This window comes from Megalops cyprinoides, chromosome 6 (assembly GCF_013368585.1).
Source record: "Megalops cyprinoides isolate fMegCyp1 chromosome 6, fMegCyp1.pri, whole genome shotgun sequence".
Classification (NCBI taxonomy): Eukaryota; Metazoa; Chordata; class Actinopteri; order Elopiformes; family Megalopidae; genus Megalops; species Megalops cyprinoides.
In genome coordinates this window covers 19,321,971-19,389,818 of record NC_050588.1, presented here as the reverse complement: position 1 = coordinate 19,389,818, position 67,848 = coordinate 19,321,971, and the positions used below count along the sequence as shown (strand labels likewise).

The following is a 67,848-nucleotide window of genomic DNA, read 5'->3' as shown; positions in this document are numbered from 1 at the left end:
GGACATAGGCTTTGCTTTCAGGGATAGTTGTTAGGCATTGTATGTTTAAAATGATTACAGTTTGTTGGTTATATTCTGAGCTCTGCTTTTTAGATTGTCACACAGTGTTTCTGCTTGTTCTGTACTTATGCTTTTATCCTTGTTGTTCTTGTGGTATGCGTAGTATCTTACTTCAGTGTCCTTGTGCATCATTTTGGATAAGGCTGCCAAATAAACAATAATAATTATTATGCATTGGGCACATTTGGCTCATGGCCTAGTGATGGAGGAACGCCCTGACAAAGGCTCTTGTAACTCCATGCCAAAGAAACCAGGAAAACCCCATTGCAAGTGCCTTGAATATGTCTTTCCCCTGCAGTGGATATGGAGGTTTTTGAAATCCGAGCATACATACAACCCTGTAGCCCTTTTGAGCCTCACAGGTCAAGCTAAGGGGGGTTTGGTTTGGTTAGAACATGGATGAGAAACCTTGGAAAACCAAATTTCTGCAGGAAATGGGTAAGGCATTAAAGTTGCCAGTGATCCCAATGAAAGTCCTGTAACAATCATCTAAGAATCACATGTATTGTATACAGAACATATAAGGTAAATATATGATATTGAAGCAGCATAAATACATTTTTATTGGAATTAAGCAGTTCTCTTACATATATGATACATGCTTATCAAAAGAGTGAGCGTGAAAACCTTTGTGTCTCGGGTCACATTACTTGGTCACAAGTAGCTCTAATCACTGCCACACAATTCCTTGCATTCCCCACGTGTCCTATTCGCCCCAATTATCACTGCAAGAGAAAATCAAGTTTGCACTTGACCTTTCTGGTGAAATGAAAAAATGATTGATGTGCTGCTTGATAGATTGACGCCCTTCTCTGCAGCTCAGGTGATTTTCACGTGAGGCTTTGCGTCTTCTCTCCCAGGTGAACAGGTCATAGCACAGGAGTGCTAATTCTGGTGTGCAGACTCTGTCCCAAAGCAGCAATAATTAATACCACTGCTTAACCACTTGCATTCAGGGTCACTGCTGATTTCACATGTTTAAAAAGCTTCAGATGAAAAATAGTTGCCCTCCAACAGCCAGAATTTGTTCAGCTGTCTCCAGTCATGAAAACCTAGATCAAGTGAGACTCTTCACTTTTAGTTGCACAACAAGCAGTAGAGAAGTTATTGCCACCTAATAGCTGCTTTCAATTGTTTGGCTCCTCCTTTAATTCAAAGGAAAAGAGCAAGGATAATATTTATGTTCCTCCTCACTACTAGTTATGTCATCAAAGTGCATCAGACTTGTGTGGTTTCAATACCATGGCCTGTTACTTACACAGAAAAGAGTATATAAGAGTTGATTAGGGTGAACTGAAAATGTGTTTTAATACATGTATGGATATAGTAGACATTACAGCACACAGGAGATATTGTTTCTTCATTAGCTGACAGTGGCCTTTTACATTCATGAGCGTTCATCTTGAGACACTTGCCAACAGTCTCAATTGACTGTGTTGTACCTGCTGTTGCAAGAGGAAGCTGAGCTCACTGAGTCACAGCCTCCTCACCAGGTTTGTTCCTCAAAACTAAGATTCCTTACATGCTAACAAGCCTAAACTTAGGCTATCCTACTTATGGCAATGCCAAAATTCTCGTGCAACTGGTTTTGTTGCACTTCTAAGTTCTGCCAGCTTTTTAAACCATGATAGGACTGTGATTGATACAACCCATGCAATTAATCCAGTGAGTAATTACGTAATAAAGTGAAGTGGAGAATAACCAGGATCACATATTCATCTTGTGTGCTTTCCTCTCGGGTTACATAAGGAGGAAACCTGATTTGCGTTCCAGCTTTGTACAAAGCTGATTTGTATTATGACAGCCTCCTGTGGTTGTGATCTGGTACTGCAAGCCTCTGATTTTGTTTTTTCCTGTGGAGGTGGATAAATTTAAATTAATTCATTCCTGCATGAACTATTCCCAGATAAAATAGAACAGGGTAGTCTGTTTGAGAAAGACATTTCTCAAACATCTCAAACAAGATTTCTCAAAATCAAACATCGCTTTTTCTGTGAGGTTTGACTACCCAGAGACTTAGATGGAGATGAGAGGTCTGATGGCTGACTGGTGAATTTGTAATGGAAAATGTTTCATTACCATATAAGGCACCGTCTGTGACACATGAGCAGTACAGTTTGGCTCTGTATTCATGGTGGAGTCCTGAACTTGGTCCCACATGGTACAACTCCCTGGTTTCAAACTCACATGGCGTGTCAGCGCAGACTCCCCTCGATTCTGCAGTGGATGCGCTTGGTAGGTGTGTCAGTAGGCTTTATCCACCACATGTCATCCCTGATGATATCTGGGGTGACAGCCATGCTCTAAACTGAGATAATGTGTAAGCAAAGGCCAAGCACAGCACATGCAGTAGAGTAGGTGTGACTCATTACATAATGGACGAGTAGGTAACAGGTACCATGCCTCTCTGCAGTCCAAGCATACTTATATCAGCTGAGTACCCAGCTGTCTACAGATGCACAAAAGGTTAACCAAAGGGTGCGGGTCTGACACACGGCAGGCAAAGGAGGCTGTGGGAAGGGAAACTACTGTCGGAAACACTGGGCTTTAGGCTGTGCCTGATTACCAGCCACATGGCAATCAGAATTTGTTTCCACCTCTTTGTGCCCCCCAACCTCCTATCTCTCTGCCCCAATGATGTCTCACCCTTCAGCTCATTCAGCTGCACATAAGGGGTTTTTGTTTTCCATGTTTAAATGCATGTGTCACTCAGAATTTGGACCAGTCTGAGTGTGATGCATTCCCGAACCCCGATGTCAAGACGTTCCCTAACTCCTGTCCAGCTTTAGTGATAGCAGAAAGTCTCAATGTACTTGATTAAAATGTTAAGTTGTTCCATGAACATTTATTACAAGTCTCTGGTCAGCTTTAATAGCTCTACATTTATTCTGATCGAGATTGAGAGTATGGAAACAGAATTTAAAACAGTTACAATAAAGAACATTACATTACTTTATTTTTTACATTTTATTACATTACATTTTATTTATTACATTAGCTTCATTCAAAAAATATGTGGTTAATATTGCCAAAAAAATTGCTAGAAAAGGTGAAATCTAAGTGGACCCAGAGACTACATTCAATCATTTTGAATGTGGTCTCTGGTTCTGGAGACATTGCATGCAAATGCAGCGTGGTGATTTTAATCTGCCATTTTCTCTGGCTGTTATCAATATGCAGGCATGCAAATGATAACGATAACAACCTGCACCCCCATAACGAGCTGAAGTCGGAAACATGCTGAAAATTCAAAATGGGAAATCGAATCTGCCCTGCTGTATCAGTGTAACTTTGACAGGCAAATATTTCCTGGACGGTGCCCATAAGAGGTCATCAGAACAAAAGAGGAGATTAGTGGTGTTCAACAACCTCAACATGCCTTTGGTCTTATTTCACCAAAAGTGATCATCACGAAAAGCAAACGGAACATCATTGGCTCCATCGGTAGAAGTTATTTTCTTCATGTTCCTGCACTGATATTGAACATTAACATACTTTCCAGGACAGGGAGGATACAAATCAGAAGGCAAACTTCAGTCCAGGATTTGTGGCTTTAACTTTTGCTTTACTTTAACTTTTGGTTTATTACCAAAAGTCATTCATTGCACTGGAACTTGTATTCCCTGATACCCCCAAGTGAACTACTTGTCATTCAGAAAGTCAACTGGATTCTTTTTCTCCGCAACTAAATTTGGCTACAACAGTCCCAGATCTACAGTGAGGTCAGCCGAGCATCCTTCATCCAGCAATCAATAACAGATCTGACACAAGACTTCCTTTTCTTTCCTCATGTATTGAATCTTCTTGCTTGGAATTCTTGATATATTTATCGGATTTATCTTGTAAATTTAGCAATGGTGGACTTCTGCAGTTTTATCAAGATGAAGTCTGCTTGAGGGCAGAATTGTGTTCTGGTGTTTGTAGATTCTGCAATGATGTGACATTTGGGTATAGCAACACTGATCTTTCCTCATATAAAAATACAGGCCTGATACAGACAACATGGGGTAACCTGCTCTTCCTCTGTATTTCTTCATTTCAGGCGTGGGTGGGATGGGGGCACAGCTCTCTGAGTCTGAATTTTGTATTGTTGATAACTAACCTCAACTCTCTCCTGTGTCCCTTTCAGTCTGTTGTGCTTTGCCTTTTTCCAAAATGATGATGGATTTTCTTCTCTCTAACTCCTCCGGCCTCACATCTGTTCCTGAAAATGGCTCCTGTCTCTTTTTGCGGAAGTGGTGTCCCGACATGCCCCAAGCCATCTACGCCTACTGGGCAGCTGGAATCTTCACCGTGCTGGTGGGAATCCCCAGCTGTGCCCTTGTGCTCTGGATCCCCATGACGGGCAAGCGTTTCCAGTCCCTCAGTCAGGTTGCAGCCTACAACTGCATTGCCAGTGACGTCTTGTACTGCGTGGCTCTGTGCCTGGAGCTGGCTAACATCTTTTTGGGAATGGACATATTAACACGCATTGCGTACTTCTTCTACGGGTTCAACCTTCTTGGCAGACCTCTGTTCTTGTTCTCGGTGTGCGTGGACCGTTATCTGGCAGTGACGCACGCTCACCTCTACCGGCGCCTCAAAAAGGACCAGACGGTTAGGTGGGTGTCCATGACGCTGATCTGGACCTTCTGTCTCGCCTTCTGCCTCACCCTCAGCCTCACCTCCTTCTCCGGGATGCCTCTGGCTGCAGGCAGCCTCATCCTCACTCTGCTCATTACCATGGTCTTCCTCAGCGCCCTCCTCTTGCGGGCTCTGAGGGCGCCTGCGCCAGGCGCGGATACGGTCCATCCCATGAAGAGGGCCGCGCTGCTGACCGCGGCGGCCATGCTGGCTCGCCTGCTGCTGTTCTACCTCCCCATCGTGGCAGTTTCTCTGGCCTTCTCCATCACCGGCACGGACTACTGCTCAGATTTCGGGGTCATGTCTTGCGTCCTTGTGCCCGCCAGCTTTGCCATGACAACCCTCGCCAGCGGTTTCGGTCCCTTGTACATCCTGCTCAAGGCAAAGAAATTAAGCTGCTGCTGCAGACATTCTGCAGAACAGGACAGCCCCCGTTGATGGCTCCATGGTTACTCTTAATGTGATCTGATCCACTCAAAATGTGATCTCACCATTCTCAAACCTACAGACCCACATGCAGACAGACAGCAGATGCTCTTATCCAGAGTGCTGTGCAAGATGTAAGTACATTTAATATTACATTTACAGTTCTGATATCCCAAAGTCAAACATAAAGCCCATCTAACAAAAGGATACAAAATGCTACACAAACAAGGACACTACCATCCACACATGAACAAGTGCCAGTGTCAAACACAGGGCCACGACCACAAGTTCACACCTGACCACACACACACAAGTCTACACACTTGCACACACACCCACATATTTTACACACAGAAGTTACTGGCCAAAAAACACTGCATTTCAAAGTATGCAGCCTTTGTGAGTTTGTAGCTGCATAAGCCCTTTTAAAGGACAACGGATGAATAATGAGAGCTGTGCATAGTCAGCAACTAGAGCGCTTAAGGGCTATACCAAAGGAGATTCTAATCCAGTTGATTGCTCTGTTCCGTAGCGGACAGGTCATTTAGGTCCTCAGAGGAGCAGCATCAGCAATGCACCCTGTGCCATGCAAGAATCCACACATGGCCAACAAGTGGCCAATCAGGCAATCAGGGAATTTTTCATTATTGTGAATATTAGAACATTATGTGCATTTCCTGCCAAGAAGATAATCAAAACTGCTAATCTTTCACTGCATTTTTACTTTTATGTCATTGGGAAATTGGGAAAAAAGCTGCTTTTGTGGAATGTGTGCTTCTGCACACAGAGGCCAGCAGTCTTTTACAGTTTTTCTTGATTGCCTGAGAACATTACTCCACTTACTGACACTCAAAACAATAAAGGCATGCCACAAAATGAAATTATTTTCATAAAACAGCATAAATTGTCATCTCAAAGAAAGTTATTTCTGTCAGTCATTTCAATGGCCCAATACATGCAAATTACAAGTATCAATATACCCTCAAATACCAGGTAAAACTACACTAACTAAAAAATACAACAAAATGATTATGAAAAACCTATATTTCTGTGAAAAGGCAAAGTCATAAAGACATAAAAAATACATTACTGTGCACTGCAGTTTTAGCCCATTCTTTCTAGTTGATCAGGCCACATGTTCTCACCAACATACATAATAATACAATGAGGAAAAAGCTCCTGCAGTGGTGCATCCACCCTTGACAACCCTTGGCTGTGACTGCCAAACAGGCAGCATTCGGTGCATCAGGGAGGGACATCTAGTCATGTTGACGGTGGTCATACATCTGCCATCTCCATGAAGAGAACAATTCCTCAACAGGAGTGAGAAATGGGGAATTTAGGGGGGAGAAATTGCATCATCACATGTGGATGGGTTGCAAGCCATTCAGTAACCTCACGGGAGTGATGGAGTTCAGCATTGTCCCATATGATTACAAAGTGTGATACATCAGGCCTCACCTGCTCTCTCTGTTCTGGTGGCACAATACTCTGATACAATGTGTGAAGGAATGCAATGAGCTGTATGGCTCAGTTGTGGGAATGTGGGTAAGAACACCCTCCCTGGAGACTATGGCATGCATGGCTATGCTGGCCCTACTTTGGCATGGTACATTTACAGTTTTCTTGTTTTTTTTTTTTTTCCAGTGCTGGGCCCCCCCCCCCCCCCCCCCTTCCCTTGTGTCTTTACCTTTGACAGGTGAAGCCTGCTTGATAAAGCCTCATATGTGCCGTTGCATTGGCTTCAAGCTCCATCATTCTCTAAGGTCCTTAACCTCTTACTTGCTCCATTCTTGCAAACACCAACACAGAGGTGACCTCTTTTATGCATACATACAGGCTGGTTGTTAACTGAATAAATGTGCAAATTGGTTTTGCACATTAGCAGAAGAGATTCACAGTTTTGGTAGCAACATCTATAACTGAATGTTTCCATTTATGTTGGCATGATTTACTTAAATCATTTTCGTATCAATTGTATAAAATTGTATTAACTGTTTTGAAAAGATGTACTGATCGTTTGCAGTTTGTGTTTAAATAATGAGAAATTTATTCACAAAGTGGATCAAAATTTCATTCAACTGGACTTAGCAGTCTAGATAAACTGTAACACCCATCATTTACATATTCTTTAATGCCTATAAAATTCACTTGTTATACACTGGAAGAGTTCAATGATGTGTTCAAAGATGTGTAACACCTAAGAAATCATAAAATCTGCATTGTACATAAATAAAATCTGAAGGAGTTAAGGTTTATTCATGCATGCTTGTGAGTTCAATGCCTGCGTAGTTATTTATTTTGGTGCATAGTTATTTTGATTGTGGTGTAATGTGATTGTTTTGCATATAAATGTACATGCTGGCTTGAATAATTAAAACATATCAGCTTTAAAGGCATTTGTTTTCCTTGATGTCTCAATGTCTGACATGTCAAAAAGATGTAACACCCTCCTCAGAGAAACACTTCAGGTTTTCTTCTTTGGAGACAGCCATCTGGGACTGTACTGGTTATTAATATGCATTATGATTGTCTTCTTTTGACATTTAAGACTGATTTTGAATCTGATAATCTAACAGGGAACCAAAACAAATTCATCTGTCACTGACTGTAATTTCATACTTCTGAATGCATGTTTTCTTCGAAGGTAAACAAGAGACTGTACAGAGCGCCCTCTTGTGGGTGAAACTTGTCATTTCGAGACATGTGCAGACAGTTCCACACCAACTCACTTCTTAAATTCCACCGGTATTGAGGTGTTTGGAACAATTGCTTGTGAATCATTTTCACTCTTCAGTGAGAGAAGAAAAGCTTTGACCTTGTTAGAATGTCAAATGTTAATTCCTAAATATTTTACTGCCAGCATCTATTTTTCACTCCTCAAGCTTACCCTCATCCATGCAACCCTGACCTTCATGTACCCATTGAAATGAATGAAGTCGTCTCATCAAACAGAATCATCAGATCCTAGCTGGGTTTTCATCATAATAATTTGTGTCAAAATGTCTCAAAATGTAAGTTCACAGATATAAGCACAATCACATGCTACAATGTTTTTGCGACAGAAATATGTGTCCATCATATTTTCATAAAAATGACATATTTCATATTGAAATGTTATATTCTATGCCTTGCAATGTAGAGATTCACACCAGTGTAGCAGCAGTCCCATGGTCTTGTACAGGTTGATTTGGAACATTAAGACTACCACAGTCACATTGTTGCCTTACGTTATGGATTTGCTTAGCTGACACTATTAACCAGAGCAAATTAGCGTTGCATAGCTTACATGCTATGTAACTAAATGCAAATTAGCATTGAATAGCGTACATGCTCACACGTGTCATTTATACAGCTAGACATTTACTGAAACAATTCAGGTCAAGTACCATGCTGAAAGGTAGAATGCTAGTGGCCCACCTCTCAACTACACCTGCAGCCTTAGAGCTTCATGCCCAGTACCTAGACCACAATACCTCTGCTAACTGTAATGTTATCAGTATCATCCTGCCTAACAACAGCCCAAGTGACGATGTCACACACTGACTTCTCTGCAAGGTGATGAAGGGTGTCATGTCTGTGCAATAGGTAGAAGAAACTCTGTAAGAAGAAAATAGGTGAAGAAACTCTGTAAACTCAGAGCACCTGCCCACCCCTCCTCTGTGAGACAGCGTCTCTGGGTCACGTCCCTCATCTGTTCTGACCCCCGTCTGTTAGAACGAATTTCCCACAGTTGTCAGGACAGCCGAGTGTCTATCGACTGCTGCAGACAGAAAACCCACTTCTTTACATTGGATCTTCTTTCCCTCAAGCCATTTCCTAATTTGGTAGTATCTTAGTCCTCCTTTTTCATGTAGCACATTTAGGGTATCATAGCACTGATTGTTATATATTATCATAGCACTTACTCCGCGTTATCAGTATGACACTAGCTATTTTGCAACTGTGTGACCTGTTGACTCTTGTTCAGTTGTGGAATGACAATTACTGCATATGCTGTTGTTCATATTGGTATATGAACAGCAGCATATGGTAAACCTGTAATAATTGCTAGATAGCCAACAAATTAATTATAGTATGTACTTATGAAGTGCAACTTACATAGTTCACATAGCATACAGTTAGATATTTATTGATGCTTTGTATGTCTTTCTGGATTAAAGTGCTAACTGAATAAATATATAGTCTAAATGTAGGAATGAACTCAGCTAAAATGTAATTGTAGGATAGGAATTTAACATTCAACAGAGAGATAATGAAGTGAAGCAACCTGCTATGCTATCAAAATCACATGGACAGTGTATCAAAGGGAGTTAAAGGAATGCAGCTGAGGTCCCCCACCTTTACACACACTCATGCTAAGATCAAACATGAAACTATTGCACAGTATTGCATTTATCAAATGCAACCAGATAGACACCACGGCAGCGTGGTGTAGTGGCCAAGAAGCAGAGCTTGTAGCCGAAAGGCTGCCAGTTTGCTGCCAGGTGAACCCCCTCCTGTTGTAACCTTGTGTGAGGTACTTAACCCTTTAAGGCTCGGATGACAGGGAGAGAAAGTTAACATGCTGTGAGTGTATCATGAGAAAGGATAAACAGGCCAGCCCAGTGTTCATGAGGGATTGCTCTTTGTCCCTGAATGGCTGAGGGTTTAGAAACCTATGAGTAAATAAAAGAGGAAGAACACTTGGACCATAGTAGACTTAAGAGAGTCACCCCCACTGCACTGTTTCATGTTCGCCATTCACCTTAATAATCTTCCTAGTGAGATTATACGCTGAGCCCTCTGAAGGGCTGAGAGTGAGCATGCTCTAAACACACATGATTCAGTGTGAATCCCCCCAGGGCCCCAGCGCACAGAGCCCACGTAAGGGCACGTCCCCGTAGGGCCATGGAAGAAGCCTGTGGGATCCTACAGCAAACCGACCCACCTCTTGAGGACAGCCTCTACTCCACAGGCACTGGTCCAGTGAATATGAGTAAGGTGGGCACATGATGGGACATTACGTAGGGCCTAATGCAGACAACCACACACCAGGGGGCACTATGGAGAGAGAGAGAGAGAGAGAGCGAGAGAGAGCGAGAGAGAGAAATAACACCATAAAGACAATACACTCTAAGAGATAAGATACCAATTTAATGAGCACTTACTATAGCCGGTGAGGCTGTCTGACAGAGACAGGAGCATAAATATTTGCACAATGGAACACTTACATTAAACTCCCAACTAAATTAAAGTTAAAAATATTTAAGCAGTCCAACCCATTATATGACAGGTGCGGTAGGGGGTAAAGGTCATTGTATAATAATAATGATAGTAATAAAAATAATATTATTATTAATAATAATAATAATAATAATAATAAGAAGAAGTAGAACAAAACAACAACAACAACAACAACAATAATAATCATAATAATCATAATAATAATTATTATTATTATTAATAATAATATTATTAAATGACAAGAAGTAAAATAGACTTGACTACATGTTTAAGTATTTCAGGAATGAATATTACAATTATTCTGAATTAATTTGGTACATTTCTGCAAACTGCTCTCAAAACTACTCTCAAAACAGTTAACACAGCTGTCTAAACTCTAAACTCATAATAAACTCTAAACTCTCAATAAAGCACTTTTAAATCATTTGAGTTACTGCTAAACCTTCTGATAAACTTGTTTTACCATTAGTATTTCAGGGGTGAAGGTGTATATAAGCGAGAACACCTGTAAAACACATCAACAATATAAAAACATGGCAGTGAGTCAAATGCGTTTGATTTAAAAGGCAGGCTTTTAGTAAAGATGTGACTGTATATGAGAAGGAGCAGCCCTAATTTGCTCAGCCATGATATTCTGCATACAATGAAAGCTGTCACCTTTTGTATTAATGCCTATGTTTGGCACACAAGTGCACAAAGCTAATGTGAGTGCCATCTGGCTCTAAAAAGGCACTACACTGTGACAGATCACCTGTGAACAGTGAAATATTTTAAGCAAAGGCAAGTTTTGACAAAGTAAGAGTGAGTACAGCCTGAGAAAAAAAGACGAGCTGACACGGGAAAGCCTTGCTGCGCAGAGAGGACAGGCTGTGCTCTCACTGCTCTCTACAAGAAGTCAAGACAGAGCAGCACTTCATCACGAAATGTGAGGAGTAGAGAGATGGAATAGACACCCCCAAATACAACACAAATCAATCTCTGATTCTCTGTCTTACAGAACATAAATAAATTGCCTGTCCTCCTCGGAAAAGACCCAGGCAGTGTACTGCTGCCAGCCGAATATACTGAGGCCTACCACAGCCTAGGGGACTGTAAGACACACACAAAAAATACCCTCCTCATGTGTTAAAAACTTCAGCTTTCAGAACATTGCCTTTTTGTTTTAGTCACTGTATTTTATATTACTTCATTTTGTCTTTATTTTATATTTGACAATTGCTTCTTCTGTTTGAAATGTGTATGCTTTAGTCACAAGAATGAACAGTTGTCATGACAGTACATCAAAATGAAGTTTTGATGAAAATTCTAAAACATTGAAAAATTCAACATTGAACTGACAGAGGAACAGATTGAGAGAGGGATTTGAAGAAACAATGTGAAATTGCCACTACTGGGAAAAATTCCTGATTGGTTATCATTTCTGATGCTTGCAAATTTTGCGTGTTGTAATTTGGAAAGACGAAGGGAATTTGACAAAAATATTTCCAGCTATAATAAACTAAATAGCCTACAATATTATTAACTCAATGTCCTTATGGCCAAGGCATGAGAGGAACAATGAATCCAGGTGCTTTCTCACAGTCTTTTTGATGTGTGAAAACCCAAATACTGTGACAAGCACAGATCCTTATTTATGTGCAATGTTATGGGGAGGTGGAAAAGGAAATAATAATAATAATAATAATAATAATAATAATAATAATAAATGATTAACTTTATGACACATCATCACAACTAATGGAGGACTGTGCAATTTTGAATTACATCTTGTCATTGTTGACGACTTTGGATGAGACTGATTTCAAAACAGACATTGAGACCCCCGACAATCATGAGCAATGTCAGGTCATTCGCTGACCCGACGCACAGATAGACGCTGCCGGTCTTTGTCGCCACATGGCTTGCAGTTGCTCCCACGCTTCATACAGCGCTGTGTGAATTCGTGCACTTTGAAAGGGGAGGGACTAAACAGGCCAATACGTATATCTTTTACCCATTTAAACGAATGGGAGCATGCGCAATAGGTGAAAAGTGGGACTTAGTCTGTTACACAACTGTTTCCCGTCTCCATTCTGCCCATCTCTCCTTGCCGGCATTTTCTCTTAGACATTTCATATTTTATTTTCTAAATAAGGAACTTGGAAATGAGTGGGGACCATACCCACAACGATTCCCAGGTAATGACACCAATATTGTGTTGTGTCATGGTTGGTAAGCCCTTGCTTTGTCGGGTGATATTTGTAGTTAACGCGTTTAAATTGTCACCACAAGCAGTAGCCTACTAAATATCCTGTGAAAATTTGTTACAAAAAGGATGTAATTGTTTTGGGTGCGTGAAGAAACGGCAACATTTGTTTCAGTATGCGTTGGTATTCGAATAACTTTATAAGTAGTTTAATGGAATTTCCTGCTAAAATAATTAATGAAAAGACATTTTCACAACCTTAGCTAGTTGAAAGTTACAGTAGCTACCTAGCTAGCTATGTAGGGTTAGTTCCAATCTAGCTAAACACGTTTAACCTTTTTCTTTTGCAGATCGAATCTGGATCTCGGGTTAATGGTAAGTCTAGCATAGCTGCGACATTGTAATGAAATAGGTGTTAATATGGTTGTTTTTCGTTCCCAATCCCGTTCTGTTGTGTGGAAGACGAGCGAGCTCGCTAGTTAGTTTTTAAGGACAGAAATGGCGTCCCAGAGACTAAGTCCTTCTCCTTTGCTCACAGGCGCCTATTGTTCAAATGAAGGGCTTTTAAATCGTACTTGAGTTTGTTCATTTTTCGATTTGGACGCGGATTCTAAAAGAGCCGTAGATTATTTTTCATAAAACGACATTCGATTGGCTGGGGGATGAGGCTAAAGGGTCGTAATTTGGTACCAAAAGTAGGGGTTTGGGGGTTGAGGACTTAGTCTCTGCGCCATTTTCTTTTTCTCTGCCTGGCAGTCTGAGTGCCGAGAACACAAAGTGCAGATCGCCGTGATATGGAGGCGACGCATGGACGAGCTGGGGGGATCCGATACGTTTACTAGCGCCAGGGTGTGAACGGGGATACGCAGAATGTTCTTTATTCAAGCAAAACTGAAAAAGAGATGCCGTGTTTAACAGACAAGCTTGTAGCGTCAATTGATCTATACAATGACAATTTAAAAAGATGTTGAGTTACTCATCCAAACCGGTTAGTTACATTATTCCTTTTGTGTTCTTAATATTAATTTTAGAAAACCTGATTATTTTAAGATTTTTTTTTCCAGTTCACAAATTGGTAATTTTTTGAGGTGTATGCATTTTTTGTAACACCCCCACCCTCACAAGCACACACCACCCCGGTTGTTACAATATGCAGCAAGTTGTAAAGTTAAAACTTTTTTTTCTGAAATGGTAAGTATTCACTGGGTTTAATTGCAGGCCGTGTTCCAAAATAGACAGTACAACGTGTGCGTGGGGAAGTGCCGCTGTTAAGATTTGCCAGCGAGTATTGCTCAATTCTAACTTCATCATTAGGCTATCGAAACTTACCGATTGGGTATGACTAACAGGTTCAGAGGAACTCTTAAACAATCTGTATGCCAGCAGTTTTCAGAAGTTAACGAGTTACTACTTGCGTCCCATAGCGACGACACAAGCCATTTTTGCTTTCAAATAACTATCATGTGAACCACCCAACCCTGTTAGACCGAGCGTAGATTCCCGTGTTTACTTCCTGGAAGTTTAAATGCAAGTGTATGTAGGAGGACACATTGTCACATCATCCTTTACCTCACTGAAGTGTAATACCTTGTTTTTTTTTCCCCCCACGGCAATTTGCCATTCCATAGGTTCAAAACATGAAACGCAAAGTAGAAAAGGCTGAGCCATAATACTTAATACTCAAACTTAATATAGCAATTGAAATTGTCAGTGTAAATTAGCGTTCAAGTTTTGAATTGATTCACAAGTTTACACTGGAGAAAAGACAAGTTAGAAAATGCCTTCTTTTAGTTGAAGTTATTTCTCTGTTATTTTTAATGTATTTCTGAAGTTTTAGGGCACAGTTAACTGATGGTGGTGCTATAACTGTCAGATGCTAGTTTTAAGTTGATTTGAAGCGGCTGAGGGAAAAGTTAGTTGTAGATTTTGGCCCCCATTTTTTTCTGAATTAATTTTAGTCTGTCAACAAGCTGTGTAAGAGTGTTTTTTAAAGACCTGAGGTGTCAGGGTTGAGTCAGATTAAAAACTGTTTGCTTCCCAGCTTCCTCTGCCAAGGTTCAGGGCTTCGGATGGAGCAGTTCATATCATTCTGTTAACAGACTGGCGAGAGATACACACACAAGCCATGTGTGCGTGTTAAGACTAGGTTGGGGGCAACAGATCTGTTTCCCAGTGATGATGCACACAGATAGACTAGGAATGCCTGCTGAACCTCTGGTCTTGAGTCTCCTCTACAACACAGGCTACAGTCTACCTAGCAGAGGGATTCTTCACTGCAGTAACCCCCCCCCCCCCCCCCCATAGTAGAGGTGGGCCGTTGTATAGGGGCAGGGTCTCCCTGATATTCAGGTCTCAATAGAGGATTCTGCTGGTGGTGTGTGCAGTATGCCCCTCTACAAAAAGGGGAGCTTTTGTGTCATGGGGCAAAAATGGAAGGCCTAAAGTCTCTGTAGACCCCCACCATCTGCATGAGGAGTAGGCCTGTGTATGAGTGCCCTTATGTTGGGCAGGCCTGCAGTGTAGAGTTTGGCAGAATTAATTCTCTGCCTAGCTGCCACATGTCACATTTACCAGAAATTACACACCGTTGTGTTTTTATTTCCTCCACCAGACGCTGAGATTACGTTCCAGCATTTTGTCTCCCTATCCTGAATCATCTTTCCCACATTCATGGGGTCCTGGTGTTATCATGTGCTCTCAGCAGAGATGAAAACTTCATTGCCCATAAACCACTGTTAACTGCCAGGACCCACCAGAGTGGTCATATCAGGGTGCATCATTCACATTGTGGCTTTGTTTCATATTAGCTAAGACCAGCTTCTCTTTTTTTGCACATTTTCTGTAAATTCTTGTTGACAAGAAATATACCCAGCCTTTATTTATTGTATTTTCTTTTCCCTGAGATAATGTTTCCTGTAACTGATCCTTTTTTTGCACATGTTGGAGGAATTTTTCTTTCTTTTCCAGTTTAGAGGGAATAAGATGACATTTAGGATCATTTTAGGTTCCTCCTGATGCTGGAACACTGGCGTTCCCGTCTTGTTGCTGGCATTGTTTCTGATGTGAATATTGGGTAAAACCAGTGCCTTCCAAAGGTTCCACAGCACTGGTCCAAGTACCAGAGGTGCAAAGAGGCTGTTACTGCACAGGATTGTCATGTGACATAAACGGGTGATTAGCCACCAATGACAGAGGTCCGGACAGGGTTGCAACACAGCATTAATGTCGTCATACGCATTCTGACATGACTGTATTTTAACACAGCAAGGATAGCTTTATCATTCATTTCTGCCACTTTGACATTTAAGTCCTGGTTTTATAAATCAAAAAAATGGGAACAAAACTCATATTATTTAGCTTTAAGTAAGTTGTATTTGGTGTCCTCATGATTCTCCTTTGTGATGAGCATCAAATGACATAAAGTGTGGATGTACACAGTTCTAGAATTTTAGAATTGTTAGTCACTCACCGCTGCTGGCCAAGACGTGTAGTTCTGTAGCGTTCCATTATTTTTTTTCCACAAAAGAACTGGTGGTCATCCAAAAAATAACAAGAAAAAAACAATTTGTGGATATCTTACAAAAGAAATGTCCTGTAGGTTTTGGCAAAAGACTGGCACGTGAATTCTCGCTTGTGTGCTGTTTAACTCCTAAATGGCTGCAACCAAAAAAACCCACACATGTAAACTACCTCTGACCTCTCAACCAGGTGGTGTTGTGAACAGACACGGGGGGGGGTTTAAGAATTCCCCACATTTTTCAGGGGAAAGATGTTTCCCTCATTGAGGTGAGCAAGCAAATGTATGTAGGAATGAAAGCTGGAGAGAAGAGGTTACAGGCTGGCACTGGGCCTGGCAGCAAATGTTTTATGTTCATACCTTTTGTATTACTGCACTGTCATGGTCCATCTTTTAGTCACTTCCAAAAGCATCTGTGAATCTCCCGCTGAATTTCGCTAGTCTCGTGATTGCTCAGATTGCTCCGATTTAGCTCTCGCAGATAAAGAGGGAACAAAAGACTCTCTGTTTTTGGTCTTGTTTGTTTTATGACTCCAGTCTTTTGGTCGTTGCATCTCTTTTAGCCTTGGGTTTACACCTGCTGAAAGTGCAGTTTCATAACACTATCCTCACTAAACTTTTATATCTCGCCTACTTCGTATGTATCTCACAGATGCCCTTTTAGAGCTTTAAAGATCTGAAAAGGCCATACTGTAACCATTTTTATATGTTACATTGTTACATTTGACCCCATGCTTTACCAGTAGCAGGGTGTAAAGTGAGAATGCAACTTGAGGACCGTGTTTGGTCATACTTGGAGTTGTCTCTTGGAGCAGTTGGGGGTTAGGCCTCATTGTAAGGCTGGCTGATTGGGGCAGGCCTGGTGCTCAGCTGGTAAGTGAGGCTGTGGTTCAACCAGCCCTGCTGAGTGAGGCCTTCAGAAGTCAGCCCAGGCAGCCATCCCCCTCTGGCTCCGTGCTCGTGCCAGAAATGGCCGCCCTGAGCCAGAACTCCAGAGTAAGGAGTGATAGCCTGATGAAGGGGCTGGGTGTGGATTAGGGGTGAACGACATGCTGAGAGCTGGGGAAATGTTCCCATCTAAATGTTTTGGAAGTGCCAAGCAGTGTCTGGACAGAGCGGTGTGTTTTGAAAGGGAAATCTTTACAACCTCCGCTGAATCAGAACTTTCAGATGGGGGGCTTTCCCCCCTGCGTGTTGCTCATGTGTGAGGCCTGCACCCGTTACTGCCTGGTTTACAAGCCTGGTGAGGTTCCCTGGTATGGTATTGCCACTTAATTGTGATTTATTTTTATGGCTGTCAATGCTGAAGGCTTATGGTGTGTTAACTTCTGGATTCAGTGTGGCATGAGTGCACTGAAATTGTTCTGTGCTCCGAATTGGCTGAGCTTTTTATTTAAAGTTTTTACTGCGCAGTAAGTGGGTGGATTAGTTTTTATGTGTGTACCCACTTATTTCGTAAGAGTCCTGTTTTGGTTCTCTCTCGGTCCTTTTTCTGTTCCCTCTGTGAACGGATGATGTGTCAGTGCAATGCACTAGAGGGCGCTGTCATCAAGAGTAAGTTGTGTGTTTTTGTACTACAGTTGTCTGAGTTGTGACCTTCAGCAGCCACTCTGGAGCTCCTTTGAGGTGGCCCCTGTCTCCTCCCTGACAAGCAGTCAGGCCTTTCATAAGTATAGTGGCTCGGGGAGGGGGAAGAGTTGGACATATGAAGACAGTCCTCTGGTACTCGAGGCTGCGCACTCTGAGGGCTATGGTTACAGGAGGAGTGTAACTTGAGAGCCAGTTTGGAAGGAACTTGAACTAGGTGCAGAATCTGATGCTGTTGCTCAGGGTGTCTGTAGCAGCTCAGGTTGTCAGCTGCAGTGCATGACGGGAACCTGCATTCCTGTCCCTTCATGTGGCCTGTGGAATCCTTTCCATAATGCAAAGCAAAGTTCAGCTCTGAAGTGACGACTGGCCATTGTTGAACAACCTGCAGAACTTTCAGGGGTTATTTTAACCTTTGTATTCCATTTGTATAACCTCTTTGTAGTGTAGTGTATGAATGTGCTTCTCCGCAGTACTGCACGGTGTGGCCACGTGTACTGTTTTAAGGGTTAATTTGAGATTTGCATCTTCCGCAGAGCTCAGTAGCAAGTACCTGCTTGTCGTTGTGCAGGACTTTGGTGGGAACTCTCATGGAGTGTTTAGTGTGTACACTTTCATGTGTGTGTGCTTTACATGTGTGACTGCACACTGACATTTGCCTCAGGTACGCACACCTGAGGAATGCAGATCGTTTGTAACCTTGAAAGGTCAGTTGTGTCAGGTGATGATATTAGCTCCGTATTTGCAAGAGGCTCATCAGACTGTTCCAGCAGGCACCGCTCTTCCCCCTTTTACAGTGGAAGCTGTTCAAGTGTCATACATTGTGTTTAGCTTTTAGTTGCGTAATTGTGCACTTCCTGGTGCAGGGCTTTGGTTAACTTGTTTGGAAGGGAGCGTACAGCTGAACTTGACTATCTGCTGTGTTCACTGTTCAGATCTGCAGGACACGCACACTGACTCATGCATGCTCTGACACTCGTGCACATATGACATATGGCCACACACACCCTGGGCGGTTGTGGTTGGGTTGTTATGTAGGAGGGGGCTGTAGTGTTTCCTCTAAGATTTCCACTGCCCTATGGTCCAGTGATGGTATTATTTATTACAGACTACTAGAACAACAGAGCAAGACGAGCAATCCTCCAGTGGAGGTCTATGATGAACTGTTCTGTGTCTGCCAAGGCCTGGGATTGGGTTCAGTGTGCAGGTCGGTCTGGGGGCTTCTTCCGAGGGCCCCTTTTAAAGGGAGTTCAGGCACGGCCTGTCCCCTGTGGTGTGCGGGTAGTGGGTATGCTTCAGACTGCTGATCTGGCTGGGCCGTCTGAGTGGGGAATCACACCGAGGTGCAGGTGGAACTCCCCGCCCTGGCACTTTCTGACCAGAGACAACATCCCTGAAGATACCCATTTATAGATTTCACGTGAATGTCATCTTTATCTCTCTTACTCACAGAGGTATAAGAAAGGCCTCTGTGTCAGTTGAGTCACATTGTGGTCTATGGGCATGACATCACAGTGTGCCAAAGCAAGGTTACAAGTGTGAAACCTCGCCTTTGAACCCACACACAAGCACGCAGCACATTGATCATCTCCTTATCATTTGTGTTTTGCATAGTTGGGGTTTTGGAGAGAGTGTCAGATAGTTGCGCTCCTCTCAAAAGTAGCCGGGTTCTGAAACCTGTATTGCATATTAAATGCAGATCTGCACCAGAAACCGTGACAGCACTGCAGCAGAGAGAATCACAGCCGCTGCGACTCTGTGCAGTTTTAGTTGTTGCCCTCTCTGCTCAATTTTACTGGAGAGATGTTTTTTAAATAAGCTATATATTTGTTAGTCTTTTCTGCTCTTAGTTCCCTTTTGATATCAATATGAGTCCATTCATTTAAACTCACTGCTGTTTTTAAATTGGATATTTAGGATAAATAACAGTAGTGTTGCCACAACAATAATGGAAACAGTGTTAAATCCAAGAACTATGCAGAGTGCAGAGAACTATGTACAAAAATGTATGCATATACAGGGATATATTCAATGTAAGAGACATATATGCACATACTTTCATATACATAAATGTGAACCAAAAAAGTAAATTGCCAAGCAGCGGTTAAGTAGCATCAAGAATTGACCAAGGATTCACTGTTTAAAAATAATCATTGTTTCTGCAGCCCATGGTGCTCCCTATGTGTTTCTAAGACTGTGACATGTGGCCACAGATTGAGCTGCTGGTGAGGCTGTGGGCCCTCTCCCAGTATGACTGACTTGTCTGTCATGTCATTCATCTTTTTGAAATGGGGGAGGACTGTTGGTATCTTTTGTGAATGTTTCATTTGCTTGTGAGTCTTTACTGCATTGCAAAAGAAAATGCATCTCTTAGTCTCTTTGTAGTGATTACATTGTTCTGTGTGTATGTCTGTCAGCTGTTTTATGTACCCCCACACTGTTGTTGGGAATTTTTTTCGAATGTGTTGGCTGAGAAGTCACGGAACACGAGAGCTTGTTCTCAATTGTAACGGGTGTTTTTTTTGTTCCCTGGCATGTGTGTGTTTGTGTGTTTGTATGTGTGTGTAAACTGTCTTTTCTTATAGAATTTCTGTGTTCCTGAAAGGGAGTGTAATATGTTTCTTCTTCCATAGATGCTCACAAACACAAAGATAAACATAAGGACAAAGAACACAGACACAAAGATCACAAGAAGGATAAGGACAGGGAGCGGTCCAAGTACAGCAACAGGTAGGCCTGAGGTCTCTCTTTCTCTCACATTTTTTTAAGAGGAAGGAGAATGAACTGTGTGTGTATGGGAATGTGTGTGTGCACACGGGCACGTATGTATGTATATATGTATACAATTCACATATTTCTAAATTTACATAATAACATGGCTCTCTGTCACTCAGCACCTGGCAGCTTCTGACAGGCAGTGATGTACTGAGCCATCAGTGGTGCGCATCCCCTCTCCCAGGGGATGACATTTTTTAGTGTCTGGGAAGTTTCAATTGTGTGCAGATCAAATAGTTTGCCTCGTGCACCTCTTCTTTCTGGCGGTCTCTCTGCCTTATTTCCTGGTGTGATGAGTGGGTCCTCTTAGCAGGCAGTATGAAAGATGAGGTGGCGGTAATGAGAGCGTGGCGTCTCGCAGTAAATTGGCAGGGCCAATGGAGGACACGGGAGATGCTGCGATAGCTCAGTAGATTGCCGTGTTTTGAGGTGACTGCCTGGTTCTCATGCTGTGGTTTAACAACTTGACCACGCCCAGTCTTTCACACACTATCGGGGGTGTGGGTGCGTCACATTGCGCACACAAAAATTGCGATGATAACCACACTGGCTTTCGTGTAATCAGCGGTGTCTGGACCTCCTGGAGGCTGTTGCTGTGTTTGTGAGGAGGGGGGAGGGTGGAGTGTTGAGATAATATGGGGCCATCCATTCAGGCATGTGCTGCTCCATGGCTCTCTCCTGAAATTAAGTGATGCTTTTTTTTTTTTGAATGACATCTGCGAACAATTTGCCTTTTGTGTTTCCAGCACGGTGTAGCTGTCTGTGGGTTTTGGCTCAGTTCGGTGTGGCCCATGTGAAACTGAATATTGGGGACTAACAGGGGTTGGGCTGCACTCTTCTGGGGGTGGTTGCAGGGAGGGAACAGTCATGGTGTTCACACCATAGAAGAAATCCAAACTATTTGGTGGCGTCCCGTTAGTCCCTGACCTTTGTACTCAGGAATACTAAGCTGTGTGATACCTGCCTCTGCGTTACCTCAGTCACGGCTGGCCTCTGACCACCTTCCTTTTTTCCCGCTCTCCTGAACCACAGCGAACACAAGGACTCTGAAAAGAAGCACAGAGACAAAGACCGTGAGAAAATGAAGCACAAAGACGGCAGCATGGAAAGACACAAGGACAAAGAGAAGAGGAAAGAGGAGAAGGTGGCTCATCTCTCCGCTCTTTTGGCACTATATATATCTGCATTGCTCACACACTGCACTGAGATCAGTTAAACCTCCAAAACTGAAACATTTTTTTTAATCACAAGATTGGTTTGGTATTGACAGTGGCTTTCTACAAGAGGGTTCCATGAAGATTGCTTCGTGCTTAACCACAGTCCTACAGGGAATTGAAGTTGTCTCTAACAACATAAGGCATGAGAACCCAGGCTTTCTGATGTAACATCCTAAATGCCGCTTTCGCTGTCTCTGTCCCGTAGATCCGATCCTTAGATGGCAAGCCGAAGAAGGAGAAGGAGAACGGATTTGCCAGGTACTGGCTCCAAGTGTGTCGAATAACACCAGGGGCTCTTCTCCTGTTATGGTCATGGTCCCTGTTCATGAAAAACTTTAAGAACCCATGTGGCACATAGTCAGCTACTTGGTTTTTGGCACAGTAAATCTGTTCAGATCAGTTTATACATTTTATACAGGATTTAACATGTCTTATAACCATGTCCAAAATTTGGCTTCAAAATTAGCAGTACTTCAACGACATGTTAACCTCGCGCCTCTTTAACCATTTCACTCTCCTCTCTCTGTTGACAGCCCCCCTCGTATCAAATCTGAACCGGACATTGACGCCTTCTACCCCTCTCCCAAACACGAAAGGTCACTGAAGCGCGAAAGAGACGATGACGAGTGAGTACACCCCTGTTGGCCGGCCCCATGTGTTGCGAGATCTCCCAGTTTCATAGTGTAGTGGTCAAGGAGCAGGGTTCATAACCCAAAGCTTGCTGGTTTGGGTCCCACACTGCTGTTTTCACCCTTTGACAAGGTACTTAATCGGCTTTGCCTCAGTAAATATCCAGCCATATAAACTGTAAATTTTGTGAGTTCTTCTGGAAAAGGGCATCTGCTGTGATAATGTAATTCGTGTGTGTTACTGTAGGAACAGTATGCTCTCACACTAACATAAGGTCTAATTATTTAAATGTCAGTTGCTTTTGAAAAGGGTACATTTATATATGGACCACCCAAAAGTAGGCATCTCTCACTCCTTTGTGATGTTTTGACAGGCACTCTGAAAATAAACATTTTTAGTGTTGTTGTAATAAATAATTAGAGATTTGGTTTGTGAATAGCATCTACTTTAGGACAGATACTGCTTTATTCATTACTGTTCATAACAAGCTTTGCAAAACAAATTGTAATATTAATGATAAAACTCATTTTCCTATTAATATAGTAATTGGGTAATTAAGGCCATAATGTATTTTTACAAGACATACATAGAATTATGTTTGGGAAAGCACGAGTATGTTAATTTTTTCCAGGTGATAATGGATATAGCACCTCTTATGGGTCTGCTTTATGAGATGGAGGGGATCTTGCTTAAGTGAACAGTAATGTCCACCACCCATTTTGGGTTGAATGCCTGTAAGGACATTGATCATGTATTTAGTTCATGGTTTTGTGTCTTAGTATGTGTATATTTTCACTAGCGTGCTAGGGGAATATACCTGCTGTTTTTTTTTTTTCTTTTCACTGCAGTGTCCATGAAGGTCTATGTTTCTTATGTAATGGGGTCTTCCTTATGTGATAACCTGAAATCTTGGTCTTACTTTGAACTCCAGGTTCATAGAAATGACTTGAAGACATACTGTAGGCATCCCTGATTCCCAGCACAGTCTTACCATTCGGCTTGGACACATGAGGCGCGGGGGGGGGCATGGGGGGCATGGGTTCCTCTGGGGTGGTCCGTCATCTCTGCGCACTTGTGGTTTTTATTCTGCATTCCACCTCTGAGTCTGCTTTCCAGGTCTTCGGCCATTAGTGTGTCAGGATGACGAGCCTCAGTGAATGAGGTTTTTTTTTTTTCCCCCTCATGTATGTTTATTTGGAATTAAGTATATAAACTCCATCTGGGGTTTGTCTCTCTTGGTTTGTAAATTGCTTTTTTTTTTTTTTTTTTCTTTTCCAAAAATATTCTGGGTACCTTTAGTGTTCGTAGCATGTCTGGAGCTCTGTAGGTCTGCAATTAAATCTCCTAGCAGTTGGTGAATGTTTTAATTTTGTTCCTTAAGCGGAGAGCTTGTAGAAAAATGGCAGACCATACAGATAATTGGTAGCATTCCTAGTAGGTTTGAACTGGGTGGTCTTTTTTGCAGTTCTGAATTTAAACCCAAAAAAATCAAGACTGAAAATGACAAGAAGGCAAAGAAAAGGAAACAGGAGGATGAAGAGGTGAGATGGATATTTGACCTCCTGTCTTTTTATAAATTTAACTTCTAACTGGTAAAATGAAACCCAGTCTCTGTCTCGTGACTTCTGCTGTGCGTGTTGCAGGACATAAAACCGAAAAAGAAGACAAAAGACAAGAAAGGTGAACTGACTGATGGGAAAAAGAAGGCGAAGAAGGAGCCAGAGGAGAAGTGGAAATGGTGAGGAAACCAACATGCTTTCCGCTTGGACAGGTTCAAAAGTCATAACTGCACCACCCCACAGATCTGCTCCAGTATTGTGTGTGCTTTACCATTCAGGCATGAAAATACAGACATACAGTGCAAAAATGTTGAACTTTGGTTTTTGGGGAGCTGAGAGATCCATGAGCTGCGTGCCTGGTATACGGCGAGATGGCCGACTTTTCCCTCTTGGAAAAAAAAAAAATTTCCTGGGGACATATATTTGTACGTTAGAGTTCTGAGTTCTGTAATTATGCTGAAACGGTTGAAAGAACTGAAGAAGAAAGGTGGCCATTTTGCCATTTTCATATGTTAGTACAAACTGCTGTCAACTAGATGGCAAGGATGAGATGACAGACTAACTTTCCTCTCTTTCTCTCTCTTCTCTCTCCTTTTGACTGTAGGTGGGAAGAGGAGAGGTACACAGATGGCGTCAAATGGAAGTTTCTGGAGCATAAAGGCCCTGTCTTTGCTCCACCTTATGAACCTCTGCCTAGCAACGTCAAGTTTTATTATGATGGTAAGCCCCACGTTAGGGAACTTGGGAAACTGGCAGTCTATCATTGTCTGTGTGAGGAACAGAGATGGGATAGGAAATGACCAGAGTGGCGTTTGAAAAAGACTCTTGCTCTTGCTTTCTTATTGTTCTCAGTATACATTTCATTGACAGGAGATGTTATCACTATGTTTAGGGAGGGTTAGCTACCTCTCTGTATCCAGGGTAACAGAGAATAACCTTCTGTTGGGAAAATGTAGGGTGTGTGTGTTTCAGGTGTTGGGTATGATTCCATGTAGGAGATGGTTGAGTGTGCGGTGAGTGTGTTGAGGATGGGCTCAGTGTTGGTCAGCACAGAAGAGTAAGCGTTACTGTGCTCTGCATGTATCAAGGCCTGCTGTGCTTGCCGTTCTCTGAACTTGATGTGGATCCTCTCCAGGAAAACCCTTGAAGCTGAGTGAGAAAGCGGAGGAAGTGGCCACCTTCTTTGCCAAAATGCTGGACCATGAGTACACCACCAAGGATATCTTCCGCAAAAATTTCTTCAAAGACTGGAGGAAGGTAGGAAGCATATTTGTTCTTAAGAAGAGCTCTTTGGTAGGAGGCATGGGCAGCTCTAGGTATGGGTATGCTTTTCACAAAGATTAATTCAGCTCCTGTGGTCAGCTTAATCAGGCTACAACAGACCCTGAGATCTCTGATTTTTCTATGGTTGGGTAATTTTATTTCTCTCTCCCATCACACCACCCCAGGAAATGACATCTGAAGAAAAGGGGAAGATCACTGACCTGGGCAAGTGTGATTTTACTGAAATGAGCGAGTACTTCAAAGCCCAGTCAGAGGCCAAGAAGCAGATGTCGAAAGAAGAGAAGCAGGTAAGTGTGTGACCCCAGCACCTGCCCTGTGTGATGCTGTAGGCTAGCCTGTGGCCCCGCCTCTGTGGGCTTGTTGGGGGAAGGGGCTGACTGACAGGAGATGGAAGTAGGAGGAAACGGCACCATCATGTACTCGGGTGCAGCTTTAATGCCTCTGGATTTGAATGCTTCTCACCTGCCTTCCATCGCCCTGCAGAAAATCAAAGAGGAGAATGAGCGCCTCCTGCAGGAGTATGGTTTTTGCGTGATGGACAACCACAAGGAGCGCATCGCCAACTTCCGCATCGAGCCCCCGGGGCTGTTCCGTGGGCGAGGGGACCACCCCAAGATGGGCATGCTGAAACGCCGCATCCGCCCGGAGGACATCATCATCAACTGCAGCAAGTAAGGGAGGCAGCTCAGCCAAACGCTGACCCTGGGTCAGCTCCAACCCTCTACACAAATTTTAGTAAGGGTCGGGTGAGCTGATTGAAGGGCTGACCTTGATCATGACGTTATAGGGTGGGAGAGGGATATAATTCTGTGTGCCGCTGTAAGTTGGATGATTCATGTCCTAGTATGTATTGTTTGTGTGCGAGACTCATGTTTGTCACCCTTCGATGAATGGAGTTCCCTGGGCATAAATCCAGCTCCTGGTTCTGCACCAGTGGGTACATTACAGAACTCTGGCTATTTATGAGATTCATCAGGAAAAATGCTGCCATTTTGTTCTTACCTTTTAGATGTGCGTTTACATGCATAAAGGAGAGAGTGTGAACAAGGGAGGGAGGGGGAGGTTTGCCCTACATCCTAAAGGCCTGTTTTCACTCCTTGTGTCCTCCTCCTCTACCAGGGACTCCAAACACCCCAAGCCTCCCCCAGGCACCAAGTGGAAGGAAGTGCGGCATGACAACAAAGTGACGTGGCTGGTGTCCTGGACGGAGAACATCCAGGGCTCCATCAAGTACATCATGCTGAACCCCAGCTCCAGGATCAAGGTGGGCGCAACAGGGCATGGTCAAAAAATGGCCACCAGCGTACGTGGAGAGCCAGTCAAACCTTCATAAAATGACCAAATTCATGCAGATTGGATTTTCCTGCCTGACAATGTGAGTGACTGCAGTGAGACACTATTTACACAAGTAACGGGTTTCACACATTGGAGGACTAAAAAGTGTGGTCCCATTACCCTTGTGTTCAATCTTGAGAGCCATATAATATTTGAATTTTGTGAGATGAGTCATGAATCGAAACGCACCTGCCCTCTGTTCACCTGCAGAATGGTGCAGTCACAGGAAGCGAGTCGCATCCTGTCGCATCCTGCCACAGTGGGTCGACCTGGTATCTGTGAGTTAATGTCTGCATGTGTGTGCGCCCGTGTGCCCTGACAGGGCGAGAAGGACTGGCAGAAATACGAGACGGCGCGCAGGCTGAAGAAGTGTGTGGACCGGATTCGGTCTCAGTACCGGGACGACTGGAAGTCCAAAGAGATGCGGATCCGTCAGAGATCGGTTGCCCTCTACTTCATTGACAAGGTGAGGGGACAGGGCTCTGCAGAGTCTAGAGTCAGTGAAGACCGAGGCACAGCGGCATGGCCTTCTCTCCGGCACCTGCCATGTAGTAGCGTTGTTAAACTTCACCTGTTAGTATACTCATTGCGTTGAGGAACTGCATCATTTGTGGTGCTCATTTACATGTCACTGCATCGTTTTCCCTTTTGATGGGATGTTATGCAAAAACGACAAGGCTAAAATCAGATCTGGCAGCTGTAACTAATATTTTCAACTCGTTCTCAAATTGTGGGGCTTCATGACCGCTCAAGAGTCCACGGTACCGCACTTTATCGCCCTTGCCTTTCATTGGCAGGTTGAAGGATCTACTCACGCAAACTCTTTTGGTCAGTCGTTTGAATGGTTTGAATGAGAGTGTGTGTAATCCGCGGTGTCATTAATGTCTCTGTTCCCCCGGCAGCTGGCCTTGAGAGCAGGAAACGAGAAAGAGGAGGGTGAGACGGCGGACACGGTCGGCTGTTGCTCTCTGAGGGTGGAGCACATCCAGCTGTTCCCGGAAAAAGACGGACAGGAGTTCGTGGTGGAGTTTGACTTCCTGGGAAAGGACTCCATCCGCTACTATAACAAGGTTCCTGTGGAGAAGAGGGTAAGGAATCGGCCCAGGGAAGGCTGGATGCCCCTGTACTCACAGGGTCTCTTATCCCAAGTCTGAGAAGAGCCTGTGAATTCATGCTGTTTGGGACTGGGGGCACCTTGTAAGATATAGATGACTTTTGTTAATCAGTTTTATCCATTGTATTTTCTCTGCATTGGTGGATTAGCCTACTTTCAGATGTTTACTTTTGATAAAGTATTATAGAAAAGGGTTTCTTGTATTGCTGCAGTATTACTGTGTTCTACAGTGGCTTGCATCCATTATGTCTTGAATACCCTCCTGTGTTTGAACGCTAATACCTTTAGTGTGACTCTGCATTTTTGTCTACTCAGATGTGCACTGGTCACGTCCTTGAGCTGAGAGTAAAAATTTGTGGTTCTGCTTGACTCCAGTAGAGTGTTCTTCAGTCAGCAAAGTGCAGGGCTGTGCTCTCTCATCATTTGGAGTGGACTACCTTGGTCACCGAAGATTTTTTTTTTTTTTTTTCTTGAAGGTCTTCAAGAATCTGCAGCTGTTTATGGAGAACAAGCAGCCAGAGGATGACCTGTTTGACCGTCTTAATGTAAGGCCATATCAGTATTACATGTGAAAGGTTGAGTCATTATTTGCACAGGAAGAACTGGGGTTTCATACAGTGGGGGTAGGGATTGCTTATTTGAATATTCAAACAAGATACACATCCCTAATCTCTGTGGCAAAAAAATTAGGCCAATTTCTCATACTGATTGTAAAATAACCAAATGTTAGTAGCATTATGAAAATCTTGACATTAGAGTGAAAAAATATTTGTGAATGTAATGTACTTAAAACATTCTCTTATGTATGTTACCTGTTTTTTTGATTTACAGATATAAAATGAGCCACAAGAGGGCAAATATCTTTAAATGTCATTAAATCAGTGAGATCAACTAACTTCTCTCACTCTTTCAGACCTCCATACTGAACAAGCACCTGCAGGAGCTGATGGATGGACTGACGGCCAAAGTGTTCCGTACTTACAATGCCTCCATCACCCTGCAGCAGCAGCTGAAGGAGCTGACCAGCCGTGAGTACTCCAGGGGGAACAGCAACATATTGCCTTCAGGGGTGTTTGTTAAACTGGGCTTTGGCTTATTCATGGGAGCTTGTAGACGGAGCCCACATTTAAGACCGAGTGAGAACAGGGATTATAGTATGGGCAGCCAGCACTGAGGGTTGATTAAGTAGGCAGATGCAGCTTAATCCCTGACCTGGTACATCTCTTCCTGTGATCTCCCAGCTGAGGAGAACATCCCAGCCAAGATCCTGTCCTATAACCGGGCCAACCGGGCTGTGGCCATCCTGTGCAACCATCAGAGAGCTCCGCCCAAGACCTTTGAGAAGTCCATGCAGAACCTGCAGACCAAGGTGAGGAACATGAGTAGGGCGACCCCCCTCCCTCTTCCTTTTTAGAAGGGGAATATTTACATTTTCGGAAAGGCCAATTCTGTTTCTGCAATTCGGCTGCATTTTTTATTAGTTTTTATTTTTCTCCATGTTTTTTTTTTTTTTTTTTAAAACACTTTCACCCATCAGACAGTAGAATGTAATTTAAATAACATGACAATTGCTCAAAACTTCCGAAGAGACACTTTGAGTAATAGATGCAGAATTACGCTACTGACTGTAATCAGCAGTCAGTTTTTGCTTGTTTTTGAGGATATGGAGTCCTCACTGTGGTCACATAGTCTCTGGAAAATGAAACTCAAGTGCATTTTAACGTGCATTTCCATGAAAAAGGACTTAAACTGCATCGATCTGAGGAGCCTTTTCACCAAGCACAAACTCTAAAGATGGTCAGTTTGAGATCCCTGTGTAGTAGTTAAATATCAATCAATATGTACACCTCCCACCCTTATTTTAATGGTTAAATCAATTTAACAGTGCTCCCTATGTAAGTGCTCCCTTGTGGTGATAGTTTACATGCAGTTAATCATGGTGATGATTCTGTGATGGTGTGAAGGCAGTAGCTGTAGGTGTGGGGCAGTGTGTCTGCCTATTGCCGTGACTGCTGCTTTAACAGGAAGGCCTGAGCCCCTGCGGTTGCCCTTGTCCTCACGTCTTCCTTTCTCTATCCCCAGATCGATGCCAAGAAAGACCAGCTTGCTGATGCCAAGAGAGAGCTGAAGAGCGCCAAGGCAGACGCCAAAGTACGGAGAGACGAGAAGTCCAAAAAGTAAGTCCCTGATCGCAGCAGAAATGCATGACTGAATGAGTGGTGCAGCATTCTTTAGGCTGTGGTGCCTGAGACTATATATGACAGGCTGTGTAATGTGACACACCCCTGCCCATGCTTTCTCTTAGAGCGGTGGAAAGCAAGAAGAAGGCCGTGCAGAGGATAGAGGAACAGCTGATGAAGCTGGAGGTGCAGGCAACAGACCGTGAGGAGAACAAGCAGATCGCTTTGGGCACCTCCAAGCTCAACTACCTGGACCCCCGCATCTCGGTGGCCTGGTAAGATCAATGCTCTTGCACCAAAGTGTGGAGTTCTTGCTATAGCTTGCCTCTGCTGAAAGGGTACGACAGAAAGCAAGGATGTGGTTTAGAATGTGACCAAATAGCTGTCGGTCTGTCATATTTTCACTTATCATAGGATGTTGTTCAGGTTCTGGTTCAGCAGCACTAAGAGCGCTCAATCATAACGACACTGAAACGATTGATTTAAGAAAGGAAAGGACATGTAAAAAAACCTTTAAAACAAGTATATAAAACACCAGCACGATGACTCCAAACTCTCACTGCTGGTCACTGCGTGCGCGTGCGCCCGAGCTGTGCAAAGAACTGAGTCAGAACAACTTGAGATAAAACTGAATATCAATCGTGAAAGACATGGGGGAGATGAGTTGGTCCGTTTTGAAGTTTGTGAGTTACTGGAGCAGTATCGACAGGCCCTGCTGCTAGTTAACTGCAGGGCTCGCATGTGAGTGAGCACCGCATGGCATTCTCCTCTGTTCACACTGATCTCTGGTATCGGTGTCAATTCCTTGTAAATGAACTACTGTACTGTCTCTTGAAAGGACTCTACTGCTGTAATTGACTCCCTCCCTCACTCACTCACTCACTCTCCTCCTCTCACTCTCCTCCTCTCCCTCTCCCCCTCTCCCTCTCCCCTCCAAGGTGCAAGAAGTGGGGCATACCAGTTGAGAAAATCTACAACAAAACCCAGCGGGAGAAGTTCGCCTGGGCCATAGACATGGCAGATGAAGACTTTGAATTTTAAACCCTGTTTGCGGTTTCATTTTGTTTCCATTTTAGTTTTTTTTTTTTTTTTTTTTTTTTTTTTTATCTTTAGCATAACTGATTCCAGCCGGTGGTCGACCTGAAGAGGGCTGGACCAATGGGAGAGGTGACGGTGGTAGGCCAGGGTCAGGTCGTGGGGGTGATGGGTATCAGGCATGCTGGAGGCAGGTGGGGGACTTGGCTGCCTCCTGAGACAATTCAGACTAACCACCCCCCACCCCTCCTACGAGCCCGACACCCAAAGCTACAGCAGTCTCCCATGAACGAGGGACCATACAGTGGCTCAATGGTCTGACCCAAAATGGGCATACCCCCTCTGGCAAAGGGACCTGATGCTGTTCCTGTGAACTTTGAACTCTGTGGTCCTGTAGCTACTGTATTCAACAAAACTTTTATCATTTTACGATTTTATTCTCTTGGTCTGTTTTAGCCCTCCGGTTTATTGATGAATTATGTATTTTAACAGAAAGGTGGTAAATCAAAGAATTCCTTAAAGTACACCTGCGCCTTTGTAAGGAAGCAAGAAGCAAGCCCAGTTGAGAGGAACCGACCGCAGAAGCTGTGTTTGCGTGAGCGTGTGACGTGTCAAAAAAGTTCATTTTTAACTAGACTTTGAATTGTGTGGAGTAAAATCCAGAACATGAGACAGGATGCTGGGAAGGAAGAAATGTTAAAACCATGTTTATATTACTTTAGCAGAAAGAATGTGAATTTCTGTTTTGTTTTACAGTTTCTATCAGGGACTTTTTTTTTCCTTCAATGTAAATGTGAACCGATATTTTTATTTTTACTTTAAGTGTATCGCCCATGTCCTGTGATCGTCTTTCCACATAGTTCTGAGTCGCCATTGAGTTTTAACTTAATTTTATTTCTAATGACTTTTCCAAGAGGAAAAAAACTCCCGTATCTGTTACTTGAAGAAATTGCTATTTTAATGTACTGTGGGGTAGTAATGGAAAGCCTTTTTCTTACAAAAGGTCAGATAAAACCTTCTAGAGGGATATCAACTTTTGCCAAAAAAATAAAAAATGAAATGTATGTGACCATTTTAGGCCATTTATTTTTTTGTAACTGTAAAGACTGAGGGAAAAATGAACTAATTTTAATTATGAAGTCTCATGTTTTTCTCCTTACTTCCATGTGGGTTTTAGGAGGGAACTTAGTAAGTAGGTGTGAATCCTCCTTCCTTTGAATATCCTTTACCAGTTTCTCAACCTCTTCTGCCATAGCTTTCAATCATGTTTTTATTTTCATTTGTTTTCCTTTTTTGCTCATTGTAGGTTATTTAAGAATAAAACCCTACAACTTCAAATATGTGCTGTGTCTTTGTACGTACATTACTGTGATGTAGTTTTGATTTCACGTAGGTCTGCAGTGTGAAAATGAAAATATGCTAAGTACTGAGGTCCTTTTGCGAGAGTGAGGACTCCTGGGATGCACAGTGATCGTTTGTCTTACTCATGGGTGGGGGCTGCTCCAGAGGTAGGCCAGTCCTCACCCTGGAGGGCCAGAGATGTCTCTGCTTTTTGCTCAACTTGGGAACTTAATTGGACATCCCATCAGGTAATTGGATTAATTATTCTACCAAATTAACACAGGTGATGTTACACTACAGATGCCCAGCGTTTCATCATTCAGAAAGATTATTCTGTGCCATAGATTGAGAGAGAAACTAAGGTGGGGTTGGGGGGGAGGTGTTGCCTTTCTGTGTGCCTTTCTACACGTTTTACTTAAACAATTAAAAACTAAAGGTACCCTATACACTGTTAAAACATGCTCCTGTAGGTATGCCAGTTAAATGTAGGATTTTTTTCCTCTGCTTGATTGGGGTAAGCTGTTGGACCCCTTTTTCCAACAGAGCACCTTTCAAATGTTGACTTTAAGCTAAACTATCGGTTTACCACGCAGCACTCCAAATTTGGTTTGGATTTGCACTGATTTGCACCGCAAGGCTTGGAGTGTTCCCCGTGAACAGAAAAGGGTCAGTATACAGTAAAGAGAATTTGAAGTCCATCATGATGGAATTAATGATCATGATATTAATGCTCATAATGTTTTATTCAATGCTATGCCACTTTACCTCAGGTTTGTATTTAGCACTTTCTGTAGAAAAGGAAGCTGAGAGGCAAGTCTAACGCCAGCAGATGGCACCACTGTATTACCGGTAAGAGTCCAAAAAAAGGGAAAAAGTTAGATGATGTACCGATGTTTTTGGCAAGCTCTTCCCGACATTTTTTTGTTTGTTTCCGGCCAAGCAGCAGTTTGTCGCATTTGTCTTTTAAGGTGATATCTGTCCTGCTCACCAATGTTTACCAGCACAGGTAGATAAGTGCGAAGACACTAGTGTGTGGCTTTTACCGGCTAAATACTATGAAGTTGTGCATGGTTCTTATGATTATGTGAACCCATGCCAGTGCTGGGACCCGTTTTGCTGTGTTAGTGCATGTTGTTATTTTGCAAAAGCTTTCAATAATTTAAACAATGGCAGGTGTGTGGTCTACACGCTGGGGAAAAAAACGAAGAACAAAACAGCTGCAAATTCTTGTTGTATTTCATTTATTCTGCAAAGATTCAGAGGTAAAATGACGATGAAGCAACAAAGCTGGGTATGAATAATTCTGGGAGAACGGTTTGTTTGATAATTGTCGTATACGGTCATAATAATCATAATTCTGCAAGTCCAGGAATATTTGCAAATTTCGCGAACCAAAAATAAATTGCTAACATTTTTGACGCTGACAAGCTATTGAAAATGCTTTATAAAAGGTCACTTCAACATATTTTTCACTCTGAACAATTTGTCAGTTTTCCACAAATTTCAGAAATGCATATTTGTTGGATTCCCATCGGTCGTTAGCTCTCAGTTTAGTGATTGTATTGTTGGCCTATTTGTCAGTTTTGGGGTAGCAAGATCGTAATTTCCTCTACTCCGTGCCTGCAGCAGGTTTTTACTCTACGGTCTCCACTGAGCGGACAAACATCTTTTACAATGTCCCTGTTATTTGAACACTGTTTAAAAGGTATGTTACATTTGTGATCAGATCATTAACTGGTTTTCATCTTCACAAGTCGGTGTGCGTGAGTGATTTGTGTAACGTTAGTGTTAGTCTGATAGTTGCTAAGTGCAAAATTATAGGCAGTGCCTTTTGCTGTAGTGATCTCCAAATTACTGATTTATGTCCCCTTACTTGATACAATTTGAGTGTTCCAGTACGTTGGGTATATTTCACACTTTTGAGAGACTTACAGTGAAAATTTTATACTGATGGAGTGATCCGCTAAATACTTACACAAATATATCTGGACTGACAGTAACCGATTACAGAAAAACAAAACCTAATAAAACCTAAAATTTAAAAATCCATGAAAACAGAAAAACAGAATTCAAGCCTGTGCTGATGTACTGGTTGCTAAAAAAGTAAGAAATACAACAAACAACATCCCCTTAATTCCATGACTATTGACCTTTTCCGCTGTGCAGTTCCTATCGCATACCCCTTAATTTCCCAATCCGAGTTCCTCATGCCATTCATCCTGGCGACTCCCAGATTGGTACATACGTGATTGGTCGATAACCATACAATTCCTGTGCGTGTTTCTCTCTGGTGTAGGGTGGCTTCTCCCATCCACGTGCCCCCAAGCGTCAGGCTGACCTGAAAAAAGGCCATCCCAAACGCTGACAGAGCAAGGCTCTGTCTGTACTTTTTGTGTATTTTTTTTTATATATATATATATAAAGACAGAGGATGACGGAAGGTGGGGGGTTGGGATTTAAGTCCATCTCCATCAATCCTGTCACATCCACATCTGCTGTCATGTTGATCACACCCTGCGACGCCTGTCAGGAAAGCCAGCCGCCCTCGTTTCCCCTTGACCAGCGTCACCTGGCCGCCATCAGTCTCCTCCTGAAACACACACATTAAAGGTGATTAACACAGGAATTTTTTGCAGCTCTCAGTAATAATAATAAAAAAACACATGTTAAGAGTGTTAAGAAGAAGGTAATCAAGGAAAGGAAACCAGTTTCCCTCATACTTGTTAGGTGAATACTGTTAATTGCAAATATATTCATAACTTCACTACACATACTCAGGACATGTGGCCATCTGTGGTCCAGAATGCCCCAGGCTCAAAACAGTAATAAAAGAGGAGCTCCACACACAGAAGTTTGCTTGTCTGGACTTGTCTGCATCTTGTGGCTTTCCATCCACATGTCCATCCTTAATATCCCACACATACACTGGTGAAATCCTGAAATCTAACCAGTCAGCAACATCCTGCTTCCCCACCAGAAAGAAACTATACAAACTACGAAGTCACACACAGGCTGAAATAAGAGCACAACCTACTTTGCTCGAAAATATAGTATAGTACAGTTTTAGTTTTAGTGTAGTGTAATATTTTACTTTTTTGTGTATTGTTTTTTAGGAGTGCAGCTCCATGCTAGAAACTTAACGGTGTTACTTAAAATAGAAGCACTAATTGTCAATTCCTTTCTCATTAACTTCTATACATGTGGTAATGTATTTTAGTTAAGTAGCTAGGCTTACATAACTTTGTAAACATTATAGCACCACTGCACTGATAAGGGCGACATGCCTCTACATTTAAATCCTCTAACCTCATTTTTAATATAAGAAGCCTGCAGGGATCCAAGTGTGGATCTTTTATCTTGAATTTCTGATCAACATAAACACCTCTGTTTTTAACCCACAGGTGTTAAAAAAAAGAGAATGACTTACTGTTATAAATAAATACAGATTCTGGTCTTTCAAGCCTCTGTCAAAAAATGCTTTCAGAGTACCAACGCGTATGCGTATCCTCTTGTAAAATCTGTGAATTTTTTTGTGTTGAAATGCTGGACAAAGATTTTCTTTGACATATGAAACATTATAAAACCCTGATGAGAGCACTGATAACCACAGTAATTTTCCCCTTCTCTCTAGCTCTAAATGTAACACAGGGCAACAATGTATGCCGGCATTCATTCCAAATATTTCCTCATGGGCTCAACTGAGTCTATTTATCCAACCAGAGGGAGGGTATTAAAGGACACATCTGCAGTGCTGTTTGCTTGCACTCAACAGTATGTGGAGGAAAATGTTGGAAAGGCACCCAAAAAATACAAGACAGCTCTCCGCCATCCAAGTTTGAGACCTCTGGTCTCAATTACGAGTTCCTTTTTCTGTTTTAATCCTGCAAAAGCTGTATTTCGGATGAAGTGCAACATCCTAAGAATTCAGCACAATGTCAGCAAATGAAGAGATGAACAGTACAGGATTCTGGGCCATCTAGCCAAACCTGAGGAACCATCCAATGAGGACCCACCTGAACTGGGCTTCACTGCCTGGGCGCTGGTGACCTGATTAGGCTCCTCTCGTGTCCCCACGCTGTTCTCATTCTGCTTGGGCTGCGTTTCCTTTGTCACACCTTGGTCCTGCCAAGCAGGCGCCAGGTCCACGTGGCCTGCCTCCTCTGTCACTCTGCCCTCCAGCGGCTGGGGCGCCTGCGTCCCGAATCCCCGGTGGACGTGCTCCTCGCTCTGCCTGCCAGACTCCCCGCGCCCCTCGCTGTGCTCCTCCCCCGGCTTTCCTTGGCCGGTCGGGTGGTCCTTCAATACTGTAGTGTCTTCCTTCGCCGCTGCGTCCTCCTCGGCTGCGGCACGCTGGTAGCTCTCCAGCCACTTAAGCTGACCGTTCTTGTACACGTAGCGGCTGTCCCCGAACCAGCGCACCACCTCAGGCCGCGGCAGCCCCGTCTTGGTGATCAGCTCGTCGTACTGGAGGCTGCTGGGCCAGTGGGTGCGAGCAAACACCTGCCTTAGCAGGTGCAGCTGCTCGGCTGTCTTCTTGCCACGGCCAGAGGTGAAGAGCGGAGGCGATTTAGGGCTGTCGGATTCGCGCTCACGTTCGGGCTGGCTGCCGTCAGCATCGGGCTTGCCCTCCGTCTTGGTCACCTTGAGCATCTTTAGGTTTATCTTGATGGGGTTGACCTTGGGCCCTGAGCCGCCGAGGGCATCGTCCTTGCCCTTTTCTTCTTTGCCGTGCTGCTGCGTCGACGTCCCTTGCAACGGGTCCTCCGCGTCGAGCTTCCGTTCTTCACCGGCAAGGCTCCTGTCCCTGCTTTCGTCAGCCTCCTCGTCCTCCATCTCTTCCTCTTCCTCCTGCTCATCGTCCTCCCCTTTCCTCTTGGGCACCGACCTCTTCCGCCGGTCTGCAAACCAGCCATCGATCTCTCGCCGGGTCATCTTGGTCTCCGCCCGCAGCCTGTCCACCTCCTCCGTGGAGGGCAGCGGGTCCAGGGCAAAGCTGGCCTCCAGGGCGCGCACCTGCTGGGGGTCCCGCTCCTTGTAGCGGATGGCAGTGAAATCTGGGGCCTGGGCTTGGGGGGCTCGCCTCGACGCTGTGGGCGGGCTTCGTGAGGACTGCTGGGGTTTGGGGCTCCCCGTTGGGGAGGGGCTGTCGGTGAGGTCGAGGAGGGAGCTCCCCCCAAACAGCACCCCTCCGCCGGGGCGTGAACCCTTCAGGTTACGGTTGTGGTAGCGGCGGTCGCTGAACCACTTGCGCACCTCCCGGACTGTCAGGCCCGTGATCTTGGTGAGCCGCTCCACCTCCTCTTGTCCCGGAAACTCGCAGCGGACGAAGCTCTGCTTGAGGGCGCCCAGCTGCTCCTGCGACTTCTTGCTCTTGTAAAAACTGGGGTCCAGGAAGCTGCTGGGGAGAGTGCGGGAGCTGTGGGCGACCTTGGGGGCGGGCAGCGCCACCGCCTCCGCTGCCTTGCTTCCACCGTCGCCATTGGTTTTGCTGGTGCTGCTGGTGCTGCTATTGCCATTGTTGGCACCGTTACTGCGAATGCTGGTGTGGCTGCTGGTGCTACTAGTGCTGCTGCTGCTGCTGCTGCTGCTGGTGATGCGACTGCTGCTGCCCACGGCTCCCACGACCATGCTGACCCCCTTGTCAGCAACAAGCGCAGCTGCTGGCTTGGCTTGCATCTGTGGCCTGGCCTGGGGCTTGGGGGTCACGGCCAGGGTCACGGGCGTGCTGCCAACTTGGATCCCGTTGGCAATCACCGGCTGGGTGACGATCACCCCTCCCTGCCCCATCAGGCTGCCCTGCAGGATGTGGGGGATGCCGTTGGAGCCCAGAGGGGTGGGCAGGACAGTGATGGTGTGCTGGGCGGGGTTGTGCTGGGCGTGGCGTGACTGCTGGTGCTGGCTCTGCTGCGGTGGGGTGGAGGACGGCGCCTGGATGATGGTGTTGAACATCTTCCGCCGCGAATCCTCAATCTCCTCCGGCGACCAGCTGATCCCTTGCTTGAGCCGCTGCGCGGTGAACCAGATCTTGATCTGCTCTTCGGGGTACTTAGTCACCACAGTCAGGTAGCATAGTTCCGCCTTCGTCGGGTAGGGGAACTTGCTGAAGGAGGTCTTGAGGAAGCTGCTGGAGTCCATGGCGGCGTTGTAGGTGGGGATGCTGCTCAGCGGGATCATCACCTTGGGCAGGTTCCTGGAGCTGGTGGTGGAGGAGGAGGAGGAGGAAGAGGAGACCGTGATAGGGGCGGACTGCTGGTGAGGGGTGCGGTTCTGCACCATTGTCACCACCTGGCTGATGGCTGTTTTAAGCACGGGAAGGGTGCCTGAGCCGTTCACAATCTGTATAGCAGAAGGAATCGGGACCTTAGCCGCTGCTCCGTTGTGAACGACAGCAGAAGTGGGCATGGCGGCTGGGGCGTCTTTCTTCTCTCCCTCCTTTTGACCGAAGGAGTCTGGGTTCAAAGGCTCCTCCCCTGTGGGGTGCGACACCACAATCCTCTTGTGCTCAGACTTGCCCTTTCCCAGCATCTTCATGATAGGCGTCTTGGTGATGGAGATCTCGGATTCCTTCGAGCCCTCGCCTCCAACCAAGCTCTGCTCCACCGTCGTCCTCCTGTCTCTCTTTCTCACCTGCAGGGCAGTGTGCACCGGGCTGCCCGCCAGGCCCACGTTAGGGTGCGCCCGCGCATTGTGCAGGGCCAGGCCTTCGAACTTCTCGGTGGAGACCCCGCAGTCCACGCAGTAGAAGCTGGGGTCGGCCCGAAAATCCGGGTGACCGCTGTAGACGTGATCCAGGAACAGGTTGAGATCTTGGGACTCGAAATGGCAGGGCCGACAGCTGTAAGAGTCCCCTGCCTGCTGCACATCACCCCCCTCAGGCCAGGAGGACTGACTTACATCCTTGGAGCCCTGTGCCCTCACGGCCTGCTCCTCCTCCTCCTCTTTGCGGATGAAAGTCTCCTTGGCAGGAGGCGGTAGACGGTCGGGAAGGCTGGCTTCCTGCTCCTCTGCCATGTGGATGATTTTGGGTGGGATCATGCAGGGGACGGTGGATTTCCTCTTGCTGGCCATGGCGGTGGGATGCCTGGGGGGGCGTGTGGTGCTGACTGGCTGAAATGCTGGAGGCGTCCGGTGAAAAATGCTGGGGTTCACAGGTGAAGAGGGGGGTGACGTCAACTCATGCTCCTCCCTGGCTTTTGGGACCTCCCCTGCTGTGCAGATTATATTTTTAGCAGCTGACTGGAAACCTGCAGGTGAGATATAAAAAATCTCAATGAGGCAGCATTCTTGATATTACAATAGGCCTTTATCTGGGGTGACTTACTTTCTTAACCATCAATACAATTCCCTGTTAGAACTGAACCTGCAACATCCTAGTCAAAAAGCCAGTTCCTGTGCCACTATGCCACACTGTTGCCCCGAAATAAATATATTTTTAATGGCAGTTGACACAAAACACAAGAAACACTGAATCTTAAATTATTGTGTGCAAACCTGGATTTTACTTGGATACATACCCCTACATCTAGGAAGCACAGGTGACTGAACATGACTCATATCAGGCTAAATTGAATGACAGCCTTGGGATAATGCCACGCTTGTTGCTGACAGCTGCATTATTGTGCTATCTGTTTACATTTTGGTGTAAACAACTTTGGAGCCATTATGCTCCCTGGTGTCTGTAATGTGTTTTCCTCAGGGTTGCTGACACTTGCCTGTGTGTTGCTGTGTCGTGTGGCAACTTGTCATGTGAGAGGGGAAGTTTGCCAACAAGTACTGGAACAGTGTACAACTTCCGTGTGTTTTTCTTTCACAAACGTATGTGCGCACACACACACACACACACCTCCAGCTTATTCATATCCCAGCATGCACCACTCCATCACCCCCTCTCTATCGTGCACACACTGACACACATAGACCCACACACACACACACACACACACACACACACACACACACTGACAGCACCACCGGCTGTTTGAGGCTTTTCCAGGACAAGGTTCATTTATGGTTCACATTTTTCCACTTGTTTTGTTTAACAATTATGTAAACCTCACATAATGATTGTTACTCTGGGCGCGCTACCATATGTAGCGCAGTCGTGAGAGAAGAAATTGAAAAGGAAGACAGCTTTTTTTCCTCACTTGGTTCAAATGCCAAGATGTGTCAGTGAGGGAGGCAGAGTGCATCGGGTTTGAGTCAGTTCCCCCTGGAAGCGCTGCCCGTTTGCATCAGCACACTGCACTCTGGGGGGTTGCTGAAGAACCATCCAGAACTTTTCGCTCAGGGGGCAGTGCAGAAATACCTCTCCCTGCCAAATTTAGCAGAGTTATGCCAACCAATCAAACAGAGTGAGATTCAAATAGAAGGAGCTGTGTGAGGTTTTTTTTTTTTTTTTTTATTTATGTGCGCCATGCACCTTTACCGATTGTTGAATCAACTGGATGGCTCATCGCATTGTGTGAGCCTGACATAACCAGCTGATCCACATGCCATCAGGATCAGTGAATTCTGTGACCCTTTAATTCATATGAATTTAGAGGAGGTTCACTGCAGGCAATGTGGCAAAGTGATACAACTCAGAACCTTTGTTTCCTTAACATGTGAGGGTCAAGTTTTGTTTTTACAGTCTTAGCATTTACCCGGCGCTGTCTGTTTAAAGTTATAAAACATTTCTAAAAGACAGCCCACTGCCACAGTTCAGTCCTTGTATGTAGCATAACCACTCTGTACTCCCCTTAGCACTTCATTCTGGTGAAAGGACTGACTGAGAAGATTTTAAATGTCCCCATGCTCTCCTTGTGCGACCTTTTTGTTTGTACCCTTCCACCTGACCAACCATTGCCTCTCCTAGGTCTCGGCCCACCGCTGGGCCTTGGCAAGCACCAAGTCAAAGAGAGACATTACATTGTTCATTTCCACAGCAGACAACCTCATCCGGGGTGATTTGTATAGTTTTACATATTGCGCATTTATACAGTTGCACATTTCCAGAGGAATTTGAAGTATCCTTGCTCAAGAGTACAACAGCAGAGCAAAGACAGGTCCAACAGCACGTCAGGCCTTCTGGTAACTGGCCTAATTCCAGGGGGACTACGCCGTCCTGCATATACAGTTTGGACATATACACTTAAAAGTGCGAAGGAGGCACTTATACCCAATGGGCGGGGCTTCTGCGCTCACTGCCACCCCCGATCCTTAAATAAAAGATTAAACTGCTCCAGAAAAATAATAAAAAAAACTCCAGCGGGGACACGGCGTACCCCCCTCCCAGACGCGTCGCTCCGTCTCTCGGCACTGCCGTGGCACTGCCTCCCTGCCCAAAAATCTAGGTCACCGCCATCTTACTCTCTAATCCTGGTTCGCTGCATCCAGGCGCGCGCGGTACACGCCGCCTGCGGAGGGGTCACGGGGCGGCCACGTCTGGGCACAGAACACCCTGAGAGGGGCAGAGACGTGGAGGGGGTGGGGCGCTCCATACGGTGCCCTGACGCACGCATGCACGCCTCCTGAGCGTGTGCTGCAGCATTCGGGTTCGTCCATGTCAGAGCCGTTTTACCTTCCATATCTTTGACATTATTAAGGGAAGTAAGTGTGGTGCAGGTGGACAGAACACTGGGCTCTGGACCTGACGGTCAACCACTCAGATCCCTGGACCTATAGTTCAAGGTCCCTTACTCCTAAACAAAAAAAAAACCCCAACCATGCACATGAAATTGTGACTGTACTCATGTTAAACTGCTCTGGGGTGCTTGATAAACAAATCCTACCAACAAAAAGCAAATGTGTGCCTACACATACATTTAAGGCCTTATCCACACCTGACTGGCTTGCAGAGTCAGACGTTACGCCAGATTTTGCAGCAAGAATCTAACGTTCAAGCATACCTTCCTGGATAAGCTGTCAGTTTGTTGTTATTTGGGATGTTTTAGGATGTCACCTCATCCAGCATATCCACTTTAACAGCACTGCTATGCTTTAAAGTATGCAGACAGTGGCCACCTCATGAGTGTGTTCATGCTCCTGCAAAGACCTCATACCATTAGGCATGGCTTACAGTGACTATGAAGATAATAACAGTATTAATGTCCTCCTTCCTTCACTCATTTCTGTGAGATGGAAAAGTAAAAGGGAAAAAAATGAAGAGAGAGAATTTCACAAACCTGTAGAACACTCAGATAAAAGGACAGGGTCACGTTTAGCATATACTTGCGCAGCCTTGTTATTTGGGTATGTAGTGCTATGACAGCTGAACAGCAGAAACAAAAGAGAGTGCTAATAAGATGTCCCTGTCTGTACATCTCCTTTTTGCATACCAACTTTCGAATGTGCTGGGAAGTGGAACGAGGTCACGTAGCAAAAAGAGTGCTTTATCTGGTTAAACATGAGACGGCGGTGCTCCAACGGAGGCGTCCTGAAAGAAGCCGTCTCAATAAGACCTCATATTTCGGCCCAAAGTCTGAACAAAAGGTCTCTCCTGTCATTGGCGGCGAGTGGCAATACTGACCTGCCTGTTCCAGCTGAACTAAAACCCTCGTCGGCACTCACTGGCAAGCTGAGCTGTAGCTGAGAAGGAACCAGGCAATGCAAATCTTTCAAACCAACTGCCTATTCAACTGACAGCCAACACTGCACTCCATTTCAACCTCCATATTTCTCCACTGTTGCAGATGGATTGCATACACAGTACTGAAATTTCCTTTTTTGGCAGAACATATATATGTGCATTTTGAGTAACATGATATTCAAACATTCAATGAGTTCCAAAACTGAATATTAAAATTATCTAGCCCTATATTTTTCCCTAAAGCTGTGCATGAAACTCGAGTGACTCATAGTAAATTCATTTGTATTCACTCACACTTTCAAGAGGGACAATGAATAATAGCGATAAATTCTTATTTCATGCTCTGGCCTTCATAATATGAATACTGAGCCATGTAGCAGAGAGAACAGTCGTAGTGGAATATTGAAATAATCAAATATTCAGTGGTCTCATCCTAAATTAATAAATAATGACAAAATAAATGAAACATATTGCTCATTCACTGCTGATTAGAACATACACCTGCTTGTAACTGGTACGGCTAATTGCATCAGGCAACTGCTGGGAAAATTCTGCCAAAGCCTGTCCCAAGAGAGAAGCTTCAGTGATAGTGCATCCTGTAACGTGGGGGTGGGTGGCTAACTCACACAGGCCTCCTACATTCTTGCGTTTTTATCAAATTGCATACGGCTTCAATCACCCCATTGCTGATTAAAACAGTATTGTGCAAACTTCAGTGTCCAAGATGGCTTAAGTTACCCCTGCGCAGGGTGAGTATCCAACACGGTTATTAATATGGCCACATTTCTTGACCTGGCCTAGTTGTGAGTGTATACAGGTATACGGGCTGCTGAAACAGCTGAAGATGTGAACGTGACGTGAAGATGCGTGTGGACATCATGTAAAATAAAGGTGACAACTTCAATTAATTATAGCCTGTAAACTGGTTATTGCAAGAGGTACTGAAACAGCAGGATTGTAACATATATTTATTATCATAATATAAAGCAAAATAACTTGTATATATATGCCAAAGGAATATCAGTATGTCGAACGGATTCATTTAATCTTCTGTGATGTTGTGACTGTCACTGTCTTACTGCTCTCACATCTGACTAGAAGTGGTTTGGGACATAATGTGCAAACGATGTTACTTGTGAAAAGTACATAGTGCATGAATGATGAAATGTTTTTAAATAATGTCATGTCGAGGTGACACAGAATTTGCAAGGTGCAAAACTATGGAATGTTACCATGAATGTAAGATGACCAAGGCATTCATTGCCCAAAATATTGCTGTCATAGAGCACCCACAAATGCAGCACATAAAAGGGTGCTTCTTCCGTGATTTTACCACTGATGTAACGATGAATGATGTAGGGAGAACGTGATGTCGTGTTGGTGAATGAGATCAAAAGGAAAATGTTGGGAAAATGGGGGAAAAGGAGAAAGTACAAATAAAGACTTTGAGAGGAGAATATCTGAAGTCTTCAGATTCCCTGGGCTGATGTCCCTTTGGGACAATTCCCTACAGGCTGATGTTTGAAACAACAGGGAACACAGTGACGTAATGGCATTGCTTCAACTGACTGCGGTCTTGCGTCGTGCCCGAAAGTCCTGGCTGTCTGGTACATCGTTCTCCCACACTACGTCATTCTCCAACATGACACATTGGCACATTACATCATTCTCACATTACACCTGTAATCTTTTTGCTGTTTCTAGAGATGTGCACCCATCTGTGAATCAATGCCTTGGTGGCCACGTACATACTCACAGCATTAATTTGAGTGGCATTAACAATGTGTCAGGTCCCAATGAGGGCTAAAAACATGTTCAAGACCTCTATCAGTGCATAAGAACTTGAAGTCTGCACAATGATGAAGTGTAAACCTGTGACTGATACCGTGGGAAAATTGAAATTGAGTGTTCTACGCCTAGATGGCCTAAAATCGCAAATAATCCCTTACGATTAACTGCATGGGATGCATAACCTGAACAAAGCTTGCAATAAAAGCTTAGCTTTGTGCATGAAATACTGTCATCTGAATAAACTTCACTGAATGCTGAAGAAAAAAAAATCCTGCTAGGTTGAATTATTTATCTCACGGAGTGGTGTAAATTGTTTCCGTGGAAACTGGATGACTCCAAGATGAAGCAGGCACCTCTCTCTTTAATTGAACCAAGCTTATTAAAAGTGAGTACTCTCAAAATTCCAATTAGCTTTCAGTGGTTGGGGGAGAAAAAAAATCCAGATTGTAGTTAAATAAATAAATCAATCACTCTGCAGTCTGGCATTTGGATGTGTCAAACATGCTGGTTAACAATGATTGAGGTTGGTTTTTGGGCTGTGTTCTAGGAGTTACAAAGTCTGAATCCTATTTATCATGCTATGCTTCAATTTAGGTGATTTACAGATTCACAAAAAGGAGGTTTATAGAAGAAGAGAGTACAAAATCTAAACTCTTTTATTCACGGTCATCTCACTCAGCCAGTATATGTGAACTACCCTCCAATTGGTGGTGGTGGTGGTTTAAGGCTGGGTATGGTTTTCTCAAAATGGGTATACCTCAAGCAGTCCTATACAAATCACTGCTCCGGGAGCCTTTTATACAGTGTATGCTGTAAACCTGGTGACACAATAATATAAATGTAAACAGACACAAGACAGTGACTGACAGTTAAGAATAAGTCTGAGGTCTCAGGATGTCTCAGATGGTACATATTAAACTGTATGTGAGCTTCACTGTGTGTGAAGCAGCAATTCTCACGTACTGGCTATGTTGGGGTGAGATGAATATAGATGAAAGGGTTTAGGTTTCATGCTCTTGCCTTCTATAAACTGCCCTGGTAATATGGAGCAGAGGGACCTGCCCTGAAGCCAGACCTTACTGCTGCCCCCTGCAGCCACTCTGATGACGTGGCCAACCCAAGGGAATTGTGGGATAGCATGCACACACACAAAAACACACACACACACGCGCACGCACGCACGCACACATGCACGCACGCGCACACACGCAATTATATATAAAACACACAAATGTGCTTATATGATCCACACACACACACACACACACACTCCTGCTGTCCTCTGTCCTCTACTCTTCCTCTGCACATAAGCATTCTCAGACACCTTGACTTTGTCACTGCTAAGGTTGTCACGGTCCACTTTGGGCAAAGTTCATGATTTGCTTCTCACTTCAGTTTTTAGGTCACAGATTAGTACATCCATTGGTTCACTAAGTTACATGAAACAAGCAGATGACTGAATTCTTGCATTATTTTGAAAACCACTGATACTTGGCATCTGCATGGTTTCAAAGCTAGAAATAAACCTTACCTGACAGAAAAAAGAACTCAAATATATTTCATAATCTATTCTAGCATACTAATGAACACAAATAGCTTTTATCCATGGTACATAACAGGTCTGCCAAATTACCAAATCAAGAATCATTAAGCTTAGTGCTTGGTTACAAATACATACATCAGTTCTTGTATTACACACATTATCACAGTCCTTGCATGCCACACATTCAAACACACACACACACACACACACACACACACACACACATACACATACACACATTCAAACTCTCTCTCTCTCTCACACACACACACACTTTCTCTGGCTGGAAATGTACTCTGTATTAGCTACCTTCCATGTTTCTGAATATAAAAGAAATAGCAGACAAGGACATGCACAGACAAATGCAGGGATTTACAATGAACTCTTACAGAGGATTTAATAACATGCAGAGAAAAAAAGCAAACAAACCAACAGAACAAACCCTGGTGCAGTAAAGTGATGTCTGTCAGATGTGTCCATTAAATAGATTAAAGTCATGTGGATCAGCTCTACACCCAAATATAAGGCTGGGATGGGGTTTTTTCCACCCTAGCAGACATTCTGTGCTGTTACTGCCTTTAATGAGGACTCTGTGTGCTGGTTTTGCATCGACAAGGGAGAGCAGATGAGAGGCAAGTTCATAGCCCTGACAGTTTAAATATTTTGTATGCCTGTCTACCTCTACATCTGTGTGAGTGTGAGAGAGAGAGAGTGTGTGTGTGTGTGTGTGTGTTCCCCTGGCATTTCTGTCCAAAAAGTTTACCTTCATTAAAAATGTGACTCATTAGCAGAGTGCTTACACAGCAGGCCTTTGAAGTAAAGCAGCTCTCATCCTGACCCAGAGCCCTGTCCCTGAGTGGCAGTCAGCTCAGCCGCATACCTATGTACACACTCATATATATGTATATGCATGTGTGTTGATGTATACATGGATACAATCATCCTGGCTGCAGCCTCTTGGAGGACAGGAGTCCTATCCTCTTGCTAAGAGACAGGTCAGCAGTGACAATTGTGTGCTAGTGTCCCCATGGCAACAGTGTTCTCTGTTGGCCAACCACACAAGGTGGTCACCCCTGCGCCCTGCACCAAGTTCCTGGCCCTCCCTGTACAGGTTGTTTTTCCACAGTCTGCCATGACTGATGACCCTCATGTTTCCCTGTCTGGCTGGTTCTTCATACCCCTTTCCCATAGTACAGATGTAACCAGGCTGGTTCATTGTATTCCTTCCCCCTTATAATGAGCCAGACTGGCTCTAGTTCTACAGTGGAAAAGGGGTACAATGAGCTAGTTCCAGCTCTGCAGTGGGAAAGACGTAATGCTAAATAAGTACACTTAATTATGGTGGAAAATTCCCATTTCCTTTCCTCTCTCTGTCTGGTCGAGGTGCCACCTTCCATCACACGATTTCTATTTCAGTGAAACAAGACTTGCAAGCAAGTGGGACTGTAGGAAGTGTGAACAAATCATAAGCTTTAGACCATGTAGCCACCAGGACTGACCAATTCAGGCAGGCCATCGCCAGTGCCTCCTTTCCCTGCATCCTGCTCTTCCTTTCACATCTTTAAGAATGCACCTTGCAGCTTCGCCTTGAGGTTTTACTGAGCTCGTCAGAATATTTATGACTGAGCCCTTCATCTTCCTCTTCTTCACATGAAAATGAAAGCCATGTCTGCCTGTACCACATCTGATGAGCTACATCTGATGTTTGCCTGTGCCACATCTGGTCTATAGTACCAGGGCAAGGGGCTCCCTGCCACAGACTCCCCTCTTCTACTTCAGTGAAGGGTTTTACACTGAAATTACAATTGGGGAATCCCTAAGAAGAGCACTGATTGCTTTGGTTGTAGGTTATCACATTTCAATTACAGAGGATACAAAAGAGTTAGCTAAAACTGTACCGATTCAATTCTGTTTCACACATACACTCTTTTTAGTGTTTATTCTCTTAGGTCAATGCTCATTTTCATAGAAATTATCATGGATACTGTTATTTAGTACTGTTGGGCAACAAATCTGGTTGGCATTAAATGACTGGGTCTCTCTAAAATTCTGGAATGTTATTGTCTCTGCATCAGCTCAGAATAAAGTCTTCTTACTGAGCAATACTACACCAAATTAAAGACATCTAACCTCATGGCAAGCCAGTGGTGACTTCAAAAGTAAGGCCTACAGCTTCAAGACCAGAACAATGATGTTTGGGGACTTTAGAACAGCATATAGCCCGACTTTCAAACTATGATGTGTTCTGGAAAGGCAAAATGCCCTCCAAGTCCCTTGTCCTCTTGGGTTTGTTTCAGTGTACACAAACACACTTTGTTATGGCCACAAACTACACTGCGCATCACTCCCATTTTCAGGGGATCTAGATGAAAGGCAGCTAGCTTGGCCTCATTCCTGCAGTTGGAAAGAGGTGAGGGGAGGAACATTCTTTTGAAATCCACCATGGGAAATGATGTTCAAAGCCCAGAGGCTCTGACAGAGGAACTTGGCTGTCCTTGTTTTGTCTACCTTTATTTATTTATTAATTTATTTATTTACTCAAACATATGTACTTCAGATAAAGTCACGATCAAGTCGTCTGAGATCAGGCGCGTGCTGAGGGCAGGGGTGGGCAGCGGCAACACATCATAATAATCCCTCTGTGAGAAACCAGGTGAGGCATAACTACATCCATGCATATTACATACTAACCTTAAGCTACCTTTACACCAAACAGAACTGAGAGTTGCTATAGATGTTTTTCTTTTAATTACAAAGCTGCACGGTCTTGGAGAAACGCGTGGGTACGAGGTGTACCTCTTCTTGCAAAATTAGCATATTGTGATTCATCGAGTCCGCTAGGGCGCTAAGCATTCATACCATCACCACATGAAGCCAGTTACAGAACTAAATAACCAATAACCTAAAATATATTGTTTTCAAAGACTATTGGATATATTTAAGCAGATAAAGCTCAACAGAACACCGTGTTTAGTGCATGGCTGGAAATAAGATATCCACCCACTTCGGAGAAGCATTCTCATGAATCTTACAACGGTTTCCCGGAACACAAAATCAAATCAAGCTCACCAGATGTTATAGCTATGTACCCTAAACTACAGCTGAGATGATTTTGGTCCAGTTTTCTTTAAAATACCGATCGCAATTACTGAAGGAAAAAAAAAACAGATCTCTTGTAAAGTAAAATAATACAAGCTTGTGGTTTGAAATATAAATGCTCACAGATACTGGCGTGATGGCAAAGGCATTATATTGAACGAAGGTTACAACATCAAAAGTAAAGGGGTCACACCGCACAAATAATAAATGAAATAGAAAGTGAACTACTGGTGGATTTATAGATACTGGCGGGATAGCTGGTTCGGCAATCTGTGTTTTGCCACTAATCATAAAAAGCACATTAACAAAACGTTTCCGAATCATGAAATCATTGATATGGAGAGATCAATCATTCCTATTCAACTTCTGGGATTCAGAGTAGCTCGAGGGCCGCCAGTGACGTTCAAAAAAGAGATTCTGCAACCACTGAAACAGCACGAGGTGGTGCGCGACAAAGCAAATAGAACCTTGAGTAAATTCGTGAAACTGTAACAAAACTGGCGCGTTAACCCTTTCGGTACAGATTCCGTAAGCTAGCCTCTTGAGGACTTGGTAGCTACAATCTTCATAGTACCGTGATATATCTACATAAAGAAAAAGGACTACCCGCCTCCCCCCCAAAATTTTTACTCGGCGCCCCCCACCTACTGTCGCCATTTTATACATTGGCGACTTCATGTAAACTGCCCTGTCTGTCTGCTACGTCGCATAGGTAAATAGGATAGGGCTGCTAGCTAGCCAAGAAGCTAACGCAACTTTGAGAAGGCACACGCTCCCTACATAATGTGAGGAAAGGCAATCAACAACTTTAAGTACCCTTACCTTATAGATGATCTGTGACCGAAAAATGTAAATCATCCACAATAAATACGCAAATAAATAACATCAGAAAGCAACTCCAATCGGTGCCTGTTGCGGCCGGGGGGTGGAACCTATTTCCTCGACTGCGCCGGGTATACTGGTATAAACTCGACAGTGACCACAGCCAGTACAATGGCCCCTTTGGTCTTGTTTATGTCGAGTCGACATGACCAGCCGAACGAGAAAGGAAAAGCTATACGGCGTGCGTATCCCGGGACACGTGATCCAAAGCGTCACAGACAGCGGAACCCTGCGTGGGTTTGGGACGTGTTACAGCACTCCTACCACAACAGTAGCAGTTGTAGTTAATCTCTGTCTTGAGTTTATATTGATCACCAATACTGATTGACACTCCGTTTGAGCAGCAATCAATCTGTCATAGACTGCTTCAATCAACCAATATTCACTTTAGGCTGTTGTCTTAGTGTGACAGATTTAGGTAGAGCCACTCATAATAGTGGCTATAGTGTGATCTCTCAAAAACACATCTTAGAGGTACATAGTTTGATGTCAACAGGAGAGGACTGTGTAAATATGTACGGCAACATAAGCCACCCTATCGCCTGTTACCTTCGTTGTAATTAAATGATAGCCAATTGTTAATATTTATTTGTGTTGCCGTTCACGTAGGGTTACATGTAGGTGTTTGCCTTGGTACTCTCATATGGAACCGAGAATGGACTGAATCCATCCATTTCACTACAATCGTTTAATGAATTCCCAGAGGGTATCTTACCAATATCTATGGGGCACGAAAACGCATGTATAATATTAGAACATGTTTTATTGCACTCAACCTGCAATTTATCTAATCGCATTACCTCAAAAAAGACCTGAAAAAGGCATGGCTCGCAAAAAATTAACCGTCCATCCTCTTCCTTACCGCTACTCGGCGTCATTTAGAAGGCGTTTCCGTTTGTGAGGGGGGTCCTTATTTCTGTGGAAAGAGCGTCCTCGCGCGATAATTCTAGCCCACTTAATCACCCGTGAAACAAAGACAACGTAAACCCTTTAGATTATGTAGAGCAGATTTTAAAAGAGACATTATTACTTATGGATGTTTTTGACGCTTCGAGGCTGTTTGAGTTGTAGAAACTGTAGGAGTTTTGTGTTTCTCTTTGATTAGTTTAACATCGATTAAGTGGCAATAGCTGATAAATAACGAAGGTTGTAGTAGCATACAGTAAAATGCAACACTATGTTATTTGCAGCATATGCATCTCTCCAGTTTTTCCAGTTTTAGGAATAAGCACAAAATAAACCATATTTTTTAAGCATATTGTGCTGGAGTGAGGTCAATCGGGGTAAGCTATATTCCCCAAGCTTGTGTACATAAAACAACCTCACTTGATATTCCAACTCTGGGTGGCGCTGTTAGATTTCTAAGCGCTTCCGATGTCATGACCAAGACTAGTGACCAAAGACCAAAGGAATCTTAAAGTAACACTTATTATTGGTTGGGAGCACGAACGCTACGTGCTCTAATTGGCTGTTAGACACGATATCTGGAAATTACTCTCCTCTAATTCTATCATGGTAAAAGCAGTGTGAATTTACCACGAGCGTGCGGCTGAAAGTGGGTTGGGGGCTGTCCAACGCTTTTAGGAAACGACCGAAAGAAACAGAAGAGGGGAAAACTGTGAGTTTAATCAAACAGGCTACGTTAGATCTCAGCATTTCCAAAAGAGGTTGGTACTGAGGCGTCTCAGACTCGATAGCTGTCGCGGAGAATGAAGAGCAGTTCTAAACGGAAAGAAGAAGTTAATCTCGCCAATGGGGGAGTTAAACAGTCTGCGTGGAGTAAAGCGTTCAAGAGCAATGCGCAGTGGGAAGAAAAGGTTTGTGTTTCTGATTAAATTGACGCTCTTTCCTCGAGGTTACCATGCTCTTTGCAGCACCTGTCGGGTTCTGTTCCTTTCGGGTTCGAGGGGGGTTACCGACGTCATTGTCGCTTGTGGACACGATTCGACAGAGATGAGGACAGTACCTTGTCTCTTTCTTTATCAATGAATTTTATTGCATGCAGACACCATTGATGGCTACATTGTGGCTTTTATTTCTGTCACTTGGGTTAGCTGGTGTAGTTTACTACCGGTCACAACGTTGCAAGTGTAAATCAGTGGCCCGGTTGACAAATGGCAAGATGTACTGTAGCTAAGAACATTATTGCATTTTAATTTCCTCTTGCTGGGTATTTAAAATGTGCGGTACGGTAGTAACTGTCTCCACATCACGTATGTCATGCGAGAAGTTTAGAAGTAGTAGCACTTCCCACATGCTTGATTGGCAAGTAAATCCTCTTAATTTTTCGCAGGATGAATTTTTAGATGTTATATACTGGTTTCGGCAAATCATCGCTGTTGTCTTGGGAATGATCTGGGGAATCGCACCTCTTAAAGGATTTCTGGGAATAGCCATGTAAGTACTCAATCACTGTGCGCACCTGCGATTTTTATTTTTGCAGCAATACGGAGCAGAAAACTCACAAGGCGGCTGCTGTTCAAAGTGCCCTGTTTGGGTACTCTAGAAAATCTCTCAGTAGCATGTGATTGTGCCCCCTTCAGGAACTGTTAGGAATTTTTATATTTTTCACTTATGGCTTGTCTGACAAAACATTCTTTTCAATATTTTACGCCGGATAAGTATGTAATATCCAACAAATTGAATCCTGTTGTTGAACTGTTCTTGAAAAATAAACAGTCCTACATACTGATTTGGCTTTTCAGGGACAGATTTTAATTTGAAATTAATAAATGGATGAGTATGTTGAAATATTTTATTTTGTAAACCATCATGTTATTTTTTATTAAATACAAGCTTTATGTAGTACATTTTTCCTGTGCCGGTGTGTATGTGTGCATTTGAGTGCTGTGAAGTTTGGGTTTGTTTTCAGTGTCATAGTGGTGGAACTATGTAAAAGCAAACCATGAGTAAAAGCTGAAATGAAAAAAAAAATAAGGAAAGCTAGATAAAAGCATCTGCTAAATGCCAATAATAGTACCTAAATTATGTATTATACATTTTTATGTATCATGCATAATTTTATTGCAGAATACAACAGTGGTCCCCTCTAAGTACATTACTCCATTTCCTCTTACAAGCAGAGTATTGGGTGATCCACTGTGGGAATAAAAAGGCAAACTGGAAAGCAAGTACAGGTGTGATAGCAAAGTGATAAGTCAGCATATGGCTCCTCTCTGGACAGCTGGAATTGGCCAGCTGCATCCCAGTCTAATCAGTACATCCTTCCAAAGGGCCCAACCCCCAAAGTCTGAGTGTGCTTGCAAATCTGCCAAGTTTGCGGGTGCCCATAAGGAATCATAACAAGGGCTAAGGGATTATTAGGCCCTTGGTTACCCATTTCAATCAAGCGAATAGCTCAGCTGGTTACAAAGTGAGGGGTATCCTACAACACTTTGCACTTCATGTTGTGCAGACACATCTCAATAAAAGTGTCTGCATATGTACTGTGCATTAAAATGTCTTGTTTCTATCCAAATTACTCTCTAGAATGTGAATGTCAAAGTCAAAAATCAAACCTCATTACCTAATAATATAATGGAAATATGTTGTGATAAGTTGATATTATTGTTATGTGTTACATTTACCTTTACACATATTACTATGTTTATATTAGTGCTGAACATAATGTGAATTAGTTTTTATACCAATATTAATAATCTATGTTGATTTAAAACAAAGAGTTGGTGGTAGGGGCAGAATTGGCCTAAACAAAAAGCACATTGTGATGACATCCTGGAATTGACAGGATAAAGCAAGTGCTGCAGAAGTAGCTCTATGGCTTTCTCTCAGTTCTCTTGGGTTTCAGTTATGTCTGTCACTGCACCCTCCTGTGCTGTCTTTTCCTCATCAGATTTTGCATTGTCAACGCTGGCCTCCTCTACGTGTACTTCAGTGGCTTCCAGCAGGTGGATGAGGAGGAATACGGGGGAACGTGGGAGTTAACCAAAGAGGGCTTCATGACATCCTTCGCTTTATTCCTGGTACTTCCGTCCTCCATACGCTTTTGGTTCAATCCTTCTGGTATCTAATACTGTCATACAGTCTCAGTTCTATCCTGCTGATAGCTAATACTCTCGTAACCTCAGTTTGATCCTGTCAAAAATGCTGGAATAAGATGTTTTAACAGAGATTGAATTCATCCTCATATGCTCTTTGGTGTCTTTTGTGACACCTAATGCATATTGTAAATCTTCCTCTCTTTACCTTATAAATAAAAAAGTGCCTCAGTTTAGTGATGGGGACACTGTACTGTAACAGGTCTGTTTCGATTGATGTGTTTGACTGGGTTTGTGACCCAAGCAACAGAAATCGCATTGTACTACTATACACAAAGAAGAAGTGGTCAGTGGCCCAGTGTCTTAGTCCAAGTTGCGTTCACTCATTCTCACCTGATCTTCTCTCATTCTCTAAATTAATCCTTGCTGCAGTTGATGTTGTCTGGCTCACATCTCTTTGGTGGGATGCTAATGTCAATGACTCTTCAGTGGAGGGGTTTCTGAATGAGTAGCAGTTCACACTGCAGTTTTGGAAAAGCTCATTTTATATTTTGAATAGCTGGTAACATGTTTTGTGTACAGTCAGTTCTCATCACAGATTGGTGAATGAAATCCTTCAAATAAGACTACATTAAAACAAATTTAGGAAAAATCACAAATTTAACAGAATACTATATAACATTTAAATAACATCAAATAACATTTTTTCCTTAGCATGAGTTTGAGAATTGTAACAAATAAAATACCTGCATTGCAGTAATGTAAAGATTCATGGAGAAAGTGTCAGTGCCAATGATACTTGTTTCTACCTTGTTTCCAGGTTGTTTGGATAATATTTTACACAGCTCTGCACTACGACTGAAACTTTTTGGAAGAAAGGATTTTATTTGAGAGAATATGACACACTTTATTGGAAGAAATAAGTTTTGGACTTTGAAGTTGAAGATGTTTTTTCCTAGCATCAGCACCCATCTTTCAGAATCATTAGAGAAAGTGCATTAAGCATAATCAACTAGTGATCTCCAGCTGGGATTGTGTCTTTTTTAAAATGAAACTGTACACCCTATGCATCAACACTGACTGCCATGGATTTCACATTTACCTTTTAAACATTATTATATGAAACGGCAAAAACTGCAGTTTTATTTCATACTTTTTTGTCGTGTTTCTCCAGTAGCTTCCAGATCAAATGTGATTACCAGAGATTAATTTATGTAAGTATGTATAATAGATATACAAAGTCCATTTTTTAATCAAATCCAGAATGTATTCATCAAATTTACATTTTCCCCTCATGGTTTATGTGATGAATTACAGTTTTCAGTATTTTATGCTCGACTAATTGTATCAAGTCTTAATGGGATCCTGCAATATGACAAACAGGAACATGAACCAATTGAACAGTAAATGTACTGATTTGGCTTGATTCCAAAGAGTGTTAAGAATTACTTTTGAAACCTAAGGAGTGGATGAGGACAATGTAAGATATTGTATTTTCTGAATCGGTCAACTTTTGCATTAAATATTGGCTTTATTCAATCCGTTTTCCCAAACTTTACTCTTGCACTCTATTTGTGTCTGTGTGTGTGTGTGTGTGTGCGTGCGCGCGCTTGTGTGTAAAATAAATAAAAAATGTGACTGCCATAAATAAGAGGTGGTATTACCTATGTAATAATACAAAATCTATGAGGTGGTTTTCTAAAATAATAATTAATACAAATATTGTCATGTTTTAATATTTCTGATACAGACGACCTCTGAATGTTACATTTTCAAACGTGAAATTATCAGTAACTTCTTAATATCCTATGGTATCATTTAAAACAAGCGTTTTATCCACAACAGAAATGAAGGAATTAAAGGGATAGTTCAGCAAGTCTATCTGATATTGCACAAAATGGACACCGATTAAACGCCCAACTTGACAAAGCGAAGGCCTTCAATTGTCTCCTCCTAACAGAACGTTGTTGTATACCTTTATCCATTTTAGTTTATTCCAGCAGCTGCTTTTATACCATCAAGACATTAATGTGGGTCATAAAAAATATGAGAATGCCATGACAGACCAATGCGAAGCAAGCAAAAGCGAGATCGCTTAAATTACATTGCATCATAGGTCGTTTTAGGCATACAGCTGCGCAGTCGTTAAACTGAAAATACAGTGAGTCATCCAGGGAAAGCAAAGCAAACTATGCAGGATGTCAGGATGGGCTCGGGAGTTGTTTGCCTCCAAATTCAAACTGTGAACCAATGAGCGCGGCGTGTCTGTGAAGGGGGGCAGTCGCATGCGTTAGGACAGAGTTGACAGTTCTCTGTCGACCAATACCGATCGGTGGTGGGACGGCACTGTCAGGGATGCAAAATACAAACGTGTTAGCGTTTGAAAAACTGACCCACGATTCAGGAAACCAGGATATTCTCGTTGAGGTGTGGGCAGCGTCTTGCGGTGCGGTGCTATGGCTCTTTCACAGTGCCTGGATGATTCGCCGGCATTGAGGCTGTATAAGCGGGGAAATGACATTAATATTCAGGAGCTGTACAATGAAAGGCACCGGCTTGCTTTGGAGGAACTGGTTGCAGGTGGGGTAGATGCTTTTTTGGGTTTCTTAAAGAAAGAGAGGATACCTAATTTCCTTTCCGACGACGAAATCCGACGCATCACCCACTCGGCGGTGGTGCCACGATGCGTTTCTCTGAACGGGGAAGACGTCGTGCTAGAACACTCCATGACGAGTTCAATGGACTGTTCGTCTGTCACCTACTTCCCGGAGGTGTCGGACGTGGAGCCCCCGCTTCTGGAGATGGGCTGGCCAGCGTTCACCGCGGGGTCCTTTCGAGGGGTTACCCGGGCTGTCGCCTATTTTCAGCCCAGCTACGGGGAGAGTATCTACAGTTGTAAGGAGGCTGCAAGGCGAATGATAAAAAGCGCCAAAGAGGTAATGAATCAAAGGGTAACATTTATAATAATTAACAAAAAAACTTCCTGGGCATTCCAAAGATGTATCCACGTTTTGTCAAACCATAGCAAGATAAAACGCTGAGCAGAGCTTTGAGAATATTTTCAGTAAAAATATCTTGTAAAGAAACGATTCCAAAAAGCTTGTATGCAAACAAGTCAATAAACATTGTCACATGGGCATAATACTATTTATGACGTGGTTACAATGCAGCACGTTGGTTAGCTGTCTTCGTGTTCTGGTAAAGAAATGCTTTTATGGGCACATGCGAGACACTGATTTTATAGTGCATCGTCCTCTGGACCAAAGTCTGAAGTCACGTGAGTGAAGTTTGCAATAAACTGCAAATTAACCACCCACCAAGAAACCATTAAGAACATTCTTTAATAGTTTACAGTGTAGAAACGCCAGTCTTGCAAAAGTCCTGAGTATAATTAATACATATAAAACTAATATACCCATCAAAATAACACAAAGCAAGAAGGCTCATTGAATGATGTTTGGAAACGGTTCCACGAGTTTTTAGTGTAACCTATAGCAATTGCATGGTTCTGTGTTTGCCTAGGCATGAAATCCTTGAGCCACGTCCGACAGACCAAAACCTTGTGTTGACCTAGTCTATACAAACCAATTTGTCCTGTATTTGTATTTACCGCAAAACGACATCAAATTTATAACGAACGAATGGTAGACGTGCTTTTTTTTTTTTCTTTTTTCAAAACCGAACCCATAATGCTCATAATTGGCCTTAGATTCAGGAACTAATCAAATACGTTAGTCTTTTGTCCCTCTTGGTGAACACACCTGAAAAGTAAACGTCTACGTCAAGGCGTGCTACACTCCCCGAGGGTGAAAGGTTTCCTCGCGTTCACGCACAAGTACGCGCATGTAATCAAACACTGGAGATATGAGAATGCGGTTGCCTCGGGGAGTCGAGGGACTTTGAGCCTGTGTGCATGTGTGTGAGAGAGACTGTGAAACATTCTGTTGTTTAAAAGAGTTTTTATAATTTCAGTGCATGCTGGAATCTGAAATACCCTCATATTTAAGTTACAACAATGTTGAATCTGACCGCTGGAATTTCAATAATGTGAAGCGGTGTTAAAAGCTTAAAAGCTTTCAGGAACAGCAACTCTGTCAATGAACACGTTTGAACACGCACCTTAAATCACAAATACAGGAGTCATCTTTAAGCTATAATTCATTTACCTTTAAAAATATGCCGAAATTCATCGAAAAGGTATCTTTGATGGGAGTGTGTTTGCAACTGTTTTTTAATTTGTGATGCGACAATGTATGACTAAAGAGGAATTCCACGCTTCTGAATGAGTGAGGCTAACCTGAAGTTTAAGTGCAGTAATGTTATATATATATATTTTTTAAACACGTTTACAAAATTTAATGTTATGCAGTGTTAGGTTGAAAAATGTTTTCCATCCCCCAAAAGTCAAGAGATAATAAGTAAAAGTGATTGGCTCTTTGGTCGCAGGTGATCAAACAACTTGATACTCATAAGAATGTCAGTAAGTGTAGCTGCTTGGGTGGTTGCAGGTGATTGCCGTGGTGACGGACTCCCTCACAGACCTGGACATCTTCAGGGATCTGCAGGAGGCCTGCTCCAAGCGCAGGGTTCCCGTCTACATCCTGCTGGACCAGTCCTGCGTTGGCTCCTTCCTTCAGATGTGCAAGAACCTCAGCGTGCGCCTCGAGGACTTACGGGTACCTGTAATAACATGTTTAAAATGTGCAAGCAGTGTGGTATGCAGGCTTGTAAGCCAGAGGTTGCTTATTTGACCCCCATGTGAGGAACTGCTGTTGTACTATCAGCATATCCAGCTGTATAAATGGGTGAGCTATTTAATTCAATCTGAACCTGGTAGAACATATGTAAGTATTTGCTTGTGTAGCTGAGGCCCTCATTCAGGGTTATCCAGGGTCAAAATTATTGCAAAACAGGAATGCCTCACTTTGGAATCAACTTTTCAAGGCCTTGGTTACAAGCTGACTTCCCCATCAAATACTAAAATTTCGCATTTGTTGTACCTGGCAGAGTAGGCATTAACATTTATTTGTTTAGCAAATAAGTTTATCTAAGGGACATGCATAGCTTACAGTTTACACAGCATACAGTTTGATATCTTTGACACAATTCAGAAATGCACGTATTAAGCAAGGGTTCAAAAGCAGTGTTTCTGGGAGTAAAACCTGCAGCCCACAGGTCATAAGTGAAGCTCTCCCACCAATACACAGCACCTCTGCTGACATTCAACTTTGTTAAGGGAGTGTTGCTCGTGTAAACCTTGTGAAAGGTTTTTTTTCTCTCTTGTTTGATTGATGGATTCATTTGTTTGAATGTTAAAGCGAATGCGGGTGCGGACCATAACGGGGGCCACCTACTTCCTGCGCTCTGGAGCCAAGATTACGGGGAAAGTGCATGAGCGATTCATGCTGATCGATGGAAACCGCGTAGCCACCGGATCCTACAGGTACGCAGAGGAACTCCGCTGCCTTACTGCTGTATCTTCATTGGAATGTCCCGCAATAAGGGTGTACAACTGCTGTTTGAGGACGAGTGTTACAAATAGCATGCCTTTCTTTGGAGAGCACACTGTGATTGATTCAGGGATGGATTTTATTATTAGTCTTGTTAGTAGTAGTTACAGTAATATTATTCTTGTTATTATCACTGTGAATTACTATTATTATTTTCAACAGAAACAATATAAGAGAGGGTATGGGATGAATCTGGCATTTTGGTTGTATACTTCCACCCCCAGGTTCAACTGGACTGACGGAAAGCTGAACAGCAGCAACCTGATTGAGCTGTCAGGCCAGATCACGGAAAACTTTGACGAGGAGTTCCGCATCCTGTATGCGCAGTCCTTGCCCATCAGTACCCGGGCCCCCGGCAGCGCCCGTAACAGTGGGATCTACGACCACCTGCTCCTCAAGTCGCCAGCAGTGCTGCAGTCGCCACGCGTGCCCGTTCCTGTGCCCCAGCCAGAACCCGCCAGGATGACGAGCACGCCTACCCGGGCACAGGTCCCCGCCGAGCCGCTACCCAGCGATGAGGCTGGGGGCCGCAAGAGCAGCCCTGTGTCGGACTCCTCCACCCTTGGGGAGGACTGGATGGAGCAGGACCACGTGCAGGACGTCCTGGCCGAAGCCCCCACCGGCGTGCTTGTGCCTGGCCCCGTTGTGGACACCCCGGCCCCTCCTCTGGCCCCCCCATCCTGTCACACCTCCACGCAGACCAGCTTCCCCACCGCAGACAGTGGCGTACAGACTGAGCCTGAGGCCTACTTTGCCCGCCGCCCCCTCTCTGCTGCCACAACCACCTATCAGACCGTCAGCCAGGACCACGCCTCCTCTGCCTCGGGCTCCGACGCCCGGGTCCGCCTGCCCCCTAGGGTGGACGGGCGCCCGCCCCTCCGGAATCCCCCAGACGGCAACCTTAGGGACTGCTTCCGCAAGCTGACCAAGGAGCGGCAGTACCACTACTCCACCATCCGCTCCAAGCTGGACCACATGGTGGCGCTGCTGTCCCACCGGCGGGAGCTGGTGGACCTCACCAAGCTGGCCCTCAGTCCGCGCCTGCACAGGGCCTGCAAATTCCGCCAGGATCTGGGCTCCAACCCCACTGCGATGATGGAGAGTGTGCTCACAGCTCAGTGGAGTCGGTCCAGGTGTTTACAGTGAGAGAACTCCAAGACAAACGTGGCTTCCCTCATGTACAATGTGCTTGAAGCCAGAGGAAAAAGGGCAATATAAAAGAGGTTTTAATGGCTTTGTTAGCATGTCAGGTGTCATTTTACTTTGTGTTGAATCATTCACTGGTGCCTACCTTGAAAGAACATGTACTGTACTTACTGTAGCTTTAATTCTTTGCCTTTGCTGCTTTTTTATCTGTTTAGGACCATAATGGTGCCTTTCTGCTTTATGGCTTGACTGTCTTTTCCATGGAAAATTCATGCATGCCCATCAGTTTGATCTGACTGCTGAAATGCTGATTGCTGTACTTTTCTTCGTTTTCGGTTAGAGAAATTATGTTGTTCAAAAATGCAAAGTCAAAAAATGTGAATTTTTTTTGTTCGCTTAATTTGGTAGATATTTGAATCAGCTTCTTGAAGGGTGGTTGATTTTCCTTCCTTTCTGCATTACATTAGTAAAAGTTAAGCGCATTGCATGGAGTGCTTCTTTAAAGACATGGCCATTTTCCTGTAAATGACAATGCTGTACTATCAATCGTGGCACTTTAAATGATACTGTCCTTTGATGCTTGGGGGTACTATGCCTAGGGTACTGTTTTCCTCTAAAGGTGAACCTCGTCTGAGACACTGTACTTCTGAATATTAGGATATATAATATTATATTTTCACACTACAGAAGTCACAATTTTGGGTGGGTCATGATAGATGGTTGTAAAAATGTTTTCCGCTCCTGTCTCCACACTTCAGTGGATGCCTAAGTGTCCGAATGTGTGTTTTCTGATGACTAGTTTTAAACTGTCTGCCCATGTGCCTGGCTTGTCAAAAAATGTGACTGTGATATAATTTTGAGATAATAAAAAGGGTGAATTTAATAATCTGACTCTTTGGGAATCTAAGTATTGTGGACAAGCAGGCACCCCTTTCTGCAGTGTTTTGGCAACCACAGATGGAAAATCGACCAGGTGTCTTGCAACATGAAAGCAGTTTGCTGTCAGAACATGGTGAGGTATGTCTGAAGCTATGATCATTGGCAGCATGCCTTGTTATCTAAATTGGTGTGTGCAAACTGGGTTCCTGCTAGCAAGATAGCAGGTGCCCTTTCTTTTCCACTATGTTCCAGGAGCATTCTCTTCTACCTTGGATCAGAGGTCGGGGAATAAGTTTTTTGTTAGCTGGGTCTATTTTCTGTCGCCCGCCACCCCCCCGGAATATGTATGCTGACCAGCAATTTTAGAAAATTTGATTAATCTGCCACTAGGTGGCGATAGTGTTCCACTCATTTGGTTACAGAATGGTGTTGGAAACCAAGGGGTGGCAGATATACACCTGTCAGTGTATTTTTTTTTTTTTATTTATTATGAGCTCTCCTGTAATTCCTCCTTCTAAATCCTCTCAATTGGGATTAATGGAACGACTGAAAGACATAAAGAAGATCACGCAGCTTAGTGTCGTAAGGTGGCATGACAGGAGTTTATTGGACTTACTCAGATTCACCTCTCGTCTGGGTGAGTTACATTCTCATATCCATTGGGAAAATGAATTGCAGACTTTTTTCCAGTTTTGTTTGATTTTGCTTTTCTTTTTGAGGAAAAAAAAACTGAAAAATGGCTCTTCATGACATTTACCAGTGTCAACAGTGGTTCTTGTTTTCCAGATGTGACCATATGTAGTCAATGATGTTGATTGGCCATGAGACCCCGCCTCATGTCTTGTCAGCCTAGAACATGACCCCCATCTTCCAGTCAATGACACAGGCCAGCCATACTGCCCTCTGGGGCCTTTCATTACAGTCAGTGGAGAAATACAAAACCCTGCTGGAAAAAAATCAGCTCTTTCTGCACATGGCTCTTTTATATATACTTTGATCGCACCAAGAACCATGTAGAAAAACATCTTGTACATTAGTTTGTGGTTTGTTCCTGGTGAGGATTCCATTGTTGCGAAACCAAACCTAAACCAGAGATGGAAGTTACTATGCAGTGGTTCTCACACACTACACACTACCACATTACCACATTTCACACTGACACTGCTACACACTGAGATTATCATGTACTGTCAACATACACCACCTCCTATGTACTGATTGCTGGCACACTACACACTACTACATTACACACTACCACATAAACTGTTGCACTGACACAGCACCTCATATGCAACATTTGACATAGTACAGTCTAATACTACCTCATACCAATACTCCAGTGCACTAGCTTACATTTTTTCACTCTGTCCCAAAGCTGAATGTAGTTTGCTTACTCCCTTGCTTGCTTCACTGCTTCTGTTTTAGCGAGATACAGCTGCAGCAGGCTTGGCGCCAGGAGAAAATACAAAGGGGTGCACAAAAAGTCATAAATACTATGTAGACATTGGGATATAAGGAGACAACTGGGGGTGCACTGAGGTCTGTCTGGGGGTGCAGTGCACCCCTAAGCACTCCCATAGTGCTGGGCCTGAGCTGCACGCAGGTCACTTTGGCATGTCATACAATTGCACAATGCTTTGTGTAAAACATTACTGTTCTGCATTCACGTGTTTGGGAGAGATGGTCTGTTTACATCAGGTGTGTTTGGGGAGATAGAATCTTTTTCTCACCTTTTTCTGTCTCTGTCCATGGTGTGCAATACATGCCACTCCTCCCTCAAATCCTTGCATTTGATTTGATGTTATATAGTGTTCAATGTGGAATGACAGTGGACTATGGAGGCTGGCTTTGTTTTGTTTTTAGTTTTGTGCCATGTTCCGTTTGATTCTCTTTCCTCCATTTTCACTTAGTTCATCTGACTTCAGTTCACCAGTTTCCACTGCCATCCCTCCTGTCTGTTCTCATGGCCACCTTGTTCTTTTTCTTTTATTGAACACTGGTGAATCTCTTCCAAGCAACTGACTGCCACGTTTCTCCATGGAAACTGTTTGAAGTGCCGGCAAGGATTTTTTTGGTTCAGTTGCATATCAGGGAAGGCAGTTGTGGTGGATGGAGGGATTATGCCATTTCACCTACATTTAGAAGCCCTCTGGAATTTGGTTCAGGTTTTCAGCATTTGACAGTATGTTAGATATTAGATATACTAGATTTAAGAAAACAGAACCCAGTTGCTTTCTGTATCTATACAGGCAGCATTTTTTGCAGCAGTGCCCTGCTGTGGGGTGAGGGAGGCACAGCAGGGAGTGACTCTGGATCTGAACGTTGGCACTGCCCTGTCTGCAGTGCCGAGTAGTGCAGCTGAGAGAGAATAAGAACCCATGCAGGCCTCACACCTGCACAGCCATGATTAATACCGCCATCACATCCCAAAAATATATATGTTAGACTGATCTAATCAAATTTGCAAATGAGAGCAAAATCGCTCATTGTCTTTGAATTAATTGCAGGTGTTCCTGGGATTCAGTGCATAATGCTGCTCTCTCAAAAAGACTTCAGCTCCACATCGTTTGTTCTCAATTTAAGCATAAATAAACAAATGTGTTTTAGATGTAAGCATTTTCAGCATGAAGGGGGGAGGCACAGCTGTGCTCCAGCACTCAAACCTCATCAGTGCACCTGTGTTTATTGTTGTTTGCGAGAGGAGTACGCTGTAGGCCTTTTTTTGGATAATTGCAATGAACATATCTGACTGTTTTGTTTCCCATTTAAAGATTTGAGTGGGTGTTATTTTATAGACATTAAAAAATCTGTATCGCTCACAAACATGCCTGATCTACACTGAGAAGTGACCTATATTGAAGTGTACAATGAAAAAGGTGGAGGTATATTTAGTGCAAAGAAGTGTCACTAGCGTTCAGAACTGGTGGATGCTGATTCAAATATAAAGCAATAATGAGCCAAAATGTGCTTTAATTCTGAGGATTTTTTGTTTTGTTTTCTTTGACTGATGGATTCAGAACAATCCCCAATGTCTGTCTTTCTCATTCAATTCTTATGTTCATAATTAATATTTTAATGAGAAAAAAAGAAAAGGCCAAAGAGCTGCACACCCCACAAATACATAGACAGATGCACACACGTGTGCACGTTCATGTGAGAATGTTCAAAGCAGTACACTATTACAAACAAATTTTTTGAATTTTGACCCACTAAGCCCCTGACACTTGATGTTGATTGATCTATGAATGAATTTCTTAGATCAATCGGCATCAAGTGTGCTTTTTTCCACACCGTGAAGCGAAGAGATTGGAAATTTTGTCATTTAGGAGGTAAAACAAACAAAGGCAAAAGACACATATCCTCAGTGCTGCTCGGGGAAAGGGAACGGAGTGTTTTTGTTCTTTTTTGTAACACGATTTAATGACGTGTCTCTGATAAAAAGGAGTATTTTCACTATATGTACTTCTCAGGGCCAGGGAGTTCACGGTAATATTAATCTGTCCTTTATTACATGTCCCCCATTTCCTGCTTGGGGATTCAGTTTCTTGCTTTGCCATTCTTTTGTACGCACATTTCAAGCATAATGTTATTAAAATGACTCTTATTATAAGTTTTTATTGATATTAAACATCAATTTGGAGTCATCACTGCGTGTTGAACATTGACTTAAGCTTTCAGAAGGTAATATTGCTAGTGCTGAATTGAATTGAATGTTAAATTACGTTTACACTTGCTTCACAGACCAGGAGAGACTTTCATAGCTTACATTTTTATACAGCTCATCCATTTATACATCTGGGTATTTGCTGAAGCAACAAAACATGACTGCATTTTGAATATGTTTGTTACACTCCCGTAGCAGACGTTCTTATCAAGAGCAATTTACAAAGGTTTTATTTCATCCACATATACAGCTGGATATTTCCTGAGGAAATTCAGGGTAAGTACCATGTTAAATAGTACAACAGCTGTGCTCCACCTGTGAATTGGACCAACAGCCTTGGATCAGGTAACTACACCACACTGGTGTAGGTCAGGTTGTAGGATGTTGTTATTGCAGGGAGTTATGCATTTTATCAGCTTGCAGGATGGCATTACCAGAAATTTTCACTTTGTAGACTGCCATTTGTTACGACTGAAAACTAATGGTGATAAATGGCTGTAGTGAGGAAAGAGCTAAAGTAACTTGATTGTGTTTTGTGTAAGGGTACGGAAAAATAAACATAGAAGTTGCACAGGTAGGTGCAGCTTTGTTGTCTCGTCTGAATGCAAGCAACAAGGCCTTGTTCCTGAACTCAAAACAAACTTCATCAAAACAATAGCCACCAATGTCTCTATTAAGTTCAGGTCTGCTGCCATGGGTTTTTCTCTCCTCCCCTTATGGTCAACAGTTCACCTTTTTTTGGATTACCTGGAAGGCTAATTAAAAAGTAAAACTAAAGGTTGTCTGTTTGATTTGTCTGTGACCTTTCTTAACATATTGTGTTTCTAGGTGTTGACATGTTGTTAACGGTTGTCATGTTATTGTATAGTGCAGACTAAAGCACAGCTCTCATCAGCTCTTTCAGCTTTTAGGTTTGGATTGAAATCTGTAACAATAAGCTCCAATGTGATCATGGTATTAAACAGACATCATTACACATGTTCAGTTTATTCAAGTACTGCACTCTGGAGGGTTGTGGGCCACAGTGTGAAGTATTAATTTGAACATTGGAATGTGGACTTGAGAGGACAGAATTTGGGATATATGCCCTTATAAATCTATTTGAAGAATGCAAATAAAGAATAAGGTGACCCAACAAGCACTTCTAGTGTACCGTCTTTTTATAGTTCCTGTCCACATCGAGCTAGACATGAGACTGAAGCAGACTTAATGGGAAAGGTATCAATTACCATGCCGTTTGCATGGTGTAGCCGCACAGCTCAGCCCAAGGCCTGGGCGCTGAGTGTGAAGAGGGCCCATGGTGGCGCGCTATTAGCGACTGTCACTGTGGCAACGCTTTGATAAATGGTGCTGGGTGACTGGGAGCTCTCTCTGGAAATCTGTGGTTGCATACCTCTACCTGCAAAAAAGAGAGAAAAAACAGCCAATCAGCTGCTTTCACTCTACCACTTTGACTTTTTCGTATTGTCACAGAATTGAAGCCTTGAGAAATGTAATGAGAGAAAAGGAGGGAAAGAAAGAGGACAACTACTGTTAAAACATAGAGTTGTATATCAGAAAAAATAGGTAATTACTTGAATTTTAGTAATATACTGCAGATATTTTTTATTGCTAGTCACCCATTATTCCATAAATAAAAAAAAAAAAACTATTTGTAATTGTACTCTTTAGTTACCTTAGGGTTTACCTATGGGTGCAGCTGTCATTAAACGTAACTCAATGTAACACAATGTACAATGTACACACAATATTAAAAGAAATGGGTTGTGGACAGTTGTCCTGTGCAGAGTGTGTTCTTTTACATAATGCCACAGAAATCAGGGTAACCTTTGAGCCTGAGAGCCGCCAGTGTCAGACATAGCTGCGGTCATACAGGGAGAGAGAGCAGGGAGGTGGGTGGTGGTGTGTGTCACTCTTATGTGACACATGAACACATTACTAGTTCAGGATCCATACCACCAACTGCACACAAAGACAGCACATGAACACAACACTGATTACACTTTTGGCACATTGACCATCACTCCCCTCAGGGAAGGGAATTCAGCATTGTCAGGGTTAAAGAGACTCCTGTTCTCTTTGAGTCGGTCACATTGTTTCTCCACCACATCGACACCTGAGACTGACTGCAGTGCCTCTGTGTGAAACTCAGCCGGCGTGTCTCCCACACAGATGCCCTTCTCTGTGCCCAGAGGGCCAAGGATCCTCTGACTCATCTGAGCGATTCCCACAGAAACACTACTTAAAAATAAGACTTAATCAACTTACAGCTCACGTCTGGATACGAACAGGCACCGGCACGCTCCCAAACACCGAAGGCGGCAGGAAACTCACCTACAGCTGGCAGCAATGCACCTGCACACGCCTAAGACTAAATGGAATGGAATGGAAGCTCTGTCTTTACCAGGGCATTTTTCACTTCAACCTGGATTTCTAAGGTGAATCTCAGAATGAAAACTGACAGGTTCACCCATTTATGTTACAAGGAGAGTAGAACAGTAAGGATCGCAAGGATGGAAGGTAATTTGTGCAGTATGAGGCAGAGAGCTGCTCTATAAACAGGACAGACAGAAAACATACAGATAATAGCCACAAACCTTTGTTTTTCATGATTCTCAAGTCTGTTAGTTTTAATAAGCAATTTAATAACTCATCTGCAGTTGGTTCCTTTTCAT

General features: G+C 43.5%; 4 protein-coding genes across 4 annotated transcripts; 3 read left to right on the top strand and 1 right to left on the bottom strand.

Annotated features, from left to right (window-relative positions):
• The first annotated feature begins 12,378 nt into the window (after positions 1 to 12,378).
• Positions 12,379 to 32,002, top strand: top1l (DNA topoisomerase I, like). Its single transcript, XM_036531470.1, has 21 exons — positions 12,379 to 12,512; positions 12,871 to 12,895; positions 20,258 to 20,354; positions 21,432 to 21,543; positions 21,822 to 21,874; positions 22,150 to 22,242; positions 23,712 to 23,787; positions 23,890 to 23,984; positions 24,410 to 24,525; positions 24,941 to 25,062; positions 25,254 to 25,376; positions 25,573 to 25,760; positions 26,209 to 26,353; positions 26,747 to 26,890; positions 27,327 to 27,512; positions 28,015 to 28,083; positions 28,452 to 28,566; positions 28,780 to 28,907; positions 29,621 to 29,715; positions 29,844 to 29,993; positions 30,657 to 32,002. Exons 1-21 carry the CDS (start codon positions 12,480 to 12,482, stop codon positions 30,757 to 30,759), a joined length of 2,268 nt encoding a protein of 755 aa, XP_036387363.1. The 5' UTR covers positions 12,379 to 12,479; the 3' UTR covers positions 30,760 to 32,002.
• A 1,384-nt stretch (positions 32,003 to 33,386) lies between these two features.
• On the bottom strand, positions 33,387 to 50,176 carry si:ch211-232b12.5 (zinc fingers and homeoboxes protein 3). The gene is made up of 3 exons (XM_036531170.1): positions 49,917 to 50,176; positions 36,108 to 39,338; positions 33,387 to 34,684 (listed from the first exon to the last, which is right to left on the bottom strand). Exons 2-3 carry the CDS (start codon positions 39,160 to 39,162, stop codon positions 34,674 to 34,676), a joined length of 3,066 nt encoding a protein of 1,021 aa, XP_036387063.1. The 5' UTR covers positions 39,163 to 39,338; positions 49,917 to 50,176; the 3' UTR covers positions 33,387 to 34,673.
• A 1,264-nt stretch (positions 50,177 to 51,440) lies between these two features.
• LOC118779197 (respirasome Complex Assembly Factor 1-like) lies at positions 51,441 to 55,150 on the top strand. Its single transcript, XM_036531171.1, has 4 exons — positions 51,441 to 51,793; positions 52,270 to 52,373; positions 53,830 to 53,959; positions 54,795 to 55,150. The coding sequence occupies exons 1-4, from the start codon at positions 51,686 to 51,688 to the stop codon at positions 54,834 to 54,836; spliced, it is 384 nt and encodes a 127-aa protein (XP_036387064.1). The 5' UTR covers positions 51,441 to 51,685; the 3' UTR covers positions 54,837 to 55,150.
• A 1,241-nt stretch (positions 55,151 to 56,391) lies between these two features.
• fam83d (family with sequence similarity 83 member D) lies at positions 56,392 to 60,689 on the top strand. The gene is made up of 4 exons (XM_036532248.1): positions 56,392 to 56,910; positions 58,483 to 58,650; positions 59,293 to 59,417; positions 59,709 to 60,689. The coding sequence occupies exons 1-4, from the start codon at positions 56,431 to 56,433 to the stop codon at positions 60,628 to 60,630; spliced, it is 1,695 nt and encodes a 564-aa protein (XP_036388141.1). The 5' UTR covers positions 56,392 to 56,430; the 3' UTR covers positions 60,631 to 60,689.
• The last annotated feature ends 7,159 nt before the right edge of the window (positions 60,690 to 67,848 follow it).

What these genes read in the sequence shown, in the direction of transcription:
- si:ch211-232b12.5 (XM_036531170.1), bottom strand. Translation starts at nt 39,162, where the DNA reads ATGGCCAGCAAGAGGAAATCCACCGTCCCCTGCATGATCCCACCCAAA.
- LOC118779197 (XM_036531171.1), top strand. Translation starts at nt 51,686, where the DNA reads ATGAAGAGCAGTTCTAAACGGAAAGAAGAAGTTAATCTCGCCAATGGG. An exon ending in GGATTTCTGGGAATAGCCAT is followed by an intron (nt 52,374 to 53,829) that starts GTAAGTACTCAA and finishes TTTCCTCATCAG; the next exon opens with ATTTTGCATTGTCAACGCTG. An exon ending in CATCCTTCGCTTTATTCCTG is followed by an intron (nt 53,960 to 54,794) that starts GTACTTCCGTCC and finishes CCTTGTTTCCAG; the next exon opens with GTTGTTTGGATAATATTTTA.
- top1l (XM_036531470.1), top strand. Translation starts at nt 12,480, where the DNA reads ATGAGTGGGGACCATACCCACAACGATTCCCAG. An exon ending in TGCAGAACCTGCAGACCAAG is followed by an intron (nt 28,908 to 29,620) that starts GTGAGGAACATG and finishes CTCTATCCCCAG; the next exon opens with ATCGATGCCAAGAAAGACCA. An exon ending in CCCCGCATCTCGGTGGCCTG is followed by an intron (nt 29,994 to 30,656) that starts GTAAGATCAATG and finishes CTCCCCTCCAAG; the next exon opens with GTGCAAGAAGTGGGGCATAC.
- fam83d (XM_036532248.1), top strand. Translation starts at nt 56,431, where the DNA reads ATGGCTCTTTCACAGTGCCTGGATGATTCGCCGGCATTGAGGCTGTAT. An exon ending in TGATAAAAAGCGCCAAAGAG is followed by an intron (nt 56,911 to 58,482) that starts GTAATGAATCAA and finishes GGGTGGTTGCAG; the next exon opens with GTGATTGCCGTGGTGACGGA. An exon ending in TGCGCCTCGAGGACTTACGG is followed by an intron (nt 58,651 to 59,292) that starts GTACCTGTAATA and finishes TGAATGTTAAAG; the next exon opens with CGAATGCGGGTGCGGACCAT.